The sequence below is a fragment of the Cataglyphis hispanica genome, chromosome 24, assembly GCF_021464435.1.
Source record: "Cataglyphis hispanica isolate Lineage 1 chromosome 24, ULB_Chis1_1.0, whole genome shotgun sequence".
Classification (NCBI taxonomy): domain Eukaryota; kingdom Metazoa; phylum Arthropoda; class Insecta; order Hymenoptera; family Formicidae; genus Cataglyphis; species Cataglyphis hispanica.
Window position 1 is genome coordinate 4,367,384 of NC_065977.1, and position 72,089 is coordinate 4,439,472.

The window sequence follows — 72,089 nt, forward strand, 5'->3', positions numbered from 1 at the left end:
ATCAGCTGCATTAGAGTTAAGTAGACGAGAGAGACCGGGTTGGCGATTCGTATTTACACAAGGCGTCGCACTCTCAACTATCATCTGCATAAATTAGCATGATATCCAATTGCAGGAAATGTGACGCACCGGCGTCGCCTCCTTGTGCTGGGCGATGGCCCAGCTTATGCCTGGGCTAGGCTAGAGCTGATGGTCTCTACTTTTGCGAGGCCCCATTAGATTAGAAATCTCCTGCTCAAGATTCTCCTCTGTTGGAAGTGAAAAGACCTGAACTGAGAGTCCGTTTATCGAAGAGGCACAATAGATCTTGTCTGCCTGTGTGCAACAGGTGGAGCTTCGCTCTGAGGACCGCTTTCCATTTTTCTTATTCAATACTATCTTTTGTTTTACCATTTTTTTGTAAAGATAAATTTCATTTATAATTTCTACAAAAAACAGTGAATTCTCAAAAAATTTTCAAAAAACAGTATAGGGTAGCCAATTTTGATGACCTTGACTTTGATATATGTTGTCAAGGATATAACTTGGAATAATTTGTCCTTAATCGGCAATAATTATTGATTAAAAAGTTATAAATAAAAGAAGTTTGAGAAATTTCATTTAGTGTCAGAGCTAAAGGAAGTAATTGGCTGATGTATGTACGTGTAGGATTTAGTGCACGTGTGGGCGGGGGAGAAATTCTGCCCTTTCTCTTGTTCACCCGAAAAAAACCTAATCCGAACCTATTTCTGATTTAAAGCTAAAATTTGATTTGGGTTAGGTTATATCTTCCGAAAGTGCCCCACCCTTCAAGAGGGGTGGGGTGCGAAACGCACTGCGTCTACGCAGGATACTTTGTAACATAAACCGTACAATTATTAAACCTCGTTTCGCTCTATAAGCAGAGGGTAGAATAAGGTAAGATGAACATCCCTTCGCATAGTTATAAACTCATGTGAAACTTATTTCTGATTTAAAATTGAAATTGGTTTGGGTTATATCTTCCTAAAGTATAACCTCCTTCGAAGGGGAAAGTGGAACCATTGTGACGCATTTATAACGCAAAGCAAGGTCCACCTCCATATGGAAGATACTCGCGATAGTGATCTTCAAACATACAGGGTGTGTCAAAAATCTGGATACACTCAATTATCTCGTAAACGTTACATTTTAGAGATAAATATTTCAAACAAACGTTGTAAGGCTTAAAAAGGCGCACTTAATGACAGTATTAATTTGACCATAGGTGGCATTACCAAAATTAGGTCAATCAGTCAATTTAAAATTTACGAATATACACCCCTCCGGGTGTCCGACTTGCCCTTGGAAGGGGGGAAGCGTCGGCCTTGCTAGCGGCATAATCTTCCACGCTCCTGCCGGGCTATAGTTACTCTGTGGCAACGACCCTTATAATTGGGCCGCCGCCGCTTGGCCGGGAATTGGTGTGTGTTCCCGACCAGGTCGTCTTGATTTTTAAGGCCGCGGGGGAGACACCACCTTTTCCACAGTCTGCCTTCCTTCCCTAAGCTGGAAAAATGTGAGGGGTGCAAGGTCCGGGGCGAGGACCCATTCTCGCCCCGGCTCTTCAGTCCCGGGTGCATAGATCACACGGACTGTCGCAGCGGCCCGCCGTTCACCCGGAACTCTTCCTCCTCCCCAAGCGTGAGGGAGTTTTAGTTGCGGCCAATGGCCATCCTTCCTTCTTCTCTTTTCCTTCCGAGGCTAGGAAGGGGGTGTAAGTTCCTTCCCCCCACCCCTACCGTCATCCTGCTGCCTCATCAAGGGGGCGACGAGAGAACGAGGACGATGTCGATGACGGCAAGGCCCGAGGCCGCCACCTCTGCGGTCCGCCGGGGGCGCGCTCCGCTGCCTCTCTCTCTCTCGGCGGCCTTCTTCCGAGACATGACAGTCTCACAGAAGGAGGCCACCGCCCTCCATTTGACCTCTCTCTCCAGCATGACAGCAACTACTGCCGGGAGGGAGAGGTCAAACCCCACAATACTGGTGAGGGCACGGCGCTCGTACTCCCATGCTGGACAACTGTCCAGCGCGTGCTGTGCCGTGTCCCTCTCTTCCTCGCAGTGATGGCAAGAAGTGGTGCCCTCTTTGCTAATCTTGTGCAGATATTCACCGAAACAGCCGTGTCCGGTGAGTACCTGTGCCATCCTGAAGGGGACACCCCTGCTCCCCCCTGTCATTCTGTTCCTCGGCCATTGCTCCCCTCTGTCCATTCTGACAAGAGGGGAGCAATGACCTTAACGGTCCTCTGGCCCACGTGGACCTGTTCGACGGCGAGGTAGCGTCGCCACCTCAGCAGGAGGAGTCGTTGTGCCTGGCACCTTAATTGCTATCTGGTCCCGGCCATGATGGTGGTACCCCCTCCCCGGAGCCGCCGCACACGCCAATACATTTCAGCGTGCGAACGCGCAACCAGCTCGCAGGGGGGGGGAGGCCGGCCAGGACCGTGACCGCTCGATGTGAGACGGTGCGTAGACATGCGATAGGCACACGCCACCCTCAGGGTTATAAGTCGCTGGATGCGCCTAAGCGCGTCCTTAATTCGGCGATCCCCCATGGCTCCGTCGAGCCAGACCGAAGGCCTGTAAAGAGCCATGGCCTGCACCAGAGACGCCTGATGGCGCCTCTCGGACCCCCGAGGTTGGGCAATAAACTATCCAACGCTTTTGTATCTCAATCTGTGTGTGTGTGTGTGCGTGCGTGTGCGTGTGTGTGTGTCGGTATATATAAAATCGGTATACAGGGTCCTGCAAAGATTGTGCCAACTCTCATGAGCGGATGGAGGACAGTGCAAACTAAACAGAAAAATCCTTTACCATTTTGAAATTTTTGCAATAATTATTGAAATATTAATTAAAAAGTATTGGCGAATGAGTACGCGTTTCGCGCTATCGCGCGACTAGACCATGGGACGTACGCTTTAAGGTGCGAATTCATGAGACGCTCGTTTCAGCGTTGTATGTGGTCACGTGACTCGATGCTAGCCGCGTATATATATATATATATATATATATATATATATACATACATATATATATACATATAGGCCGCTGTGTATGTATATATATATATATATATATATATATATATATATACATACATACATATATATATACATATAGGCCGCTGTGTATATATATATATATATATATACACATACACAGGGTGTCCTAGATCACCCGTACACACCTTTTCTTTCAAAAACTAAGCATTTTAGAGAAAAACGTTTTGAACAAAAATTGTATGGTTTTGAGGGAAACATAAGATGGTGTCATTGATTTGATTTTGTATGGCATCATTAAGGTTAGGTCAAATCAAGGACTCCTTTAATTTCTTAAATGGAATTCCCTATTTTTTAATGCATATTTTTATAGCTTATATCAAGAGCTTTCCAAAACTATAATAAACTATTTTTTTATTAAGAATTTTTTGAATTATTTTGTAAAGAAAATAATTGTTTTTAAAAAAAGTATGCAATTATTTGCAATATATTTTTTATAACAATTATTTATTTTTTTTTACACCATTTGATTCATCTTATTATTCTGTACATAAAAGTATTACGATACAATTACAATACAAATTGAACACTAAATAATTTTCGAGATATTTTAAATTTTATACTAAAATATGTCAGAATAAGATACAAAATAATTCAAAAAATTCTTAATGACAAAATACTTTATTATAGTGTTTTGAAAAGCTCTCGACATAAGTTACAAGAATATGCAATAAAAAATTGGGATTTTCATTTAAAAATTTTAAGTTGACCTTGACCTGACTTTGGCAATGTCACCTGTGATCAAATTAATACTGTCATTAAGTGCGTCTTTTTAAGCCTTACAATTTTTGTCTGAAATATTTTTCTCTGTAAAATGTAACATTTACGAGATATTTGAATGTTTCCAGACTTTTGATACACCCTGTATATCAAGATCAAGGTTATTAGGTCCGTAAACTTTTGTCATCATATCCAGTATTTTAAAGTGATATAATCTCTGAGACTATTAGTCGGAAAATTTTTTTACTATTTTTTCAAAATTTCATGTCAAAAATGCTTTCAGACACAATTTTTCAAATAAGGAGCCGTAGTTATCGTAATCGTTCCAAGAACTGACATATAATAAAGTGTATTTGCATTAGCAAATAAGTTGTTAAATAAGTTGTAGAAAATAACATTATAGAACTCTTAAAGACCATAAAAGATACCGTGATTTATCATTATGAAAAATAGTTAATCAAAATATATAATCAAAATAATCAGCTAATTTCATCGAGAAATTGTTCTCCGTATAAATATAATAATTTATATATGAGCAGAGTATTTCATTTAATTTTTACACCTCAAATAACTCCGTTATTTTTACATACACAAAAAATGGAAGAAGTATCAGCAAGGCTCGCAGTATCAGCGTTTTGCGCGGTCAACGCTTATAACATACGTGTTCGCGTTAAGGCTTCAGCAAACGAATATATTTAATTATATTAATAAATAAAAGGATATAGCCTTTTGGGCTATAACAATTATCCCATATCATTATAGAGTGAATTTAGAGTACAAAGTTATTTGAAGGTCATGTTATACATTGAATTCCTTTTGAAATCAGTTAAAACATAATCTATTTAAAATCATGATTTCATTTAAAAAAACATCAATGACCTTGAAATAACAAAATGACCTTAATATAACCTTTTAATTTCATCATCGTGTTTTCCCTTTTGATTCATACAACTTCTTCCTTTACCATTTTTTTGTATATGTAAAAGTAACGGAGTTATTTGAGGTATAAGAATTAAATATGTATATATACAGATTATCTAAAAATTAGATCGACCAACTTTGATTCTCTAGTGAAAAAATGGCTTATTTGCGGACACGGGTTTATTGACAAAATTAATTTGTCCTTTATAATCATCAGAAATTTATCGATCTAATTTTGGCACACCATAATAAAATGAGATTATATTAAATAATAATATACAAATATTAATACATTTATATTGCTTTATTGTTATGTTAATTATTGAAGCTTTGCATAGAGATATAATATGTAACATATATGTAATATATATGCAATTAAGAATTTTTATTAAAAGTAATTAACCAATACGAATATCGGAGCAAGATTTAAAGGTTTCTTGAGGTCCGCAACCTTGTTTGTGTGTACCATCTTCGCACTTGCCCCAATTATTTCCAGCAATATATTCCCATCTAAAAGTTAAATAAATACAGAAAAAGTATTCCGCATATGTATAAAGATTGTAAAAAAGTTATATTAAAATAATTTTAAATACATATACATGTATATTATAATATATATATATATATATATATATATATATATATATATATATATATATATTTATATATATATGTATTTATATATTATATATACATATATATATATATATATATATATATATATATATATATATATATATATATATATATATTATATACATACATACATACATACATACATATATACATACATACATACATACATATATATATATATATACAGAAAAAACTGTTGCAGCCTCAAAATTTATGTATTAGAATTTTTGACATTATTTTATCTCTAGAATATGCTAATAAAGTATTATACAGAAATTGTGAGATAGCCTATATATATATATATATATATATATATATATATATATATATATATATATATATATATATATATATATATATATATATATATATGAACACTTTGAAAAATATTAAAGAATCACTTCAAATCAGTTGTAAAAATGACGAAAGTTAAATTTATGTGACTTCAGAAATGGGATAGTTGTGAGTGTGTGTGTGTGTATGTGATCAAAAAAATATCTTAAAACCAAAAATTTCATTTTTTAAACCTTATTATAGTTCTTTTTTGATGATTATTTCTCGCTTCTGCATGACTTTACATCCAAATGAATCATGCACAATTGGCAAAAAACTTTAAATTTAAAATGATGACATTTGAAAAAACTTTTGTTTTAATTTTTAAGCATTCCATAAACTTACTACATAAAATTTACATTTTAACACAAAATGCTTTAATTTAGATATTGGATTAAAATTTCTAATCGTTATGCTATTGATTCCCGTGGGTTAGGCGCCTATCGGGCGCGTCTCCGGGCGACGGATAGGAGGACGCCCAGGAGACCTCCGGGTCTCTGACCCGAGTAGGCTCCTGGGTAATGGTGACTGTAACTGGCCCCACGGGCGTAAAACATTGTCGGGGACTGGGAAGGCTACTGCCGCGGATCGATTCTCCAAGCCAAGCTGGAAGATATGGTGGTGAGGGCTGCGTGGCACTGGGCAGTCGTGAACGATGCCACCGGGCGAAATCCCAGAGTATCTAGCCTTACGCGGGCATGTGGGGATGCCCGGCTGGACTTCCGTTCCCTACCATTTCGTGGGACCAAGTATGGATGATCAAATTTAAAAATCGATGACGGGATTGTCTTGGGGGGATTAAGGGTGAGGTCTCGCAAGGGCTCCCACCCTTAAAGGTAGCAGCCTCGGGTCCCAAATGGGCTCTTCAAGGCGGAGGAGGGAACGGGACCGCTGTCGGTGAAGCAGCGGCTTCTTGCAAGAAGAACCGCTGTGGAGCCGAGAAAAGGAGGGCTAAGTGGAACAGGGAGCTGGCCTTAAGAGGATTAGATCTCTCTTCTTCCAGGGCTCTCGGGACGACACCTAAAGGGGTGGAATAGGGACCGGACAGGCTTTGGGGATATCCCCCCTTCAGTACCCCTTACCCCGGCAAAGGGTAATTAAGAGGCCTAAGGCTCAGACAACTGGGCCCTATGCTTCTGCTGCCGATCCCATGGCAAGGGCGATTGTTCAGGAGGGCTACCCCGAAAGCGATGACTTCGGAGCAATTGACCTTGCTACGGGGAGCGGTGGTCGCGGAAATGGCGGGGATCCGGGAGAGCCCCCTTTCTTGCTTCACGGGAACTGCAGTGCTCCGTAATGGTGCCGTCGTTATGCCGCAGGGGAGAAGATGAGATGATTCTCTGAACGAATTGGACACATCTCTCCTTGGGAGGGCGCTAAGCTCAGGGTGGTGGGCCTGGACGCGCTTCAAAGGCGGCACAGGGTAGCTGCCTGGGTTCCGGGTATTCCGGTGCCTGCGGCGGCGGTCCTGTGGCTGCTGGAAAGGCAGATTCATCGCCATGGCCGGTAACTGGCAGATTTTTGCCGAAAATGTTGTGATTTCCCTGAGGGGAGGAACCTCATTCTCGACATCCCGGAGCCCAGCGCCCTCAAGTTAAAGACGCGGGACTTTAGGCTTAGCTATGGGCTCGAGCAGATCACTGTGAGTCTGCTCGGAGCTCGTAGCGAGGCAACGAGGCAGGGAAAATCCCAGCCAGCTTCAAGCCCTTAATAAAGTGGATATAGTAACGGTGGATTTCACTCAGATTAACTTGCATCACAGCAAGGACTCTTTGACTGTTCTAACCAGAAGCATGGCTATGGTGCACACATGTATCACTCTAATGCAGGAACCCTGGGTTCCTTTATAGAAGTTGCATTAAGGGCATTGCGGCTTGTAGTAAATTCTTCAAGTGACTCCAGAGCCGCAATTGCGGTCAAGGGATTGGAAGCGCAGCTCATGACGGAGTTCTGTTCTAGAGATGTTGCGGCAATCGTGGTGGATCTGTAACGATGCATCACCTCATCGTTCCCGACACATCGCCCGTCGGAAGTCTGCCGCCCGGCAAACACTAGCTGGGCAAAGGCAGAGGCGGTTAGCGCCCTATTTTTAATAGTAACAAACACAGCCGGTAAATAAACAACCGACCGCCGAGCAGCGCCGAGCGCTCCCGAGCAGCGCCGAGCGCTCTAAGCTAAAACTCCCGCGCCGTTTCCCCCACCCCGAGGGGGACGTTAAACGACGCGGGTGCCATAACCGGATGGTATAAAAAGTCCAACAGATTGCAGATCTGTACCAGATCGGTGTCTGACTCCGCTCGAGCAGTACGCACGAGACTATCCCAGAAACCGCTCCGAAACCGTCGAAAGACAGGAAACCGGAGGTTGACGTGTTCGCAGCCTCCGTCGAGAATTCTCGACTATCTGCTCCAGAGACGATTCCTGTCTCAAAGCCCCCGTAGAGACCCAGAGTAGACGAGTTCGCCGCTCTCCTCGAGTATTCTCAAGCATTACAGTCCTCATATCCGACCGTCCGAACTCGGCGCAACAACGCCTCCCACGAACCTTGCTCTGGGAACACGCGCCGCGTCACCGATATCAACGCTTATACTAACTGCAGGTCGCTGCGCTGCAGTCGCGCCAACCACCCGGCCAAGTATTGTACGCGCCTTCGCGCTCGTTTGCAAAGCTATCGCGCCGCGAGATATCGAACCAAATCTCACATAGATCACTCGCGACAATACGGGGTAACGGCATCGCCGCTCGCACCACCGCGCGCTCCGCACCCATAAGCGCACGCTAACAACACGCGCCCCTCGTGCCAACAAGCTCGCGTCGGCAAACACACGCCCGTCCTACCGCACGCGCCCCGCGCCACGAGCCGGACGCTTTAACGAGACGTACAAAAACTCATGTAGACCGGCGTCACAATACTTCGAATATTGTGAACACACAATACTGTAACCACTGACCATTGCCATCTAGAGGCAAATAAACGACGTATCTTTACCTAACGTCATAATTGTGTTTCGACCCTTCACGAATCCTAATCCCGAATGCGCTCTCCGCGCACGCGAAATCGTGAAGCGGCCCGTTACAGATTTTTGCAGATCCAACACACGTGAAACCAGGAAGTTAATGATGAGCTCAGCGTACTTTCCGCATGAGGAGAGGGCTCACTTGCGCCAGGAGCTGTGGTCAAGCTGGTGGAGTACTGTCAGGCCAAGGGGCTGCCGCTGATCGTGGAGTGCGACGCCAATGCACATGGTTTAGGATAGCACCAATTTCAATGATCGGGGCAGGGTTCTGGATCACCTGGCGGCCACTGACCTGGAGATCCTGAATAGGGGTAATGAGCCAACATTTCAGAATGTTGCTAGGTGTGAGGTATTTGACTTCATCTTATGTTCTAGGAATTTGGTTCCGGAGATTGTCGGGTGGCACGTCTCATCTAAGTCCTTCCTCTCCGACCACAGGCAGATTGTCTTCAGGCTTGCTAATGTGAGACCTGAGGCAATCTATAGAAGAAATCTGAGAAGAACGGGACTCATTTTGAGAAGATCTTTCCATCTCTGTGTGGTTTCCTTAAGAGGCATAGAATCGGCGCCGAGGTGGAGTTCTGCGTCCATCTGCAAAGGGCTTTAATGGGCAGCTTCGAGAAGAACTGTCCAGTGAAAGCGGTTCGCTCTAACAAGAGGGTCTCTTTGTGGGTATTGAGACTGCAGAGGCTCAGGAAAAGGGCTCGGCGTGAAATAGAGTCATGAACACGGGCCGCCCGCTCGATTGGGACCTCTATTGGAGAGCCCAGAAGACCTATAGAAACTCTGTAGTAGTCGCCAAAAGAAAGAGCTGGAAGAAGTTCTGTGAGTTTATGGAGGAAGTTCTGGAGGTCTCCAGGCTCTGCAGGATTCTGGAAAGAAACCCGGACTCAAACCTGCAGGCGATACGCCTGCCGGATGGGGACGTGGTTTTCGGCGAACGATGTCTGGTTCATCTTCTGGAAACCAATTTTCCAGGCTTCAGGAGGAAACCTGATTCCGACCCTGACGCTTGGACTGTGGAGCCCAGATTAAGGGCACGCGGGTGTGACTGGGGACTGGCGGCCAGTATTGTAAAACCCGAGAGGGTGAAGTGGGCCCTCAAAACATTCAAACCATTCAAGTCCGCTGGACCGGATGGAATTGCTCCTACAAGAGGGGCACGTGCAGATCAGCAGGCCGCTTACGCGGAGACTGAGAGCTTGTCTTACTTTGGGATACACCCCCAAGGCATGGAGGCTAGCGAGGGTAGTATTCATACCTAAAGTCGGCAGGACCTGCTGCACCTCTGGCAAGGACTTCAGACCGATCGTCAGTCTTATTTCATTTCTTTTGAAAACGTTGGGTAACTGATTGAGATTTATCTAAAGAATGTTATTTTCTGGCGGCATCCGATGCATGGAAACCAACATGCTTATAGAATGGGTTTCTCTACCGAAACGGCGCTCCACTCTCTGGTTTCCCAAATGGAGAAAGATCTCATGGAGGGAAATTACGCGGTAGGGTTCTTTCTGGATATAGAGCTTGGTTTTAACAACACCTCTCACGAGGTGATTTGCAGGGAAGCAGCGCTGCGAGGCGTTACAGACAGGCTGGTCTATTGGATCAAGGGTCTCCGTCGGAGAGTTGTAACGACGCTCGGCACTGTCAATGTCGGCGGCTGGGTAGATTGAGGGCAGAATGGTCTCTCTACTGCTATAGTGCTTAGTAATCGATGGATTACTCAGCAACCTTAATGACAAGGGTTTCTTTGTGCAGAAATAGGCGGATGATCGCGATTGTTGTGCGAGGACCTTTCCTGGACACGCTCCTAGAACTCACGTATAGCGCTCTCGGAATAGTAGAGGAGTGATGCGGTAGCTCTGGACTCTCGGCTAATCCCCGAAAAACGGAGCTTGTCATATTCATTCGCAAATACAAGCTGGGCATTGTGGTGGGACCCAGCTTGGGAGGTATCAAGCTGACACCGGCCATGAAATATCATCCTGGATAGGAAACTGACTTGGAAGAAGCACCTGGAGGATTGGTGTAGGAGAGTGATCTCCTACTTCTGGTTGTGCAGAAGATCCTTTGGTCAGACCTGGGGCCTCAGGCCGGGAATGGTCTACTAGATAGTCTACTTTGCAGTTTCGGCAAAAACATCGCTGGAACACCTGAGGGCTCTTATCCTGAGGGGCTCTTGGGGCTATGAAGGCCAATTGCGGCAATGGAGCTGTTGCTCGATATTGAGCTGCTATGCCATACGGTAGTCGCCGTGGCTGCATCGGCGGCCTACCGTCTGAGATGCGAGATAAAATACAGCCAGCACCAGGCACACCAAGCTTCCTGACGGAGTTCTCCAATCCCATCTTTAGCATGGGGCAGTACAAAATTTCAGCCATTCGTGCTCTCAAGCGCCGTTCAAGGTGTGTGCTTTCCGGAGCGGGAGGAATGGGCTCATTCTTTTCACGGATGGGTCCAGAATCGGTTTGGGCTCAGGGGGCTGGCGTTCATTGTCAAGGGAAAGAGATCAATGAGTTAATCCCATTTGGTAAATTCGCCACGGTCTTCCAAGCGGAGATAGTGGCGATCTTATGCTGTGCGCAATGATTTCTCGCCAATAAAGAAAGGGGCAGACGCATTAGCATTTACTCGGATAGCCAGCGGTTCTCACGGCCCTTGAGGCTCCAACTATTACCTCCAAGTTGGTCTGGGACTGCAGATGCACCCTGGGAGAACTTGCAAATGACAATGAAGTCGCTCTGGGTGCCTGGACATTCTGATATTACGAGATAACGAGGCGGTCGACCAGCTTGCCAGAGCTGGTTCGGAGGCTGCGTTGGTGGTCCCGGAACCGGCAGTTGGAATTCTCTGCAGCCTAAGCAAGGGGGAGATCGGTCGCTGGCTGCGGGATCAGCACCTGTCCTCCTGGAGAGGAGTGGTTGGATGCAGACAGACGAAGGCTCTCTTCGGGGATTCTCCGAGGGAGGGCCTTGCCAGCTGCATCAAAAAGGTAAGCAGACGAGAAGCCGGGCTGGTGATTCATATTCTCACGAGGCACGGCATTCTCAACTACCATTCGCATAAATTGGGCATCAGTATGAGACTCAACTGCAGGAAATGCGTCGCACTGCAGCAAATGCGACGCACTGCAGGAAACCAGCCTCCATGTACTATGTGACTGCCCGGCTTATGCCAGGATTAGAACTGGAACTGCTGGGGTACTGGTATTGGGTGCTAGTGGGGACTGGTACTGCTTTTCCAAGACTTCAGCTGATAGGAGAACTCTCGGTTAAAGCTCTCCTCCTCTGGAAAAAAATAGGTCAGAACTGAGGGGTTTGCATTTATGCATTTGCTTTGCATTTATAACACAATTATTTAACAATAAAATTAATTTTATTAATATTCAATCTATGATATTGATTTCTTCGTTTGAAATTGAATTTTTTGATAATGAAATAAAGTATTATAACGTTTTAAAATAATATTTTTTTATTTTTATTCATATCCTATTTAGTTATTAAAATTTTTTTTTATTTGCTTCAAAATGTTTAATTTGTATTATTTTTAAATTATTGAAAATATCATAATTTGAAATGCTACGAAAATGCGCCAATGTGGCGCTACAGCCGCGTGATGTCGTTATTAAAATTTGATTTAGTACAAGAAATAAGGAGATTATTTATGGTTTTATTTTTTTTAAAGAAAAATAGTAATTAATAAATGAAAGCAGAGTATATTAAAGCAAATTCGACAAACTTATCAAAAATTGATTTATTAATAGTGTATCAATTTATAAGAGAGAAAATGATTATTTTGATACTACAGAATGGGAGGAATAAAAATATTTGCGTAAGTATATTATATAACAAGAAATTCTAATTAATTTATTATTAAGATCAGATTATTCCATCAGTAGTTAAAATATATTCCAACTTTTTAAATACGGAAACTTATATATTTTAAGGTATTAATTGTATTAATTGTCTGTTGGAATCACGTATCTATTTGTGTTTGAACAACTAATTCTAAACATATAAAGTTTAAAATTATTATTGGAAATTATTATTGGAAATTATTTTGTACATTTAGGACTAGTTGTTTAAACACACATTAAGATATGTAGTTCTAATAGACAATATAATAACCTTAACACTTTACCGACCGCTAGCGTTTCAACAGCATACGCAAGTCCGACCGGCCGCTCAGCCACGGATTCTCTCTGGCGCCGGCTCTGTTTTGGTTTAGACTGTCGCGCGGGAGTGTCTGTGCGTTTTGTATGTTGAAATAAAATTGTCTGCTTTCTGTTATTATAGGATAATTAGATTTAATAAAATCTTTTATTTTAATGATATTAATGCTAAATTATATTTATTTTATGTATTACAGTGGTTACTACAAATAAAAAATAGTTAATATTTTTTTAAAGTATGATATTGTTCAAAACAGTCGCCTTTATATAGTAGAACTTCGCAAAATTTACAAACAAAACATGTTCTACTTCTTTTTTTATGAACTGTACAAACTCTACATTGTCTTTGGGGTTTTAAACTTCGACCACTGGTCACTATATTTATAAGTTTGTGTTTCCCGAAATTCGATAGTCTTCCGAGATGGTCTAATCTGGGTGCTCTCCTTGTAGATTCAGGTCTAGGTTGGTTGTCATCGTGTTCCGTACAATTAGTTTCACTATCTTCCGTCCACGAAATTGCCACTTTGTGCAGGAAATTCTTATACGTAATATTTTTTTCATTAAGAACTGTGTATGCTTTGAATGAATTAAACAGTGCACAGTTAATGAAAAACATTACAACCCGTTTTGTCCATTTTTTTGTTTTTCGGAAAATGGAATAATACGCAAGATATTGGTCCGCGCGATCTACGCTCTTCATATATTTGTTATAATTTATGATGGAATTAGGTTTTTGTATTGGGGCTGTTGATTTTTTGCTTCTGCTTGTGGATTCCATCAATTGTGCAGAATGTGTGGTAGAGTTCATATTCACATTTCTTCTGCCATTATTCCACACTTCTAACAAAATTTCGACGATTCCTGCAAAATTCGTACTGTCCTCTTGAAATTCGCAATGTTTGTAGTGATTGAGGAAGACCTCTACTTTTGCGAATGGTTCCACACACTCGCATTTCATTTTTTAGGAGAATTTGAGCCATTTTGACATTATTGTAATAATTGTCTTGATAAATCTCGTGCCATATGTTTTTATGATTCAATAACTGTTAGAACCGTGTCTTCTAATTTGTTTCCATCAGCAGCATAAACGTAAAAGTTACATATGTAACCTGTGACAGCTTCACACACCACTCTTACGAGTATTCCGTATTTCGTAATTTTTGCGGGATTATACGTTCTAATCGAGAGTCTGCCTCTCCACGGAATTATGCAGTCATCCAAAGATAGTTGTTGACAGGGTTTATACACGTCATTAAATTTTCGCCGTAAATAATCAATGACAGGCTGGATTTTAGCAAGTCTATGTGAATTCTGAGGTATGTTGTCATTGTTCGAAAAATGCCAGCTCTGCATTATTTGTACAAATCTGTTTCGGCTCATTACTTGTGAGAAGTATAGAGTTTCTATAGTTCGATCAGTGGACCAGTAATCGTAAAGAACGTCTTTTTTTATTTGTCCCATTATAATTATTAGCCCTAAAAACTTCTTCATCTCCGGTACCGTGATATCAGTCCATTTCTTTGCTTTTGATGGAATTTGATATCTTTCCATGACCTGGTAATGATATCTGTTGGATTCCATCACCAAGTGCTCGAAAAAGTCATTTCCAATAAATAAATTGACACTGTCCATTACATTTTCTGGAGAACTTGGCATAATTTTTATGCCAGGGCTGCTTTCAAACGGTTCCAAAATTATTGCTTCGTCGTTCGTCGACCATATCTCATCATCATCTTCATTGTTATTTACATCGCCTTCGATGATACCTATTTCGTCGTCCTATGAATCACTATATCTTAGTGATAATACAGAACGTCGTTTCCGAATATTATATCGCTACCATCACTTTCGTTACCATTATCACTTTCTGAATAACTGTCAGGACAGTCTGACAAATCATCTAAATAAAACTCTCCGGTGCCACTTTTTTCGTTCATTGCGAAGGGTAAATTTTTCCAAACGATATAAAAAAGCGGGAAGTTACAAAGCAAAGCAACGCAACTAACGCAACTAAGCAGCATACCTCAAAACCAACTAACTAACAAGACGGTAAACCTTTCAAAGTCGGTAAGCGTTGACGACGAAAAGCCGATTAATCGGCTACCGGTCGGTAAGCATTGGCGATAAAAAGCCGATTAATCGGCGGTCGGTCGGTAATGTGTTAAAATATAAAAAACATAGGTTTTCATATTGAAAAGGTAGATATATATTTTAACTATAAATAGAATAATTGGATCTTAATCTAAATTAATGAATTTCTTGTTATGTAATATATTTACGCAGATATTTTTATTCCTTGCATTTCTGCAGCATTAAAAAGCGATTGTTTTCTTTTATAAATTGACACACTATTAGCGCATCAATTTTTAGTAGGTTTGTCGAATTTGCTTTAAACGTTATTAAAGCATACTCTGCTTTTGCTCTGTTCATTAATTACTATTTTTCTTTAAAAAAACCGCCAATAATCTCCTTATTCCCTATACTAAATCGAAGTTTTCAAGTGACGTCACGCACGAACTAACCAATAACGAAGCGTTTTCAAGTCACGTGAAAATTTTAAATTTTAGTTATCTTTTCTCATTTATTTTACATTACTTATTGGTGAAAAATCTTAAAAATTTAAAATAATATTTTTATAATTTATACTTTTGATTAAAAATAAAATTTATATGATATTTTTTTTATAATACCTTATTAAATCTGACTCACAACCAATGTGCTTTATAATTCATATTTTTACGACATCTTGCAATATAATGCTAACTATTCCCTGTTTGTGGAAAAGTAATAATCTAAGTGATTTGAGGCTTCATCATTAAAAAGATGATTTTGGTATTTTTGAAAGAGCTGTAATTCGAATAATAGGAAACAGTTTTAAAATTGTATTGAATGAAATTGGAAAGTAAATATTATATATTATATATTATAAATATTATAAATTATAAATTATAAATTATATTAATATAAATTATATATTATAAATTATATATCATGTATATCAACACTAAAAAAATCAATATTTGTAAACAAGTGCGCAACCTTGTGAAATTCCACATAACACTAATCTTAAGAATACATTGGATCCGTCTGAAAAAACTTCACAAAGATAAAATACATGCCAAGTACATAAAAAAATCCAATCTATACGTAACAAAAAGTTTAATATTTATTCCTGAAGAATAACTTTTAAAAATATTTTTCCTTAAAAAATAATTTTCCTATAAAAAATAAAAAACTAAAAAAGAATTTTTTTATAAAAAATAATTCTATAAAATAAAAAACCCCAAAACAAAAAAATCAAAACTAAATATGAAATCAATAGTTAACTACTCAAATACATAGACAGTTCAGTTTGTAAGAATTTATAATTTAAATTAGTATTTGTCATAAAATTTCGCATTTATAAAAATATTATAGATTCTCTCAAGAAAATATTGAAATGCATTTTAAATCCCTAAGAAATAAAAAGTATAAATTAAATATGAAATTAATAGTTCAGCCAAATATTTAGAAGCAATTCAGTTTGTGAGGATTCATAATTTGAAATAGTATTTGTCATAAATCTTGTATTTATAGAAATGTTATAGACAGATTCTCTACATGAAATTAAAACGCATTTAATTTTTATTAACAGAAACCTGATTTTCAAAATAAGTTCAATTTAAATAACAGAATACAAAAAAAGTTTTAATTAAAAAAACTTGGTGCTGCTTTTTACGAATTGCACGGAATTATCGCGATCTACATTTAATAGAACTTCCAGCAAACACAACAAGATTCGAGCTTAATATCCTATTTTGTAGTTTTATCATTATTTTGAATTATAATCATTAATCACACAAAATTTTCAACAAATTATTTAAAAAAAAAAATGATAAATATGCATAAAAAATCACATCTCACCAATTTAATCGCCACTTACAAGTAAACCTACCTTTGTGTGACCTGATTTTATTGAAACTTGGTACACTTATAAAGCTATCAAAAATAATAGACACGTATTTTTTTATAACGTGCAATCGTGCAAGTTTAAGGGTGGAAACTATCCCTTGTATTTATGTATGCATGAGTATTGTTTATCTCTCAACTCACGATATTAAAGCTGTTTTTATGTTTTAGACATGAATAAGAGATTTCACATATCGCTGAAAGCAAATCCAATGTTAGAATTATAAAATACAAAATGGCGGAGCCAATATGATGACCTGATAAATCAAAATAATCTTATCTCGCTCCTTGTCAAATCCAGGAATAACCAACGAGAAGGTGACGAGAATCTATTCCTATTTCGATTTTTGTTTATTTATAATTATATTTATTATTTATTTATTATTTTTATTATTTTTATATTTTTTTATATTTTTGTATTTTATATTTTTTTTATTATTTTAATTTTTTTACAATCATTCTTTTACAATCTCTTCTTGCGCTTCTCTTGACTTTTTTTTATTTTTTATATTTTTTGCACAAATAACATGTAAAAACAATTTTTTATACATAAAGAATTTTGTACATCAAGCACATTTTATGACGGCTACATTATTACGCATAATGTGATGATGATTACACATACATTATACATAATGCACAATTAGCGTCACAATTTTTAAAACAATATATTCTATGGGATTATCAAATTTATAAAAAATACAAAAATAATAAAAATAATAAATAAATAATAAATATAATTATAAATAAATAAGAAACGAAATAGGAATAGATTCTCATCGGTTATTCTTGAGTTTGACAAAGAGCGAGATAAGATTATTTTGATTTATCAGGTCATTATATTGGATCCGCCATTTTATATTCCATAATTCTAATATTGGATTTGCTTTTAGCGATATGTGAAACCTCTTATGTTAAAAACTCAAAAACAGCTCTAATACCGTGAAATTAGGAGTAATAATAATTACTCATGCTTATAAATACAAAGGGTAGTTTCCACCCTTAAACTTATACCATTGCCGATATAAAAAAATACGTGTCTATTATTTTTGATAACTTTACAAGTGTACCAAATTTCAATAAAATCAGCGAGTCACAAAGATAGGTTTACTTATATATGTAGAGGGGGAGTATTCTGAATAATTTCTTGCAAGAATCAAGTGGCGGTCGGCATTGGTTTAGAAGATATAACAAATTAAAGTTATACAATTTTAATGCTTTTTTTAGATATTATAAACTGATATTAGGGACAGTCGTGTTTATGTATACTGCGCGTCAATTCGTTCGCTGAGGTAGAGGAGGTACATCAATAAGCCGGATAAAGAAGTGTATCTATGGCCCCATTGATTGTACTTCTGCGTACTCCCCTTACCTCAGCGAATGAATCATTGACGCTCAATGTACGTGTTGTAATAATTTGTTTATAACCTTCTAAGGTATTTTGTCAATAATTAGGTTCACCAATGCAAGGTTCACTCATAGATGCAAGTTTTGCGTCCGCTGCTAGCACTTATAGAGGGGATACAAGCGTAAACTGTGTATATGTAATGCGTATGTGTACATGTGTGCGTATTTCCTCTACAGGTGCTAGCAGCGAACACAAAACGGAAAATTTGCTATGGGTTCACCTCACAATTGTGTGAATGGAAAAGTATATACATGGATATAATGAGTTCCCTCTCGAGCTTCATTTTCGGAAAATAATCTAACCCAAACTTAATTTTAGTTTTAAATCAGGAAAAGGTTTGAATTAGATTATATTTTCCAGAAGTGGATCCCCCCATAGAGTGAGATTCATTGTGCTCACATCATGTACTTTACAATGTGGAAAGTCTATCTTGTTGTGGGAATAGAAAAGTATATGCTTGACCGTAGTTGGTCTCCTATAAACACCAAAGTAAGAATAGATAAGATGATTATCTGTTTTCATATTGTTTAAACATATCGTAAATTACAAATAATATTTGATCATGAAAGAAAGCTACAATGTTTTTGCGATAAATAAAAGAAAACAAATTACTTGTTTTACGAAAACCAGAAATTACTCTTATAATATTGATAGAGAATTGATTTCTGATATATAGTTTAAATTTCCCGTTAGTAAGAGTCAGATCCGCGCGCGGATGATAGTGCGTAAGTTTCAAGAAATATTAATTTTTTAATTGTGCACAGGACACAAATTTTTCTCAGTGATTTTAAGTGATTCTTGCAACACACACGCACACGCACACGACACGCACACGCACACGACACGCACACGTACACGCACACACACACGCACACGCACACATATATACATACATATACGTTTTGAATAAATCAAAGATTTCCTGTAAATTTATTATGGAGTTATTTTCAAGGACATAATTTTAATCAACCATATGATATTGTTATTTTAGTTAGTTATTTTAGTTATTTATTTTAGTTAGCTATTTTATCAGTACTATTTTACACATGCTATGATTAAAAATAGTTACTATTTCGTTGTAAGCGTTGGTATACGTTGATTTTAAAATAGATCTATATATGATTATTCTTTAATATATAGGGAAAGTCATAGTTTGCTGTTCGGTAATTCGAGTTTTTTGAAATAATTTGAATAATTGGAATAACTGGAGTAATTTTCGAATAACTCTCCTGGAATCTAAGATACTATACACTATCTTTATCATTATTTTTGATAATATATTCTATATTATAAATTTTGTACCTGAGGACACACTGCTCACAAGTAAGATCTTTGGGTAAATAGGCATTCATTTTATAGTCACCACTGTTGCGGCTTTTTAATATATATCTATCACTGCCATTTTCCATTTTCAATGGATATTTAGCGAAACATTCTTCAGTTTCCAATTCTTTTATGTGATTCAGTGGACAAATAGAATACTGGAAGTAACCCCCATGATTTGCAGTGAGTCTAGCCACAAGTTCAATCATTTGTCCTGGTTTGTAGCTGTAAACATAGTTGTATTTAATGTAATCTGCAAAAGATTATTTATATGTCAAAAGAAAGATGGAGAGAGCACTTAAATTGATATAATATCTGCAAGCTTATTTTTTTGTTTTTAACCCTCTCTTTAATAGTATTGACCATTTAAATGTACATACACATATATATATATATATATGTACATGTAATATTTTATTATAAAAAAAACGTTGCAACATTTTGTCTTTTTATAAGTTTTGAAACACAACAATCATGACAATTTTAAAATTATTGTATATTTTATGACTCATAAAAAAATATATTATTGTATTTCTTGTTAAAATTGAATGCTAAGCTGTTACGTAATATAAATATTATTTTTACAATAATCAGTCCAACTAGTAAAATAAGTAAAGTAACTGCGCCAGCAGAGATATTTTCAAATATTAACTTAATTACTATTTTTCTTTTTGCACTAAGCTTGTGTTTCCTGCTAAATTGAATAAGAGACACGGCAGTGTTTCGCGCCAAGTATAGCATGGCACAACGGGTATCTATACGCGAATCGGTCAGTTGCAATTACCTCATAATTACGGTTCTCAGTAATGGCTGGGCCGATCGAGTTTTTAATAGGCTTAATGAATAAGTTGGGTCTTAATTATATAAGGAAAATGTTTTTCGCTCTACATGATCTACGATCAGAGATATTATGATGCATAGTTCCAAATGCAAAAATTTGGTTTAGAAACGTTTACATCATCATCAACGATGTATACATATAATATAATATAAATTATAACGTCCGTTTGCTGCTTTTGAAAGATTGCGCTAACATTATTCTGAGTTTATCAGCAACGCTCTGCAATGAGTGATTGAAAAATTACCATGATAACTGCATCTGAACTAAAGACCTACATTTGCGCTTACAGTTTGAATTGAATCTGTCATAGTGTGTGTCTTTTTATTGATCGAAACGAAGTTGGAAAAACATGACAGAACAAATAGAAATTGTTAGAAAAAACATAATAATTTAAAAATAAATAAAATAAGAAAATCAACATATCAATAAGGCTCCGATAATATAATAGAAAAAGAGATATAAAGGCAATAAGAGCCGGCGCATATAATAGAGACGCATAAAAATTTTTTATTAAAGAATATTAAGTTGACATATGTGTGAAGCGGCGTACGTTTCGGCCTTTCTTTAGGCTTTTCTCAGCGCAATTATTGAAAGAAAAGAAATGCATGCAGTTAATTAACAGTTAGACTGTTAGATGTTAGACTTACAAAAGCACAGTGTGCGTAAATGTATTATAAATTACGATAAGTTTTTGAATGTTAGTACAAATTTAAAGCCAACTGATATGTGCGTTATTACCAACATTAATGACCTGCCAAATGCACATATTAGTTGGCTTTAAATTCGTTTCGACATTCAAAAACTTATCGTAATTTATAACGCGTTTACGCAAAAAATACTGTTATAAATCTGACATTTGACTGTTAATTAACTGCATGTATTTCTTTCCGTTCAATAATTGCGCTGAGAAAAGCCTAAAGAAAGGTCGAAACGTACGCCGCTTCACACATATGTCAAATTAATACTGTGTTTAATAAAAAAATTTTTATGCGCCTCTATTACTGCGCCGGCTCTTATTGCCTTTATATCTCTTATTCTATTCAAAATAAAAAAATTACAAACAATTTATATTTATTAAAATAAGAAAATTACGAACAGCTTGTACTATTTTATAAATTTATATATTTATTTAAATAAGAAAATTACGAACAACTTGCATTTTTTTATAAATTCTTAAATTAAAGAATAAAAAAATTAACTTAAATATACCCGTGGTTTGAGCGCCTATTGGGCGCGTCTCCAGACGGCGGATAGGAGAATGACCAGGAGACCTTCGGGTTTCTGACCACCCGAGTAGGTTCCTGAGTATTAGAGACTATAACTGGCCGAAAGAAGAACTTCATTCTGGGCATCCCGGAGTCCAGCGTCCTCAAGTTGAGCTTAGCTGTGGACTGGAGCAGATCACTGTGGATCTGCTCGGAGCTCGTAGCGAGCCGACGGGGCAGGTAGAATCTTAGCTAGCATCAGGCCCTCAATAAAGTGAGCATGGCGACGGTAAGATTCACCCAGATTAACTTACACCACAGCAAGGGCGCCTCAGCTATTCTGGCTAGGAGCATGACTATGGCGCATACATATATCACCCTAAAACAAGAACCCTAGGTTTACAGAGGCTGCATTACGGCCTGTGTGGTAGACTCTTCAAGTTTTTCACAGAGCCCAATCTTAGGGCCGCAATTGCAGTCAAGGGAAGCGCAGCTCATGCCGGCGTTTTATTCCAAGGATGTTGCGGCGATCGTGGTGGATCTTCGCAGATCCAACACAGGTGAGGTAGTGGTGAGCTCAGCGTACTTCCCGCATGAGGGTCTCACTTTCGTCAGAAGCTGTTGTCAAACTGGTGGAGTACTGCCAGGCCAAGGGACTGCGGCTGATCGTGGAGTGCGACGCTAATGCGCCCCACACGATTTAGGGTAGCAATATCAACGATTAGAGCAGGAGGCTTCTGGAATATCTGGTGACCACTGATCTGAAGATTTTAAACAGGGACAAAGTGCCAATATTTCAAAATGTACTTAGGCGTGAGATACTTGATCTCACCTTATGTTCTAGGAATCTGGTTCCGCAAATTGTCGAGAGGCAGTTTTCATCTGAGCCCTCCCTCTCCGATCACAGGCAGATTGTCGTCAGGCTTACCAATGTGAGGTCTGAGACAATCTATAGAAGAAATCCGAGAAGGACGGATTGGGACTCATTCCGAGAGGATCTTTCTATCTGTGTGGCTTCCCTAAGGCACGGGATCTGCGCTGAGATGGAGCTCTGCGTGGACCATCTACAAAAAGCTTTAATGGGCAACTTTGAGAAGAACTGTCCAGCGAGGGCGGTTCGCTCTAACAAGAGGATCTCTTTGTGGAGACTGCAGAGAGGAGGGGGCTCGGCGTGGAATAGAGCCAGGAACATGGGTCGCCCGCTCGACTGAGCCCTCTACCGGAGGGCCCAGAAGACCTATAGGAACTCTGTAGTAGTTAAGAGAGAGAGTTGGCGGAGATTCTGTGAATCTATGGAGGAGATTCCGGAGGCCTTCAGGCCCTGCAGAATTCTGGCAAGAAAGCCGGACTCAAAGCTGCAGGCGATACGCCTACAGATGGGGACGTGATTTTCGGCAAACGATGTCTGTTCATCTTCTGGAGACCAATTTTCCGGGCTTCAGAAGAGAACCTGATGTCGACTCTGACCGCGGGCCCAGACTAAGGGCACGCGAGTGTGACTGCGAACTAACATTGTAAAATCCGAGAGGGTGAAGTAAGACGTTAAAAACTTTCAAACCATTTAATTCTGCTGGACCGAATGGAATTTTTTCGGCGTTCCTACAAGAGGGGCTCATGCAGATCAGTGGGCCGCTCACACGGACTCTGAGAGCTTGTCTTGATTTGGGATATATTCTCAAAGCATGGAGGCTGGCAAGAGTGGTATTCATACTCAAAGTCGGCAGGACCTGCACCTCTGTCAAGGACTTCAAACCAATCTACCTAATTTCTTTTGAAAACGTTGGAGAAGCTGATTGAGATCTACCTGAAGGATGTTCTCTCGAGCGGCATCCATTGCATGGAAACCAATATGCTTATAGAATGGGTTTCTCTACCGAAATGGCTCTCCACTCTTTGGTCTCCCAAATTCAGAGAAATTTCATGGAGGGAGATTACGCGGTGGAGATCTTTCTGGACATAAAGGTTGCTTTTAACAACACCTCTCATGATATGGTTTGTAGGGAAGTCTCGCTGCGAGTCGTTCCAGACAGGCTGATCTAGTGGATGAGGGGTATGTTCCGTCGAAGAGTTGTAATGACGCTCGGCATGTTAATGGCGGCTATGTGGATCGTGGGTGCCCACAAGACGGAATGTTCTCTCCACTTCTATGGTGCTTAATAATCGATGGGTAAGCTTAATGACAAGGGTTTCTTTGCACAGGCAGATGGTCTGGCGAATACCCTTCCTGGATACGCTCCTAGAGCTCACGCAGAGCGCTTTCGAAATAGTAGAAGAGAGTTGCGGCAGCTCTGTATTCTCGGTTAATCCCCGAAAAACGGAGCTGGTCATATTCACTCGCAAATACAAGCTGGGCCCTATGAAGAGACACATCTAGGGAATTATCAGGCTGATACCGGCCAGGTCAATGAAATATCATTCTGGATAGGAAACTGACTTTAAAGAAGCACCTGGAGGATTGGTGTAGGAGTGTGACCTCCTACTTCTGGCTGTGCAGACGATTCTTTGGCCAGACCTGGAGTCTCAGGCCGGGAATGGTCCACTGGATCTACTCTGCTATCCTTAGACCTAGGCTGCTGTATGCTGCAGTGGTATGATGGCTTAAGTTACAGTTAGTCTCGGCGAAAGCATCGCTGTAACACCTGAGGGCTCTTATCCTAAGGGGGACTCTTGGGGCTATGAAGGCCACATCAATTGTGACAATGGAAATGTTGAGCTGCTATGCCAGGCAGTAGTTGCCGCGGCTGCATCGTCGGCCTACCTTCTCAGATGCGAGGGAAAATGGAGTGCTGGCACCAGGCTTCCCAACGGAGTTTTTTCCCATCCTGTTTTTAGCATGGGGCAGGACAAAATGTCAGTCATTCGTGCTCTCAATGCGCCATTCAAGGTGTGTCTTTCGGACCGGGAAGACAGGTATAGTCCGCAGGGTCCGGCTGAAGAATGGGCTCATTCTTTTCACGGATGGGTCCAGGATCGGCTCGGACTCAAGAGCTGGCTTTCACTATCGAGGGATTAATGAGTCGATCCCACTCGGTAAATTCGCCACGATCTTCCAAGCGGAGGTAGTGGCGATCTTATGCTGTGCGCAAGGACTTCTCACCAATAAAAAAAGAGACAGACGCATTAGCATTTGCTCGGACCAGGCGGCTTTGAGAGCTCTTGATGTTCCGATTGTTACCTCCAAGTTGGTCTGGGACTGCAGATGGGAGAACTTGCAAGAGACAATGAAATCGCTCTGGTTTGAGTGCCTGGGCATTCTGGTATCAGAGGCAACAAGGCGACCGACCAGCTTTCCAGAGCTGGCTCGGAGGCTGCGTTAGTGCGACCGGAACCGGCGGTCGGAATCTCCTCCAGCCTAGGCAAGTGGTCGGTCGCTGGCTGCAGGATCAGCACCTGGCCTTCTAAAGAGGAGCGGACAGGCGAAGGCTTTCCTCGGGGATTCTCCGAGAGAGGGCCTCGCCGGTTGTATCAAAAAGGTAAGCAGACGAGAAGCCGGACTGGTGACTCGTACTCTCACGGGGCACGGCACTCTCAACTACCATTCGCATAAATTGAGCATCAGTATGAGACTCAACTGCAAGAAATGTGACGCACTGAAGGAAACCAGTGTGTCACCTCCATGTGTGACTCGGCTTATGCCAGATTAGATTGGAACTGCTGGAGCTTTTCCAAGACCTCAGATGATAGGAGATTTCTCGGTTAAGGCTCTCCTTCTCCTCTGGAGAAGAATAGGCCTGAACTGAGGGGTCGCTTATCGAAGAGGCACAATGGACTTTGTCTGCGTGTCGTAGGCGGAGCTTCGCACCCCGAGGACCGTCCTCCGCACTTTATTTATATTTTATTCTATTCTAACTTAAATATAACAATAATATAATTATATTTAATATAATATTCTAAGAAGACTTAATAATAATATAACAAAATTATAAAAATATAAACTATCTAAAAAACATATAAGCTTTTTAATTTTTTAATATTATTTAATTATAGAATGCATGGCCGTTGTTTTGCTATTGTATATTGGTTTGATTAGACGACTTACAGGCAATTTTTATTCTATATGAAATAAATCGTCTCATAAATTCATATCATTTTCAAACCTGATTGATGACAACTGTTAATAAGATTTGCATAAGAAATATTTTTTAATACAACATAATTATAATTGCTTTGCACTACACTCGTTCATGTATACACTGCTGCCATGTTTTTCCAAATCTAATCAAATGGCCAGTGATTCTATCCTTAAGGACTCTAATAGACATGAACGAGTATAGTGCAATGAAGTTATTGCGTAGTAATTGCGTTGCATAAAAATGTTTCTTATGCAAGTCTTATTACCAATTGTCATCAGAGTTTAAAAATTATTAGATGATTTATTTTAAATAGGATAAAAATTGCATGTACTAAAAGCCGACTAATCAAATCAATAGCAAAATAATGGCCATGCATTCTAATTAAATAATGTTAAAAAGTTCAAAAGCATTTTTAATTTTTTTACTGTTTATATTTTTTTATAATATTTTTATGTTATTATTAAGTATTATAATAATATTATATTGAATATAGTTATATTATTGTTAAATTTAAACTAATTTTTTTATTATTTAATTTAAAAATTTATAAGAAGATACAAGCTGTTCATAATTTTCTTATTTAAATAAATGTAAATTATTTGTGATTTTCTTATTTTATTTATTTTTAAATTATTATGCTTTTCCTAACAATTTCTATGATTCCGCTATGTTTAAAAATATACCTTTACTATTCAAAATAGAATCATAAAACTCATCTTTCTCGTTTTATTTATATATTTAATGATACAGCTAGATAAGCAATAACGATTATTCATTAAAAAATTTAAAAATATAGATTGTGAATAATGTATATTTCTGACACACTGTTTTGTAATTATACATTATTCTTAGAATAGCTAAGAAGTTTGAAGAATTTGGATATCTATAGTAAGCAAAAAGACTTATTGCATTGATGAAAAAAAATGATATAATCCCTAAAAAAATTCTTTTTAAAAAAAAATAAAAAGAAAGCGCAAAGTACACGCTCTATGTAAAAAAATATTATATTTAAATAAAAACATTTTAAATAAAAATATTTTTATTTAAATATAAAATAATTATTTAAATTCCTTACAAAAATGATATCAAAAAATTGCGCCAAAAAAATAAAAATTTATTTCCTTTATTATTATTTATAAATTATTATTATTTATATAAAAACTTAATAAACAAAAATTTAATTAAATATTTTTGTATAAAATAATTATTTAAATATAAAAATTTTCTACAAAAATAATGGTACTAAAAAATTGTGCCAACTGAATAAAAATTTATGTTGTAAAATATTTTTATTTTATAGAGAGGCGAAGCCCTGTTTAGCCTTTCTATTTTCTTTTAGAATTTTTCTTTTTCTTTGTATAATATTTTTTAAAAGTATACTTACTATTTTACAATAGTACCAGTTCCATATTTTCCGCCATTTTCGTTTGGCCTGGGTTGTGGCATTTTGTAATCATCTCCACAAAGACCGCATTTTCCACCGTTATTTATTTGCACCTGTATAGATTAACACAATAATCTTTAATAATGTAAAACTTTATTTTTTAATGAGATAAATTTTATTGTAATAAAAATGAAGATACAAGATTAATGAAAAATATATTTATTTTACGATTTATGTTATAAAAAGAAAATAATGAAAATATCGAATAATTTGAGGTAAATATTTACATTAATGTACTCTATAGTGTATTTCGCCAATGACTTAACTTTGATACATCTTATCAACATCATAATCCTAAATAACGTACAAAGAATTTTAGCCATTTTTTGTTGTTTATTAAAATGTTATTAACAAATAAATATAATTTTCATACCTCGATATTAGCGCTGATCTCACCGATTTCAATAACCATGACATATGTTGTCAAGGACATGGCTCAGAGTAACTTATAAAAAGTTTTAGCCATCGCTTATTATTTATTACAAAGTTATTAAGAATTGAAAATAGTGACCGACAGTTGCTTGCAACATAAGACTGCGTATATTTCAGCATGAATTATTACGCATACACTTTCTCACCTATACAAGAATTGTGGGGTAGACTTTGCTTTGTGTTGTAAAATATATAGGGTGATAATAATCGTTTGATAATAATCGGCCCACTCGTAATGTGCAGATAGAGCGGATTAAGCAGACAAAATCCTTTATCATTTTTTTTTGTATGTATCATATTTTTTGTATAACACTTAATAAAGGAATTAATGTTGAATAAATTCTGGCCAATCATAGCCATCGGTGAATCGTGTGTCTAATAGTGTGCGAGAACGCTCCACCGCTACGGCGGAACATCACAGCGCAACTCACCGATGTGCGTCCGGCTAAAGATCGGCGATGATTGGTCAAACTTTATTCAACAATAATTTCTTTATTAGATAGATAGATAGATATATAATTTATTGAATCTCCTTAGGGTTACAAACTCTTACATAGTACTTACAACTATCTTAACACTAGCTTACAACTAACTTAATTCTAACTTACATTACTTAATCTCTAACTATCTCTAAACTACCTATACACACACGCTATTTGCCCTATTCTAGCTTGGGACCTCCGCTTCCGGCTCATATCATGTATCCAATCCTTTCGCACCTCTCATTCACACTCCCACATCAATCCTCTCTCTCTCGCGCACTCTCTCTCTCTCTCTCTCTTTCTCTCTGTCTTCTCCTCTTTATCCCTCCTCTTCCAAACTCTTACCTTCTATCTGATTCTCTCCATATTCTCCATTATTTTCTCTCCATCCTCTCCAGTTTCAATTCCCTCTCCATCTTCATCCTTCCATCTCCATGTTCCTCCATCCATTTCTTCCCTTCATCTCATTCCATTTCCATCCATTCCACTCATTTGCATCCTTCCATTCCTTTCCATTTCTGTCTCTATCCATTCTCTATGTCCATCTTCTTCAAGTCTTCATTTCTTCCATCTTTCCACCTTCCATACCCATACCTCTGTCTTCAAGAACTCCACTCTTTCTTCTCCTTCATTCGATCCTTCTTCCTCACCTCCTCCACTCTTCCCATACCTCCTCATGCCCATTCCCCCTACCTTCCTCCAACCTTTTCTCGAACCCCCCGCCCTTCTCACGGACCTCCCTCTTAATTTCTCTTTCTGCAATTCCTCTCTTATCATATAGCCCGGTATTCTCCATTCCTAACATCCACTGCTCTTAAATACCTTTCCTGTAGCTTCTTCAACTCCTTCCTTTCTCTCCATCCTCAAATTTCCACCCCATATCCCATCACCGTCCATACCAGTTTATCGAAGAGCCATAATCTTCTTCCCCAATCGTTCTTAAATTTCCTTTTTTCCAATTCCAAAACCTGACTTATTACAGCAGCATCCTTCCTTAACCTATCTCTTATCTGTGCTTCCTGTCCTCCATTCCTGTGCATTACAAAACCCAAATAAGAGAATTCTTTTACCTTCTCTATCACCTTCCTTTTCCTCCAGCTTACCTTCTTTTCTCTCCCTCCTCCTTTCCTAAACCTTAATATTTTCGACTTCCCTATATTTAACTCCAACCCCTTCTTTTCCAGGTAGCTCTCTAGCCTCTCAATCATACTCCTCATCCCATTTTTCTCCTCCGCGATCAAAACCACATCATCCGCGTATGCCAAAGTATAAATTTTCATCCCCCCTAACTTAACCCCTCCCCATCCTCCTCTATTCATTATCTCTTCCATGTCCGCCGTTACCAAATTGAACAAGTGCGGGCTCAATGGGCAACCCTGCCTTACTCCCCTTCCTGTCCAAAATCCTGTTCTCAAATCCTCTTTCCTCCTCACCCTATTTCTAGTCTCCCTCAAAATTTCCTCGCTCCTTCTGACTAGCTTTTCCCTAACCCCCCTCTCTCTCATCGCTTCCACCAATTTCCTCCTATCCGCAGAATCAAAAGCTACTTTAAAATCTATGAAAAACGCCAATTTTTCTTTCTTCTTGCTCAACTACCTATTCACTAAGTAATTCAGCACGAATATATTGTCCATCGTCCCTAACCCCTTCCTGAAACGTCTGATTCTGCGGTACCAATCCTTTTTTCTCCACCTCATCAATCTGCCTGCCAGCACCGAGGCGTACACCTTATAAAGCGTCGGAGTCAGCGACACCCCCCTATACATTTCTACCCTCTCCCCCTCCCCCTTCTTTAATATTGGCACAATCACCCCCTCACTCCACTCATCTATCCATCCCTCTCCCTTCCAGACCCTGTTACATATTCTCCACATCCGTTCCTCCACGTTCTCCCTTTCGTATTTCCATACCTCCGCCGGAATTTCATCCACCCCTACCGCTTTGTTATCTTTCTGTCTTCCAATCACTGACCTGATCCTCATCCATTCTTATCTCTCCTTATCCATCCTGGATTCTGATTCCTCGACTTCATTATTATCTCTGACATTCCTTCCGATTTTCCTATGACCTTCATTTTCGCGCTTCCGACGATCGATCTTCTGACTCTTCGATTCTGATCTTTCCTCTTTTGATTCTTTGATTTCTCTTTCATCTCTCCGACTTTCATCTTCTCGATGATCGCCGACGCGATCTCGACGACGCGCGATTTTGATGACCGACGATCTACCTTTGACGCCATTTTCGCTTCTATTCCTTTGATCGACCCTTCTTCACGCACTTCTCATTTCCTTCGACTATTCCTGATCTTTTCCTCCCTCCTTCGACTGATTGATGATGGTCGATGATCTTCACCTCCATCTACCTGATGCATTTCATCTCGTGATCTTTGTCCCTCACATAATCTATCCATTCCTCCTTATCTCTCTATTGTCCATTCCTTCATCTCCTCTTTCTATCCATTATCTGTCTTCTTGCCGATCCATTCTATAACTCTTTTCCTTCGCTTTCGCGATCCTTCCTCGACTCTTCAGCATTTCTTCTTCCTCTTACTGATGCCTTGCTTTACTTTCCTCGACCTCTTCTCGAACTTTCTTTCATGAGCAATTGCCATGTGTCCACGCGATCTCTTGCGTTCCTATTCTGTCACTTAACCGACCTCTACGCTTCTGATCGATGCTCGGTCTACTCCTACCTTTACACCTCTCTTTATGACCCTATATTTGCCCTTACACCTTTCTCCACTTTCCCCTTTCACCTCTCCACACTGTCTCACACCTACGCTTCCACACTATTACATTCACTCCTCTTCCACTCCTCACTTTATCATCCAATAGCTACCAAAACACACACGTCAATTCACCTCGAAGCACTCTACTCGACACCGGAAACGGAAATCCTAATTTCTTTATTAAGTGTTATACAAAAAAATAATAAAGTACTTTCCTGCTTAGTTTAATCCGTTCTATCTACACATCACGTGTGGGGCGATTATTATCAGACACCCTATATATATATGTGTGGACACAATGGGACAATGGGTTCCACCTCTATTTTTTTTCTTCTATGAAAGGGCATTTCTAGAAGATATAACCTAATACAAACCAAATTTTAGATTTAAATAAATTTGGATTAGCTTATATTTTTTGGAAATGGAACTCCCTTGCAGAGGGGACAAACGCATATATTCCCACTCACACAAGAATTGTGAGTGGATCTCGTCTTTCATTGTAAAATATATACATGGACGCAGTGTGTTCCGCTTCTCCCCCTCTTTATGATGAGGCTCCACTTTCAAAAAATATAATGTAATGTAAACCTGATTTAAAATTAAAATTTGGTTTGTATTAAAAAATCCTAAAGCCCTTTCCCGTTCATGCAATTACTTAAATATACACTTAAATATAAATTAATAACTTAAATATACAATTAAATACATAAATATATAACGTTCATGCATGGAGAAGTTCAGATTATTGCATTTATTGTAATACGTTTTTGTTACATCATTTAATTGTTAATAATTTTGTAATGAACAATGAGTGATAGCCAAATTTTTTTGCAAATTATTCAGAGCCTTGTCCTTGACAAGATATATCAAGGTCATTGAAATCAGTAAGATTGGCGTAATATCAATCGTTCGTACAAATAAATGAAGTTTGAAGGTAACAATGAAAAGTCATTATTGAATATATTGTTTACATGTGTATATTGCTACTTATATTAATACCTATATACAAACATATATTCATCAAAACAAACCTTTATATAGATGTTTATTTCATAAATTAGAAAGTGTGTAACTGTATGAGAGAGAAAAAAGTTTATTTCTTACGTAAAGTAAGTTCCATCTTTATATTAAAGATGAGAAATAAATGCGAGAGCGAGAGGGCCAATCCAAATCTATTTATAATTATCATCATTTAAAATTAGATTTTTGGTTAAGTTAGACATAACATATGTATCAAGCATATATCTGAATGATATTCGAATGATTTCAGTAATCGATTATTATTTATTAAAAAATTATCAGCAAAACTTTTATAAATAGAATATAATTGGGCTGTAATATAAAAATATAAGGGGCATAACCCTTTCCCATGCGCCCCCACTCTAAAAAAAATTAATCAAACCTAAACTTAATCGTACATATAACTAATTTTAAAACAAATAATAAAGTATAAAACAAATTTTAGAAGACAATTATTCTTTTTTCTGTTGTTGAAAAAACTTTCTTTTTATCGAATGATATTCTTTAAAGTGCTATAGAATTGCAATGATTAAATCTAATATTTTTCAAATTTTATGATATTTTGCTAAAATAATATTACTATATTAGTAATATAGTTATATTTTGCTAAAATAATATAAATATAAGAAGCTAAATATATTCTTGAAAAGATATTTATTTATTTTATTTTCAACGTTTTTTGCCTTTACATATTTGTATCATTAATTGTGCTTGAGTGCACTTCTCGATTAGCGCGTGCTTTATTATGTCCTTTTTTAGAATGTTTCTATTATTGATATATTGCCTTTTGGAAAACTTTAACTAATTTGATATAAAAATGTTAATTTGATATAAAAGCGAAGAAAGCGTGATATAAGAAATAATCTTGTATCGATTGTATCGACGATTGTGCGGCTGTTTAATTTTGATATAATTAAAAAGGGCACTAAACGCTCCAGTCTGGTTGGTGTTCATCAGGCGGCAGACTTTCAGCTGGGTAATAGGGATATATCGTTACAGTGTTCATGATTGCAGCGATTTGAGATTGAATTGTTGTGCAAAAAGATGGCTTTAAGTCGTTTCGAGAAAAGTCCTCCCGCTCTCTGCCTACTCACCAGATGTTGCGCCTTCAAATTATTACTTATTTTAATTGATGCAGGTTTAAAGGGACAATGTTTTTAAAATCGAGAAACTGATCGACAAATTCTTCGCCACCAAAAATCCGATCTTTTATCAGGGCGAAATATCTAACTCCTAAAAGATGGCAGAAAGTAGTAGATTCAAACGCCAACTTATTTTAACTAAAAAATATGTTCTATTTTTTCTTAATGCATATTTTTCACGAAAAAATTCGGATTATTTTCATTTTAGCCTTTGCATATAGAAGCAGTAGTATCAGGTTACTTGTATCTCGCCACTTGTATTTTGCCATTTTATCGTCTAATATTTTATGGTCTATGACATTTCATCATCGTGACATTTCATTATTCAGTATATATACTTGTTTTATAATGTTTATTTGATAATTCTCAGTCTGCGACGCATAGTAGTGCGAAAATGGAAAAAAACAGAAATCTTGAAAATAACGGATTTTTTTACTTCCGCTCTAATAATCTAGGAGTTTTTCATCCTATCAACAGCAGCGACGCTTGGGATATATTATGATGATGACATCTTTACCGTTGATGATTTTCGATATTTGCATCTAATCGATTAAAAATTTTGTGAGCGATCATAGCGCAGAGAGCTGTACGTTTGGTGTCTGTGCCAAAGATCTCGGGTTCAAATCCAGCCAAAGCCAGAAATATCGCATGATTCGCGATTGCCAATTTGGAAGGCAACGGCAAACCACTGAGAGTATCTTGCCATGAGTACCCTTCTAATTAGGAACCGGCGTTAAATTATAGGTCCCATATGTCTGCGGGACGTACACCGTAGATATATGTTGGGGGTCATCACGCTTCTATCAAGAGGCACAAAGACTGAGGAAGAAGAATTAAGAATTTATGATATGCTTTATATTTCCGTTTAATTTTATTATTGACCCGTTCGTTGAGAATGGTAAAAAAAAGGACCAATATGTTCGCTTTCGTATTTTAATATTATTTGACTTTAAACTTATAAATATCTACAATACATCTACTGCACGATGCATCCCCCAGTTCCCGGCACATCGCCTGCCGAAAGTCTGTCGCCCGGCCGGGCGCCGGGAAAGCACCAGTCGGGAAGAGGCAGAGGCGCTTAGCGCCTTATTTTAATTGAACGTTATACGGCCGTTATATGGCATTGCGAAAACTGAACGGTGCTGAGCGTTCTCGAATAGCGCCGAGCGCCGTACACTGAAAATCCTGCGCCGTTTCCCCCATCATTGAGGGGAGACGTTAAACGACGAATCCGGAAAATGAAAGAATCGGAAAAGATGTAAAAGAGGATGTAAAGGAAGTAAAAAAATGGTAAAAGAGCTAATACAAGAATTAGGGATTGAGATAGGGATAGAAAAAGTGAAATGCATAGGGAATAGGAGGAAAGGGGAGAAGAAGGTGGCGATAGTTAAATTAAATAAGGTAGAAGGAAAAAGGGAGATAATGAGAAAGAGAAGGGAAATAAAAAATAAGGAGATAAGAATTGACGACAACCTAATATGGAAAGAACGGAAGATGAGGTGGAAGTTAAAGGAAATAGCGAGGAGGGAAAGAGGAAAGGGGAAAGAGGAATGGGTGGAATGGAAAAGGAAATAGTGGAATAAGGATGGAGAGATGGAGATGGAATGAAGGAATAGCATGAAGGAAGTAGGAGAATAGGGAGAAGAGGAGAAAGGATGGAGAAGGAAGGGAAGGAAGGAAGGAACATGGAATGGAATGGAATGGAAATGGATGGATGGATGGAGGATATGGAATAGGATGGATGGAGAGATGGAATGGAGGAAAGAGATGGAAGGAAGGAAAGAAATAGAAGATAGGAAGAAGAGGGGAATGGAAATGGAAAGAGAAGGAAGGAAGAAAGAAAGGAAAGAGGAGAAGAAACCTGGAGAATAGTAGGTATACATGTAAAAGGGGACATGGATAGGAAACTAAAGAGCCTGAAAAATTGGATGGAAGAAGGGGAGGAAATAGAAAAGACAATAGTAGGGAGAGATTTTAACGCAAGGACAGGAGACAAAGGAAGGTGGATGAAAGAAAAGGAAATGGAGGAAGATGGAAAGGAAGATAGAAATGGAAGAAGGAAATGATAGAATGGGAAGGGGACAACACAAAGGAATGGAAGAGTCATGAGAGGAAAGAGGAAAGAGGAAAGAGTTTGGGAATTAGTAAGGCAAGAGAGGAAAGGAAGAAAGAAGGTGAACGAGGAGATAGAGATGGAGGAACACTTTATGAGATTATTTGGTGAAGTAGAAGGAAGAGTAAGAAGAGGAAAGGAAAAAAGGGAAGAAAGGGAGGAAACAGAACTAAAACAGGAGGAAGTGAAGAGAGTGGTAGCAGGTCTAAAAGGGGGGGAAGCAATTGGTCAGGATGGAATTTCAAATGAGGTATGGAAGTAATGGAGGATGGATGGAAAGGAGAGGAATCGACGAACAAGAAAGGGAGAGGAGAGGTTCCCTCAGACAAAGGATTATAGAGGAGTAACGCTGATGCCGTCATTATATAAAATATATGTGGCGGCATTAGGCGAAAGGCTGAGAGAGAAGGTGGAAACGAAAGGGGTTTTGTCAGAAAGCCAGGCAGGATTTAGGAAAGGTACGAGAATGATAGACCAGATTTATGCTTTGAACTACCTAATAAACAGGCAGCTAGAAAGGAGGGAAAATGACGACAGCGTTTATAGATCTGAGGGCGGCGTTTGACTCAGTGGACAGGGAGATACTAATAAGGACAATGAAGGCAAGGGGGATAAGAGAAGGTTTAATGGTAAGGATAGAAGAGGTGGCAAAGGAAACAAAAAATAGGATGAGAATAGGTGAGAGGACAGGAGAGGAATTCTAAACAGCGAAGGGGTTGAGGCAGGGCTGTCCACTGAGCCCAATGCTTTTTAACATAATACTGACAGATCTAGAGAACGAAATGAGAAAAAGAGGATGGGGAGAAATAAAAGTAGAAAAAGAGAAAATATATACACTAGCATACGCGGATGACGTAGTGATGTTGGCAGAAAAGGAAGAGATATGACGGCGATGCTAAATAGAACAGAAAGATACTTAAAGAAAAATGATCTAGAATTAAACGTAGAGAAAACAAAAAGTATTGAGGTTTAGGAAGGGAGGGGGATGGACAAGAAAGCTGGACATGGAAGAGGAAAAAATCAAAGAAAGTAAAGCAATTCGAATATTTGGATTACACGGTACAAAAGAACGAAGAACAGGAGGCACATGTAAGGGAGAGAGGAAGAAAAGCCGTAATAGAGATGAGAGAGATATGGGGAATAGGAAAAAGACTATAGGGAAAGGAATGAGAAAGAAGATTGTATATGATACGATGGTATAGACGATAATGGGGTACGGAGCGAAGATATGGGGGAGAGAGAAAGAAGGGGATATGGATGAAATGGACATAGACGGTGAGAATTCCAGGATATATGATAAGAGATGAAGTGAAGAGAGAACTAACGAGAGGAAGAGCAGGAAAAAGGGCGTGGAATTTCGAGAAAAGATTAGAAGAAGGGAAGAGAGGAGAAATAGCAAGAAGGATAGAGATGAAGGAAAGATGGAAGAGAGAGAGAGAATAATTGGGAACAAGAAAGAATGGAATTTCTTAGATTAAGAGAGGTTCAAGAAGGGGAAGAAGAAAAAATAGGTTATGAGATCCTGAAGGAAAGAGACAAAAAAATACAAAAGGAAGAAAAGATGAAGAAAATAGGAGACGAGATATAATAAGTGGTATAGAGGAGTGAGAGGGGAAGGGGTGCCAGAATATCTTAAAAGAAGTTTATATTATATTATATTATAATATATATATATATATATATATATATATATATATATATATATATCCTTATGTTTAATTTTAAAATGTCGCCAATAGATAAATTAATAGACGAGTGTTTATACGACCAAACTGGCAATTTACGATAGATTAATAAAGGTCGTTTAGTCGTTTTCAGTATCCCAAACATAATGGTTTACACAATGTCAGTTTGACATTTTGATTTTTCTCTTTTTACTTTATAACTATAACGCAGGTACATAATTCCTATTTCATTTCTTTAACGTGACTATCATTATTTATAATATTGCTATTTTAGTTCACTTGATAAGGACCAAAACCATATGGTCGAAACGTCGTGATAGAACAATCAAACAATAAATTGCCAGTTTGGTCGTATAAACACTCGTCTATTTATATATATATATATATATATATATATATATATATATATATATATATTCCACTAAAAAAAAGAAAACCTCACAAAGGTAAAAAAAAAATACGCCAATATAAAAAAATATCACTTGTACGCAGCTTTTTTTTAGTGGGATATATGTGTGTGTGTGTGTGTGTGCGTGCGTGCGTGTGTGTGTGTGTATATATATATATATATATATATATATATATATATACAGATGTCCCAAAAATGAAGATGACTTTCAAATCTCTAAGCACCTTCATCTAAATAAAAATATTTACCTCCACAAAATTTCTCCCTCGACCATACAATTTTTATTTCGAACATTTTCTCCTATCTCCAAAACAGTGAGAATTATTTGGGTGGCCTCTTTTAGATGCCTCACCCTGTATACACATTTACATACTTATACATACATACATATATATAGTGAAAATAAAAAATAAGTTATCAGTACTAAAACTATAAAATTATAAAATTTAATTAAATAGGAATTTTGTGTAAAAGAATGCTTTTACATGCAAGACATGATAATTTGAAAGAGTAAATAATTTATTTGTACTAAAAATTATTTGTAATAAAATTTTAAAATTACTATTTGTAATAAAATCCGCAATATAATAATGTTATTTTCTATATTCTATGTAATTCTATATATTTTCTAATATATTCTATATAAAATATTTATTTGAAACATAATAATGTAAGCTTTTAATAAAAATAAAATGCATCTTTTTTTTTCGAGAAAATCTATATTTCTATGAATGCAAGATTGATTTTATGACAAATGTTATTTCAAATTTCAAATCTTTACAAACTAAATTACTTCTAAGTATTTGACTACTTAATTACTAATTTAGTTTTTATTTTTTATTTTTTAGGGAATAATTTTTTTATAAGTTATTTTTTAGAGGTAAATATTTTTTCAACTTTTGTTGCGTATAAGGGATTTTTTATGTACTTGGCGCCTCTTTTGTATCTTTGTATTTATATTTGAAATATGAATTTAGAATCCTCCTAAACAAATTCCCCTGGAAGCAAACTTTGTTCAAAAGATATTGACTTCTGAAGAACTATTAAAAATGAATAATTTTCAAATAGATCTAGGTTTATCCTCTTTAATGCTTTATTATTAATGCTTTACAATGATTAAACTTTAATTAATAAATATTTTGTTTAAAATGTCAATCTGGAAACGCATTACACGTATCGATGAGAGAATAAATGGCTGACTGACATTGTGCGTCTGTTATTTCTTTGTACGCTTGCACTATCCTTCGTTTTAATGATTGAAAGTCATTAAATAAGCACTTCATATACTTTGCGCTTGAGAACACCTCATATAAAAAAAATTTAATAGTGTTGCATTCGCGATGAATAACATCATTTTTATAATTCTATATTCTTTTAAGTGGAAGTATGTTCGTAAACGCTTCGTTCAAGAGATATTAATATAATTCTTAAGTTATAGAACTATAGGATTGAGTAATGTTATTTATCGGATTTAACACCATTCGATTTTTTCTATGTCAAAAAGTATATGAAGTGTTTATTAATGTTCTTTAATTATAAAAACGAAGGATAATGCAAAAATGCAAAGAAATAACAGACGTGTCAATCAGCCATTCGTTTTTTCATTGATAAGTTAATATTTGTTTCCGGATGGTTTGGAACTCATTTTAAACAAATTGTTTAATAATTAAATTTTAATTATTGTATAGCAATAAAGAGGATAAACTTAAATTATTTCAAAATTATTTATTCTTAATAATTTTTTATAATAAATATTCTTGTATAAAGCATTTGTGAATATACTTCCGAAAAGTATTTTTTTTAAATTTTAGATCCTATATTTATATTTTAAATTTGACTATTTAATCGGGGAACATTATACATATTATATAGAATACACACACATACACACACACACACGCGCGCGCGCTTACACACACGCACACGTCCACAGTTATAATATCCATACATATATTTTATAAAATAACATCAAAAAAATTAAATAAGATTAAAAATATTAATAATGTATTTAATAATACTTATTGGTTATATTTTATAACATAATTAATAATTTAACAATATTATCTTTTATAATATAATTTAACAATATTATTACTAATATTAAATTTCATCTCTCTCTCTCTCTCTCTCTACTTCTCTTTTGCTTATTCTTTTTCTTCTTTAATATTAAATTTCTCTTCCTTCTTTTTTCTTTTTTTCTTTTTTTACTCCCGATTGCTGCCAACCGCAGGTTGGCAAAAAACGAAGGAAATATATGTTTCACTGAGCTCGAATCGGTTTTCCTTTTACTTCTCGATAACTATACCGTAGTTTGATATTATCTTTTGCTCATAAGTTTCTTATTAACCAAGGATGGTTTAAAGAGTATAATTATTATTATTTCTGCTATTAATTAAAAATTAAAAAACAATATGGTCTCGTCTACGCGTCCTTTCATTGGCTGCCGTATATCTAAGAAGCAAAATGATTCATCAATAAGAATCGTTCTGAGCATCTGTAACTTTAGTAACTTACTGAAGACATCTCGAAGTGATAATGGTGGGAATTACACATAACCTGTTATAATGTCATGTGTAAAGTATCAATAACAGTATTGTTAATTTTATTATTAGTGTTTAATTATTTATTATTATTATGGATATATCTCAAGAAATGAATGTAGTTATTACACAAGTAAATTTCATTTTTTTCATTATTCATTATTTAATAATGATATAATTATATAATATTATATAATAATTTATTTCATTATTTATTCTTTAATTAATTCATTATTAATAATAATTTAATAATATATTTATATAATAATTAAAATATATGTATAGAATGTCCGACATGTAACTGACCGCATGAAAAGTAGAGGTAGATTGGACCAAACTGAATCGAAAAGTCCTCTACCATTTTGCAAAATTCGCAATATTTATTGAGTTATTAATTAAAATACATGAGATAATGAGTGCGTTGGAAAGCGGTAAGTCGGTATCGGCAGGCATGTCCGACGATTACTTATATAATTGTTCCTTAGCAACGAAAGCATTATCTAAGCGAGAGGTGGAGTAATGCAATCACTTCTTGCATTTTAATTAATAACTCAATAACTATTGCGAATTTTGCAAAATGGTAGAGGATTTTTCGATTCAGTTTGGACCAATCTACTTTCATTTTTCGTACGGTCAGTTACATGTCGGACACCCTGTATACATTTAATTAATTATATATACTTATATACATAATATATAATATTTACTATTTATAATTATAGCTATATATATATATATATATATATATATATATATATATATTTATATATATCACCCGTTGTATGCAAGTAGAGCACGCAAAACTAAAGAAAAATATCCTGTACTATTTTTTTCTATAACGCTTAATAAAAGAGTTATTATTGAATGAAGTCTGGCCTATCATCGCCGATCTTCAGCCGGGCGTACGTCGGAGAGCCGTCATAAACATCTGTGCCCTCACACACACACTATCAGGCGCGCGGCTCACGACCGTGCGTCCAGCTAAAGATCGACGATGATATGCCAGACTTCATTCAATAATAACTCTTTTATTAAGCGTTATAAAAAAAATGGTATAGGACTTTTTTCCTCAGTTTTGCCTGCTCTATCTGCACTCGACGGGTGATGCGATTGACGCCGGACACCCTGTTCCACCTCATAACTTTTCAGGATCAACGTTTGAAGGAAAACGACTTCGATATAAGTTGTAGGGAACAAAAGGGGTTATCTTATAGTGGCTTTGGATTTGACATTAAAGGTCATTTTCAAGGTTATTTGAAAATCAACTTCTGTTTTTTAAATGGAAACCCCCATTTTTTATTGTATATTCTTGTAGCTTATCTCGAGAGCTTTTCAAAACACTATAATAAAATATTTTTCATTAACAATTTTTTGAGTTATTTTGTATCTTAATCTGACATATTTTAGTATAAAATATAAAATATCTCGAAAATTTAGTGTTCCATTAAAAACGGAAGTTGATCTTTAAATAACCTTAAAAATGACCTTTAATCCAAGGTTAAATCCAAGGTCACTATTAGATAGACCACTTCATTCCCTACAACTTTTATCCGAGTCGTTTTCCTTCAAATGTTGATCCAGAAAAGTTATGAAGATGGAACTTTTAAAATGGGAAACCTTGTATGTACATACATACATACATATACATACATATATATATATATATATAGGGTATCCCATAATTCACGGATCACCTCTCGTGTGCATATAAAGCATATTAAATTGGATAGGAAAGTCCTCTATCGTTTTGCTATTTTCACGACAATTAATAAGAAATTAATTAAAAAAGATAGGCCAATCCGCGCTTTGCACAAGCGTGCGGCGAGAAGAGACGTCCTACTGTAACGTGATATTAGGTACTCGATAAAGCTGTGGGAGGGATGCTCTAAGAAGGTTACGTACGAGCATGTAGAACATTCCTTTCACCGCTTCACCGCGCGCTTAGTATCGCATTATAGTAAAATGTCTCTTCTTGTCGCGCGCTTGTACAAGGTGAGGATTGATCTATCTTTTTTAATTTATTTCTTATTAATTATCGTGAAAGTTGCAAAACGGTAGAGGACTTTCCAGTTTAACATGTTTTATATGCACATGAGAGGTAATCCGCGAATTATGGGACACCCTGTATATATACATAAATACATAATTATATATTAGGCTGCATAGCTATAATTATGACTATGCAATTTATTTATATGTCTGTATATACAATTATTATATATTTATCTGCATAACTATAATTATGACTTTGCAGTTTATATATTTGTCTGCGTAGCTATAATTATGGCTTCGCAGTTTATATATATATTTGCATAACTTTTATTTTTACATATTTGTATGTGTAACTATAATTATAGCTACGCAATTTATATATATGTCTGTATAGCTATAATTATGATTATGTAAAAGTTTATATATTTGAGTTTAGGTATTATTATTTCTCTCTTTTTTTTCTCTGTCTGTTTCTCTCTCTCTCTCTCTCTCTCTCTCTCTCTTTCTGTGTGATTATATTGTTAATTAAAAAGATTGCAGCAGATATACTTGGAAAAATAGACGATTGGAGTGATTGGAGAATTGCATGATAAGTATATAATGATTTATTATTCTTTTTTATTATTATGTAATACATTTTATACGTTTTATATAATAATAATCATTAAAGTTTGTTCATATATATAGGATGCAGAAATATGAGGGCAAAAAAAGAAGAATGAGCAGCATGGTTATATTACTCGTATTGGCAGCATGATTACGCCGCACTTATGTGCTTATTATTGACAGCAATGTTGTGCCTTATCTGTGAAGATAGAGAACAGAAAGATGGACATCAATGGAGCTAATAATATATTAAAATTTTAGTATCAAACAGAAGAAAAAAGTAGACTAAAAGGATTTCAAGAAGAATGAAAATAAATCAAGAATTAAAGAATGATTGTAAGAAGAAAGAAGATAAATCAAGAATTTATTTATATTTTGAATATTATGTTTGTTTATATTTTATAACTTATGCATTTATATGCATAATATAATTATTATTTAATTATATATAAGATTAAAATTATCATATTAGTATATTTATAAGAAAGATATTAAGTTTTCTTTAGATAACACGAAGAAAAAAGAGGAATAATACAAATATTAGACGAATAAATTAAGTGAACAATTCGGTCAAGCAGATTTTCGAAGGCAAACCGCGCACATACACACACACACATACACACACACACGCACGCACGATTCACGCACGCACACACGCACACATACACACACATCATACACAGAGTTTTTAAAAGAATGAAATAATAAAAAATATTAACAAAAAAAGAACTCTCAACTGCTGCCAACAAAGTTGTAACATTTAAATAATTATAAATAAAAAAAAATAAAAAATTAAGTAAAACAAAAAATTAAATTAAAAACAGGTAGTTAACAAATATTTAATAATGAAAATAATTAAAAAAAATATTTTATAAAAATTAAGAGTAAATGTTTACTTTTACACATTCTATTCCAAATGACTTCCGGTTGACCTTGACTTCTAAGAAGTTCAATGTCGTTGATCTTTTCCGTCGCTCGATTAGTAGAAAAAAAAGTTCTGACTAAACAAGGTAAACATTAAACAAAGTTTATAATTATATATTTTCATATGAGTTTGCAACTTTCTGCGTGAAGCAAGGTTTAATCCATCTCGCCCTTCGGAGGTGAAACAAAGTTTATAATTATTTTTACATAGATTAGCAACTTTGGGTAAAGTTCCAAAAATGATAAATCTCCGATTGCGCTGAAATTTTAACTAAAGCTTGCCTTTGACTTGAATATAAAGCACCTTGAGGGTGTTTGGCCGACGAAGCCACGTTTGCCCCATCAAAGTTCCTAACATTTTTACTGTATATCTTCGAAAATATTGATTTAAAAAAAAAATTTACAAAAAATGAAGCTCTTAAAAAACTTTACAAAAGAGGTTATATACATGTTTATACATAAACCCAAAGGTTTACTTTTAACGCTATTATGTTAATACAATGTATCGGATCTGATTTATAGCGAAATATATTAATAAATTTTCTTCAGTTGTAAATTCCCAAATCAATTTCTTCTTGTTAACCCATGTGGTACCTTACTTCGCATTAAAACGTGTATGCGTGGAAACCGTGTGTGCCGCTCCTCTTTCCCTACGGGGGCTTCACTACCTATTAAAATTAGACATTGGTTTGGATTGAACTTCACTTCGCTCAAAAACTTGTAAACCCATGTGGAATCTCACTTCGCATTAGAAAGTATATGCGTGGAGGCAATGTGTAACATGATAGCGTTACAATTATTATTTTATCTTATAACACTCAAAATAATGGGTTTATGTAAAAAATGTACACAAATGTACCTTTTTTGTGCAGTTTTATAAGAGCTCTCTATCAGTTAATTAATCCTGTATTAACTGATGAATAAATTGTAAAATTTTTTTGTAACATTAATTTTGATTTTCTTCAATACGTTTATTCTTTCATAATTTTTTTTTTTTACTAATCGAGCCGACGGGAAAGGTCAATGACCTTGAATTCTCATGACATTTTATAAAAGCAGTCGGGAGACACCGTGCTAGGGGTGCGTTCCGTTTCATGTAAATTCGAGTGCATGTGCGCGTGAGTGAACTCGTGCGCGCGTAGGAGTGTGTGTCATAGCTTTTCGAGAGCTTAAACTCCCGGATACAAAGTGTACAGGGAAATTCTTGATATTAAAACTACTTGTCATTTACCAAAACCTCACTCAAACAATAGTTTTTAAATGAGAGCTAAAGTTGTTCAATTAGCGTACTAGTGTGCGCTGATCAGAAGAGGCGCGTGGCGTGCTCGTATAGAATTAATACGAAAATTAATACAAAGTATTAATGATCATGTAAGCTGTTTTTCTTCTATTTCATCAAAGATTTTACGCAACGTTTTATTAATGCATAATATCTGAATTTATTGCTATTTTATTTGATACGAAGGAATTTTTATTACTGAATCCTCTAAAAGAAACGACTAAAAATAACATTCAAATAACACGTAATTTTTTTGTATGTTTCTAAAAATATTGTGGCCTTGAAAACAACCAATGGAATATTATTTATAAATACTCGAAATACATGCCTTGCATGTTTATGCAAGTATTTGCTTTTTGAAGATTATCTTGCATAGAAAATTATATATGTGTTGTTTAAGCATGTTATATTATTTCTAATCGTTCTTTCAGAGGTATCAGTAAACAATTTTTTTATACCAAATAAATTATATTTAAAATAGCGATAAATTCAGATATTATGCATTAATAGAATATTGCATGATAAAATCCCTAGTGAAATAAGAGAAAAACGGCCAAATATATTGATATTTCATGATGGTTTATGTATACTTCACTGCCTGCCACTTGTTCGTAAGACACTTCACCATCGCCATTTTATCGTCCGACATTTCACCGCCCGCAACATTTCATCGTCCGCAACATTTCATCGTCCGACATTTCATCGTTCGCGACATTTCATCATCCGACGTTTCGACGTCCACGACATTCCATCGTCCAATCTATTCGCGTCCGAAGCACTAGACGATATAGGATGGATTTCGCTTCGCACAGAAAATTACAAGTAAAAACGCATAATTATAAACCTTGTTTCGTGTCCGAAGCACATGGCGATATGGACCTTGCTTTGCATAGAAAGATACAAATCCATGTGAAAACAAATAATAATAAATCTCGTATCGCGTCCAAAGCACAGGACGAAGAATGGATTTCGCTGAACGAAATGTCGAATGATGAAATGTCGGACGATGAAATGGATGGTGCAATACTGTAGACGATGAAATGTTGGAAGATAAAATGTCGCAGACGATGAAATGTCGGACGGTAATATAGCGACGCTAAAGTGTCATATGAACAAGTGACAGACGGTGATGTGACCTTCATGATTAGGCAGGTGCGCGCCACGTATCACTCATAGATTTCTATATTACTAGATTGTTAACTTCCTTACATTTTGTACCGAAAAATTGACCCCGAGAAGTATTAGAAGTATGTATTAGAAGTATATGAAAAGTAAGCATTTGCGCATGTGTGAAATAGGAATCAGTAGGAAAGAAGAGGATAGGAACTTGATATATGTATAATATGATCGATGTCTACAGCGAAAAATGTTTTTGTGGGTATGTGTTATGTGCGCATGTTCTGTATTTCGGGATAATATATTTCGTAGGAGTTAGTGCTCTAGTAATATATAGAAATCTGCAATGTCATTTTTGATCGATACACAATTTAGTAATTTTTACGCTAATTAGACAATTTTAAATGGTTCTCATTTAAAAACTATTGTTTGGATTGAGTTTTGGAGCAAATGACAAATTACTTTATTTGATATCAACAATTTCTGTATACTTTATATCGAGAATTTTAGGATATTGTATAATATTATCAAATATGTATTCAATATCTCAAGAATAAATAAATCTATTATAAATACGTATTAAAACGTAGTAAATCTCCTCTGCCCATATATAAAATTAAAAGCAAGTAAATATTTTATAGTTTCTTTTTATAATACATACCCATATCATATTTATTGTGTATGTATGTATATCTGTGTGTTCACACTTGTTATTGTTAGTATTAATGAAAATTACTTTTTTTATTCGTAAAACTTATTTTGTGTATAACTTTTTAATAAAGTTCTCTTTTGAAAATTACTCAGGACCGTATTCTTGATAATAGAATACATATACAGGATGTCCGGCGTCAATCGCATCACTCGTCATGTGCAGGTAGAGCAGGCAAAACTAAGGAGAAAAGTCCTGTATAATTTTTTTCTTAATAACGCTTAATAAAAGTTATTATTGAGTGAAGTCTGGCCTATCATCGCCGATTTTTAGCTGGACGCACAGTCGGTGAGCCGCGCACCTGGTAGTGTGCGTGAGCGCTCAGATATTACGACGACTGATGCGATTGACGCCGGACACTCTGTATATCAAGGTTATTGAAATCTGTGAGGTCAGCTTAAATGTAAATTATTATCAAAATTTCTTATATTCTTATATTATCTTTTTTAATATATAATTACATAAAAAAAAATTGTCGGTATATATAATTATTTGGGCAACTTTTTTTATTTTTTTAAATCTTATTTTTCTAAAAAAGTAGACTTTTAAAATTAAAAACAAAAAGTAGACAAAAAAATTAATGTATTTTTTAAATTAATTTTTCAATTACTTTTATTATTTTTCTTGTATATAATAGGCAGTGAACGAAAATAAGAAAACATATGTGGAAGTATTTTGTATATAATTCTTTTCTCCTCAGTTCTGATGTTAAAAAAATAAAATAATAATTCCATATAATAGTAAAATTATTCCGACATAATATACATATACGTGCTCTATATACTTATAATTAAAGATATAAAATTTTCAATTTTTCATCTAGAAATACATACAAATAAACCTCCGCAATAGTTTCCATCGTCATCATAGTTGATGGGTGTTTTGAATCCTTTTCTCCATGCACTTCCTCTATTTACTGGTTCCATTAGCATTCCATGTCCATGGATTTCATTGAGGCAAAAGATCGCAAGAATGAAGATGAGTATTAGTTTTGCCATATTAATAAAATATTTTTAGTTTAACCTTTTTAACTATATATTACTGTACTTATTTGTCACGATACAGTGTAATTTTCGAATAAAGTTACTCACTTTTTATAGGATCGCAAGAAAAATAAGAATTATAATTTAATGATTAATAATGAGATAAATATTTCAAAGAACTCATATGTGATAAGCCCATTCACTTGAAAGCATTATTTTTTTATGCTTCGTTTAGTAATGACTGTGTTTATGAATAAATGATAATTATTTATGATAAAGTATTTTATATGCAACAGAAAATTATATATCAATATATATCAGATACAGTTTGAGTTCGACATTATTTTATTACAAAACGTCTGAAATTATAGTCAATGACTTTGTATCTTGACATCTGTTTCTTTTCGCATCAATGCATAAACTTCAAACAAGTTTTATATATATGTAATTATTATTGACAGTTTGCCGATTTTACACGTATCACTTCTTGTCTTATCAAAGCGAAATTGCTTGGATGTAATTTAATCTACATTTGAAAAAGATGAAGAAAACAACCAGAATCTTTTATAGATGCAATTAATTAAAGCTTAAAAAATAATAGCAGAATAATTTTTTATCCGGCTTGATATATAATAAAATGTTACTTGTAAATAATATAAGAGAGATTATTGTATATAATAAAAGAGAAAATTAGCAACGAGAACTGATATAAAAGATTAGTGGGCTAATTAAGAGCTTGACGCTGTAAATAATTACGCACGAATTATATATATATTTTTTTTTGTTTATTTTGAACGTTTCGGTCCTAGTATTTGGATCATCCATAGTATTTGGATTTTCAGCTAAATATTAGTTGGTATATATACAGGGTGGACCGAACGTCCCAGCCAGATTTTGAGATCTTATAGGAAATTTAATTCTGAACAAAAAATTTCTTATAAATATGGGTTGAAAAATGCTTCCTTAAGACATTATCGCTTGAAAATCTTTGATGAAGGAAGAACAAAAGGTGAAAAGAAAATGAAATAAAAAGAAAATGAAACTTAAAAGAAAGAGCAAAAGGTAAAAAAAATGAAATAAAAAGAAAATTAAACTTAAAAGAAAGAGCAAAAGATGAAAAAAAATGAAATAAAAAGAAAATGAAACTTAAAAAAATTTATTTCATTTTCATAAAGGAAAAAGATTTTTATTTTTTATTTTTATCGTTTTTTCAAGAAATTTATTAAGTTTTATTTTCTTTTCACTTTTTGCTCTTTCTTTATCAGAGATTTATGAGCGATAACTTCTTAAGGAAGCATTTTTCGACCTATGTTTATAGGAAATTTTTTGTTCAGAATTAAATTTCCTATAAGATCTCAAAGTCTGGCTGGGGCCACCCTATATAATTAGATATGTGTCTGTTTGTGACCCTCAGTAACCCTGTGTAAAAGTAGCGAGCCTCCCTCCGGTTCCAGCCTTAAAGAAAGCCTTTATTTCGTCTTGTTTTTTTAGAAACATGGCGATTCGAGACCTACATTCAATGAAACAAGGCACCATGAGCCACGAGAAACAAGACTTAACTGTTTTCTCGTGGCTGACGGTGCCTTGTTAAAGGCTAATTAAGGTCGCTATTATTCTTCATTACTCTGTTGTTCGGATGTTCTCTCGGTTGTCCCTTTTTGGTAAAAGAACTTATGTATGTACTAATATATGTAAATGTATATGTGTTTATTTTTCCGCAAGTGTTACATCAGTATGAAGGACAGTAGTCAGAATAATAAGAAAAAAGTTCTATTTTTAAAATTAAATCTCTAACCAGTTATTACAATAAAAAATATTTTTAATTATAGGATAGAAAAATAAAATCAAAATTAAAATGTATAAATGAATAAGTGTATGTTAAGAATGGTCAAAATTATAAATTGATTGCTCGCATATGCGTTAAGATTAAATTTCAAAATTTTCTAAAACTTATTACTTTATTATTTATTATTTATTCTAGAAATGTGTTAATAATTTAAAGGCATAAAACATTTTGCGGAACTGTTTTAAAAGAAACACGACAAAAACAAAGGGAAAAAAAATTATTCAAATAGACGTACTTTATTAAAATAGTGATTCGGAGTGAAGGGATTGCGAATTAGTGTGACGTTTTGCTCTATATCTCATGTCGCTAGCTCGATGTTTGATTCGTGCTTATAGATAGATTATTCTGGAAACGATGTTAAGTGAGAACATTGATTGCACAAGTAACTCGAGAATCACGGTGCAAAAGCACAGAGTAAGACTACGAAAATAATTATGTGTGTGAGTGAATTTCTTTTTTTATAGTTCTCTTCGAGAGCATATTCTAATTTTTAGAAGTAGGGATTCTTTAAAATTTTAACAAATTAGAATTGTGCAGCAGTGGAAATCATTCAACTTTAACGAATTAAAAATTGTGCCAGTGTCCTTATTAGGTGAGATGTTTCTTCTATTTTTCACGTTTTTATTCGTGATGATCGTCTATTGATCCCTTGAACATTAGCCTTTCCGGCGGATCTTTGAATACATAATCTGATTAGAAAAAATCTTATGATACTCCCTGATGATTATTTTTGTGATGCAGCTTTATTTATTAAATATCCAATTGTACTTGTTAGGTTTTTTGCTAGAAAATTATCATCATTATTGAGGCAGCTGTGTTTATTGACTGTTTCGTTACTGTTTTCTCGGTATTTCTTCTTTATTCTGCCAGCAAAAATCTATTGTAAAGGATATCCACTATGTTTTATTTATCTCGAGAAGACCAGCGTAGTTTTATCACCGATCTTCTTACGTTCCCATGATTACTTATCGACAAATGACAAAAGAACTATATGGCAACAAAAAGTTCTATTTATCGAATGACATTTATTTTGAAAAGAATGAGGAGATTTTATTATCAACGGACGATCGTTGCCACAACTTCACGAAAAGAAGGAATCGTGGAATCGGCAGGCCATAACACAACAAATAATAAATTTAATTTAGATTTAAATTTAATTTAGAATTATATTTGATTTACTTATATCACAATAATTGTAATGTGAATATATTAAAGAATATTTTAATTTTCGCATATTGTTTAGCAATGCCGTTATTTAATTGAAATTTTTTATATCTTTTTATTTGTATTGAATTTATTTTGAAAACCAGATTTCTGTTAATAAAAATAAAATGCGTTTTAATTTGTAAAGAGAATCTGTCTATAACATTTCAGAGTGATCATTGGGATTGTGTCAAAAGTAGATGATTATTATTACTGCGCAACAAGTAGACCGAACAAAATGAATAAAACGCTATTTTAGAAGAAATTTGTCAAATTTTATTACTTTAGGTATAAAACAAATATATAATATTTTAAAAATTTAAAAATATATTATTAAAAAAGCGACAAAAATTAATTTGTACGAATAAGCTAATGATATGTTTTCAAACTGTTTTTTTATAGGAATCGGCACAAAATTGCAACTATTTTCGAAAACTTTCAAATATATATTGTCCAACATGACTATAGGAATCAGTTCAACAATTGTTTCATCTATTGTAATGGTACAAGGTGAGTTGGGTAAATCATACCTACGATCATTCAAAGTGCCATACATACTAAAATTATCAATAATCCTGCAAAAAAATATCAAACAATATAAAATCTCAGATTATTAATATAATGTGTAGATTAAATTAGATTACGCGATTTCAAGCAGGTAACATCTTTTGAGTACAATTTTGTTTGAAACTTTTTTAGATCCATATTTACTACAGAATCCACAATACGCCTCAGTATAGTTTTGCTTCTATTGTAGAAGTATTCGATAAAAAATATTTTCTCTTTGAGGCTTAGTACATTCACTTTGATACTCGCATATCGGCTTGAACAATGGATCAAATAAAATTGACAGGCCTCAAGACCGGAACCTGAGTTAAATGATCGCTAAAATCGAAGACGAGAAATATAATCGTTTACTTTTGACACAATTCTAATGATCAACCCTAAATGCAAAAATTGATTTTATGAAAAATACTATTTCAAATTACAAATTCTCACAAACTAAATTGCTTCTAACAATAAGTACATGGCTAGTTAACTATTGATTTTAGATCTATATTTTTATTTTATATTTTTTAAAAGTTTTTTATTTTTCTAAGAAAAAATTTCTTATAAACTATTTTTTGAATATGTAATTGGCGTATTTTTTTACCTTTGTGAGATCTTTAAAAATGGATTTTGATATCTTGAATACATTCAATACTTCATCACGTATAACTTTTTTTTTCACACAAAAAATTCCACAAAGAAACAAAATTGTGCGTCATATTGAAAAATTTATGTAAACGCATATTGAAAGTTCACAAAATTTTCTTCAAATTATTTAATCACAATAAAAAAACCTCACAAAGGTAAAAAAAAGTACGCCAAGTACATAAAAAATATTCCTTATACACAACAGAAAGTTGAAAAAATACTTATCTCTGAAAAATAATTAATAAAAGAATTTTTCCCTAAAAAATCAAAAAACTAAATGAAATCAATAATTAACTGGCCAAGTATTTACAAGTAATTCAGTTTGTAAAGATTTGTAATTTGAAATAGTAGATATCATAAAATCAATTTTTATAGAAGTGTTTTATAGAAAATTCTAATATAATATATGCTATATAATTATATATATTTATAAGATATATTTTGCAAATTAAAAAATTTTAATATAATTATTATATATATTTTATAAAATATATAATTAGCAAATCAAAGAAATCTTAAAATATAATTATATATATTTTATAAGATATATTTTGCAAATTAAGGAAATCCTAATATAATTATATATATTTTATTAGATATATTTTGCAAATAAAACGAATCCTAATTGCACTAATAATGATAAATAATATAAGTAATTATTACATAATATGAAATATTGTACAACACGAATTAATTTTATATGTTTATGTTTAGTTTTATATTTTGCTTTGTAAGTATGTTTTATACGCGCGCCTCGACTTAGAGTTTACAAAAAATTTTCTTTCAAATTATACATCCTGTAAGATATACTTTGTAAATAAAAAGAATTTTAATTGCACTTAACATTAACAATATGATTTGATATTATAATATATAACACCTTTAATAAACTCTAAAGTAATGTAATTTGTGATATACTATTCAAAATTGAACTTATTTCGGAAATCATTCTGTTAACAAAAATTAAATGTGTTTTAATTTTAAGGAGAAAATCTGTTTAAAACACTTCTATAAAAATTGATTTTATGATATCTACTATTTCAAATTACAAATCTTTATAAACTGAATTACTTGTAAATACTTAGCCAGTTAATTATTGATTTCATTTAGTTCTTTTATTTTTTAGAAAAAAATTTTTTTATTAGTTATTTTTCAGAGATAAGTATCTTTTCAACTTTCTGTTGTGTACAATTACAAGGAATATTTTTTATGTACTCGGCGTACTTTTTTTTACCTTTGTGAGGTTTTTTTATTGTGATCTCATTGCTTTTTAAAAATTTATATTTTTTTCTGCAAAGAATATATGCGTTTTTAGCATTTCGAGGCCAACTGCATTTTTGTACTTTTAAATCATATATTAATTGCCACTCCATACCTTTAGCACGTACTATGCTTGCATAATGTCTATCAGTTATACTTTTACCTTGATGAAAAATTCCACTAATGACTTTATATATATTCGCACCAATACTTATCTTTTCCGTAGGTACAGCTTTAATTTTTAAATCTGTTACTTTATGTAATAATTTTTGTATCACTAATTTTAAATAACAATAACTGTAAGATGATAATACTTCTTGTTATTATTATATCAGTCTTTTCAAGTACTGAGACAGCATCACAATTGATACATGTTTTTTGAACATTATTCCAATGTGAAAAATTATATTGTATTAATTCTTGTAAAGTATATGATTTTTTTAAATTTATAAGTGAACATATACTAATAAATTGAAATTTTAGTAGACTAATTAATTATTATTACATCTTTTTTGACGTTCTTATATAAAACTTTATAAAATTTTGTATAAAATACAAACCTCTCTCTCTCTCTCTCTCCCGCTCTCTCTCTCTCTCTCTCTCTCTCTCTCTCTCTCTCTCTGATTTATTATATATAAAAGAGTGTACACAAAAGAATAATCAAACTTAAATAGTGTGAATGCCCCTTGATGGACAAAATCGCTTTGGGTGGGTGCGTGCTAGCATACGTACGTGAGTCTAAAACTTATCCGGAAAAAAAAGTCTCACGTTTGCTATATACGAATATCATTTCTTAGATTTGACAGCACCAGTCTTATTCAAACTAGTCGCAATTGAAAGCTTGCATTCACATTAGATAAAATTGCAGTTAGATTTTTGATTACGGCTCTAGTTCCTGATATATTTTATTCGAAAGTATTATAGACATAAAACTCCAGATAATCTATTTGAGCGCCGCGGTCCTTGTACATAGGCAAGACTCTTGACAAGCCAGACAAATTTTTTTTATAATTGGCGTTTTTTTTTATGAACTTGGCGCCGCGACGCTACCGCGTCGCTTGATAACACACATCATATATTTACTTTTTAAATATACAAGATGTCGGAAAAACGATGATCTATTCTATTATGCGATCGATTCTATTTATGCAACTATTTTTGTTAACAATTTTCTTAAACGACTTAATACTTAAATTACTTTTCGTAAACGACTTAATACTTAAATGTACAATAAATGTAAAATTTATGTTTGGGAAAGTTCAGATTATCACATTTAATAATTGTTTTTATAGTACAATTTAATTATTAATAACTTTTTAATAAACAATGAGCGACGATTAAAACCTTTTGGATATTACTTAGTCTTTAATAACAAAAACAAAGTCATTGGAGAGGCTTCCTCTAAACAGGAGTTTCATTTCAAAAAATTCCTCTATTCAATACAAAAATGATATAATCGAAACATTGATTATTTTATGCTGTTCATCCGTTACAATTATGTAGCTGATTTATAAATAAGATTCATGTCAGTTAATTTTATCTAACAATAAGTGTATCGCTTTATAAACCTGTCAAGACACATTGAAGATCTCTGCTTCATTGAAAGGAGAATATGCATTTTAGGCATTTTAGGGAACACGTAGAGATCGTTGAGTTCACCTTTTTTTCACTCAGTTTCAGCTGCTAAATCAGAAAATCATAGTCAAAATAGTCTTAGTCTCCACGAAAAATTTTGAGACACATTTTAAATAGAAGAAAACAGCGGTTGATTTTATCACTTTTTCGAGCCATCTCAGCAAATTTCTTTCATTATATTTTTATCAAAATCGTGGCTTTTACTTGTACTAAAAAATAAATTAGACTTCCTTCTTTTTTATTTTGGGTAGAAGCTTGTTCTTTTAGAATGACGAAAAAGGAGAAAAATAGAGCTATATCTCATAGAATATGAAGATTTTTTTTTCAAATTAATGTGAAAATGATTGTTTCCTCTTTACCTAAGGCATTAAAGAGTGAATTTCACTTCGTCTTGCAAAGTACATGCGTGGACACAGTGGGTTCTGCCCTCCCTAAGAGGAAGGAGGGGGTCCATTTGCAAAAGATATAACATAACCCAAACCTATTTCTGATTTAAAACTAAAATTGATTTGAGTTAGGTTATATCTTCATGAAGTGGAACCCCCTCCATAGAGAGGACCGAATCCACTGCGTCCACGCATACATTTTCCCATTTACACAACAGTTGTAGAATAGAATTCGCTTCTCTTGTTGTAAAATATATGCGTGGGCACAGTGGGTTCCACTTTCCCTACGGGGAGTTCCATTTCCGGAAGATATAACCTAACCCAAACCAAATTTTAGTTTTAAATTAGAAATAGATTTGATTTATTAGGTTTGGGTTAGATTATATCTTTTGGAAGCCTCCTCTGTAGGGAAGATGGAATCCATTGTATTCACGCATACACTTTACAGAAGCTAGTTCTATTCTACAACTTTGCGTAAATGGGAAAGTGTTAAGCAGGCGGCGATGTTCCACATATGAAACTTTAGTTTGTTATATTTTCTAAACTAATGCCGTCCGTCACTTAATTCATGCGGAGAATTACTCAGAAGAACTTGTTGACAACATATATCAAGGACAAGATCATCGGGATATAGGCCCAACTTCGAGAATTTTATCTTTTCTTTTTATATTCAAATAGGATATTTAAATTAATATTATTATTAATATGTTTTTCTACCAAAAGTATTTTTCCAAGAATTCTTCTATCTCACTTACACTTCTGATTTTTTTTGATATAGTTAAAAGTATCTAAATTCATAGATATTTATACTGATAACTAACAAGGAACATTCGGCAACGGGAAAATTTAAAAAAATCTGAAAGTTTGCATAATTATAGAATAATAGATCCTAATAACGAAACGATTTTTTATTGGTGCTAAAAAACAGTTTTAGGGATGAACTATCCCTTTAAAAAAATCGATTTTTACGTTTTGAAACAAATATCATCGAAATAAAAGAAAAAAATATGAAAGAATTGTTTAAAAATTAATAAAAATTAATAAAAATTTTGATTTCAAATGCACTTTACAATGGCGTATCTGGATTTTTTAAAAACTATAAAATTTTTTTAAATAGCTCTATCACTTATTATTTTTTTTTAATATTTTAAAATAATTTTTAAATTATATAAAAGCTTATGTTGTACTAAATTCAACTATATGATAAAGTTATGTTACTTAAATTAATTTTTAGAAATAAAATAAAGATGCACGCTACTTACTAATATTATTCGTTTGCTGTTTCATGACGACTTATCTATTTTTTCTTTCTTTCGTAAGATCTTGTAAACAATAATGATGCTGAATATTAATAATAATATTTCTAACAGACCTTGTTATATAAATCACTTTCATCTGTATTATCAATTGAACCTGTACCGATTACATCAATATGTGATTTAATCTGCTTACAAATTCTTCTGCACTTTGACATATTGTTATATCAGTTGCATAAGAATATCAGATTTAAAACTTATTTTACGTGATACAATGCAATGCGCTTTTTTTAAAATTCCATATCCAATTTCCATAACCAATTTCCTGCTTTAAAGGAAAGTTTATTTGTTCCTTTGCTTGTAATGCCCATTTTCAATTTATGTCGTGAATGATAGATCTTTTATCAATAGCTTCTTGGAATTGTGTTAGTATATATTCGGCATTAAATATAAGGTCGTTTTTGTTTGATTTTCCGCGTTTGCAAGCATATTTTCTTCCCATCTATGCAATTACGAAACAGATTTTCCGTAGACGAAAAAAAAGTTTGATGTTTAGAAAATCTAATTAAAATATAAGAAGACTAATGAACTAATATAGATAAACGTAGATAAACGCAGATATGCGATGTAAGTAATGAATGTTCGAAACATTTTTCTATTTCCGCCTGTTTCTTATTATACCTAATTATACAAAGCACATCTACCTGCTCGTTCAGCTTGTATTATTTTTTTTATGGTTGAATTAAATTTTATTTTTCTAAAACGATTCTGTACAGTAATAGATAAATGTTTTTTTTTCCATTGTTCCAAAATTCAACTGCTTTTCTTTTGGAATTAAATTTTATCTTTCTAAAATAATTCTGTACAGTAATAGATAAATGTTCTTTTTTTCCACTGTTCCAAAAACTGCTTTTCCTTTGTAATTTAAGTTTATATTTCCACCTTCGTTATCCAGAATATAAACTTTATCTTCATAATTATCTTCTTCTAGTCAATATCATACATGTCCACTGTATATTCCGATGGATCATCAAAATCAAGTCTCCCATTTATATTCAATCACAATATCATCATTTATAGCATTTTTTATTAGATAGGTGAGAAATGGCATAAAGTTCAACTTGATTATTAATAGATTAATAGATGAAACTAATAGATGTAATTAATAGATGAAACAACAAAATTTGCAATGTTAATTAATAAATTTATCATGTTTGCTATATTTATTCTTGCCATTTTAACAAATTGTTGTGTTATCTCCAGCACTAGGAGTTCGTTTTTCGTAAGAAATTAATTTAAGAAATCACTTCTTGGATTTATTTTCTATATAAAACTATTTAATTTGGAACTTACAATCAGAATAAATTTCTGTTAACTTGAATCATACAGTAATTGTGTAAATAACATCAAATTACTGAGTGAAATGCGGAAACGTTCGGCTTTTATATACATATTTGCGTAAACCATTTTTCATTTTAATTTGAGTCTGCAATTGAAATTTGATCTTAAACATCACGCCATAATATTTATCTAAATATTATCTTCACAAATTTAACACATAATCAATTTTCTTCTCCAAAATTTCAAAATGTATTTAAATATAATTGATACAAAAGTAAATCTTTATCAACGCAACCTGAAAAGTTTGATAATTCAATAAATTTTTGTTATTTTAAAGAAGAAAAACATAACAAGATGCAATATTTGTGGTAAAATGGCTTTTATACGTTGTGCGTAGTGCAAAGAATATTTTTGATTTGAATATTTTTTTGTTTGGAACAATATCATTTTTGTAGCAATTATATAAAATAAACAATATTTTTATAAATAATTTAATTTAATTTTAAAATTAATTTAATTTTTGTTGATGAAAAAGTTTTATAAAACATTTAAACATTTTTTAAATATTACTATGCATCTATATCTTGAATTGAAATTTTAAATATTTTAAAATTATAATTTTTAATATTATTCAAATATTACAGACTCATTCCATTTTTTTATTTTATTATGGTATAATGTATGTAGTATAGAAAGATTATTTATGTAACTGTGCTACAAAATAATAAATAATAAATATTATTACTAAAATTCAGCATCGTTATCATGTATTGCAAGATCTTATAAAGAAAAAAAAAAAAGAAATAAGTCATCATGAAACAGCGAGTAAATAATATTCGCGACAAGGTGGAGTCACGCAATTACCTTTTGCTTAGATGATGCCTTCGTTGCTAAGAAACATACATAAGACAAGTAATCGTCGTATATGCCTGCCGATACCGACCTACCGCTTTCCAATGCGCTCATTAGCTTACATATTTTAAGTAATAACGCTATAATTATTGCGAATTTTACATACGCGAATTTCGATTCAGTTTGGCCCACTCTACCTTACACTTCGGGTGTGTCAAAAATTCCCGGACACGCTGTATATATATATATACATAGGTGTCCAAAAATTCGCACAACCTTTAAGAGAAGGTAGAGGGTATTATTCTGAACAGAAAAGTCCTGTACCATTTTGCGATTTTCTCAATATCTAAGAAAATATTAATTTTAAATGATCAGCCAATGAAGTGCCGCGAGAAGCTCGCGGCGCGAAGATGCCTCCCACTGTCACTTGATACTAGGTCCCCGGAGAAGCAATGGAAGAAGCGCTTTGCGAGTGCGCTCCGTTTTATGTGTGTGATCTTTTCAGTTGTCAGTACGAGTCGCGTAGAGAAATTTTAAAAATAAATAATAAATATTAAATAAAATAATAAAATAATGAATATGACATAGAAGAATTTTTTCTTAGAATTTACCGTGAAAATTATGATAATCATGAAACAATATAATAAACGATATAAAAGAATTTTTCTGATTGGTATTTATCTCAATAAAAATAACATTATCTATTACAATAAAATTAATTAACACTGTGCAGTTTAATAAAAGTAATCAAACATATTTTATATTTTATTTTAAAAGATATTATTACTTTTATTGAGATAAATGCCAAACAGAAAAATTCTCATAAAATTTTTTTCATATCATATTATTTCATGATTATCATGATTTTTCTGAGTAAATTCTAAGAGAAAATTCTCTCAACGTAGAAGCAGAAATAATCTTAAAATAATAAAACCGAAAGAATCGTGATATACAAATTTCAATTCGATTATAAGGGGCTCTTAATAAGAGTATAAGAGTTTAAATGCTCTTTATATTTGAATTTGTAAATCAGGATCCTTTCGATTTTATTATTATGAAATAATTAATTTTTATTCCTAGCACTCAATATTTATTTCCAGTTTCTTCTATCGTTCTCTAAATCTAAGAGTAAGTTGCTGAATCTTGTGCATCAAATATTCCTCACTCTCTCTCTCTCTCTCTCTCTCTCTCTCTCTCTCTCACACACACACACACACACACACACGCACGCACGCACACGCGCGCGCGCATACACACACACACACACAGAAAATGTGTTATCATTTCCGCACTACCTTGGTAGATAGCATGGCACATTTTTTTAAAAGTGATATCCCAAGATCTAATCCACTCTCATATTTTAATGCAAAAATTGTTCGAAGTGCTTTCCTCATTCTTGTAGACAAAATTCAGTCCTTCGAATAATATTGCGCGTCGCGCGATACGCCATTTCCGGCGTGATGATGTTAAAACTGCAAGAATTGCATCTGTATCATCACGCCTCTGTTCTACTAAATTTTTGATGTGCCCCCACACAAAATAATCCAAAATATTAAGGTCTAGCGATCGCACCGACCAGATGATTGGGCCACCTCGACTTATTCGCCTGTACGGATAATGCGCGTTTAAAAAATCGCGTTCTTGTCGCGAAAAATGTGCAGGCGCCCCGTCGTGTTGGAAAATTAATTGTTGTCTTACGAGGAGGAGAATATCTTCCAACAATTAGTAACTGGTGTTCCAAAAAATTAGTATAAACTTCACCAGTTAAGCGGGGCGATAAGAAATAAGGACCGATCTGAAAATTGTCGAAATAAAAGATTATTGAAACTGCAAAAGAAAATTATTTAAATTACTTACAATTAGTAAATTTATTAACTTACAATTCTGTTTGCAGTTATTCCTGCTCATACATTTATCGTCCAACAGTATTGAAAAGCGTGTTGCTGAATAGCGCGCGGATTTTCTTTGCCCATAATAAATAATTACGGTTATTAAAATCACTGTTGGGCGTAAACGTTGTTACGTCGGTCCATAATATGTGATCGGTAAAAGAATCATCCCGCCGACATTGTGCAAGAAATCCTGTGCATGTTTCTCCAATTATTATATATTTGTTAAAAATAACACAAAAATAGATTAAATAAATAAATAAAAATACTTTCGCAAAAAATTAATGTGTGATTCTTGGTTTCTCGGCAAAAGTTTGTAACGGGCCGCTTCACGAGCGGTTTCGAATACGCGCGCGGACAGCGCAATCGGGATCAAGGTTCGTGAAGGGGTTGAAACGCAACAGACGTGAGTTGTTGTGTACGTCGTTTATTCGCCACTCGAGGCAATGATCAACTTTTACAATGAGCTGAGCGATTACAATAAATCGCGTTAATATAATAATACGAGCGTAATGTTGTGACGCGGGCCTAGACGGTGTTTTTGCGCGTCTAGTTAAAGTGCCCGGCTCGTGGCGCAGGGCGCGCGCGGTAAGGCGGGCGCGTGTTGTCGTTCTCGCGTTTGTAGGTGCGAGGTGCGCGCGGTGAGACGGGCGCGTGTTGTCACCGCGTGTTGGTGTTTCGATATCTCGCAATTTACTGTCGCGCGAGATATGTAACTTAAGACGCGTATGGTGTCCGGCGCGGACTGCAGGGTGCCAGGCCTGCAGTCGGGTGTAGGCGTCGGTGACGCGGTGTTCGGCGCGGACTGCAGGGTGTCAGGCCTGCAGTCGGGTGGATGCGTCGGTGACGCGGTGCGCTTTCCCAGGGATAATCGTGGGAAGCGGAGTCCGAACAGTCGGATGGTCGGATCGTACGGTCTCGAGAATACTCGAGGAAAGCGGCGAACTCGTCCACTCTCTGTCCTTTACGGATGTGTGTCGCGACGGGATTCGTCTCGAGAACAGATAGCCGAGAATACTCGGCAGAGGTTGCGAACGCGTCAACCTCCGGTTTACTGTCTGTTTGACGTAAGGATCGGTATTCCTGGAATTTGTCTCGGAGTGTACCGCTCGAGCGGATTCAGGAGCTGATCTGGTCTTGTCTGGTGTTCGGTAGGGCTTTTTATACCCTACCGAAGTGAGCGTGACACCCGCGCCGTTCGCATCCCCCTCGGGGTGGGGGAGACGACGCGGGCCTCCGGCAGCGCGCGTTCGGCGATCGGCATTCGCCGGAAACGTTCGGTACCGTTAGGCGCTCGCTTTGTTTATGACAAACACTAACGGCGGTGTTTGTCATAAACATTGTTTTCGCATGTTTAAAAATGGGCGCTAAGCGCCTCTGCCCTTGCCCGGCTGGTGTTCGCCGGGCGGCAGACTTCCGACGGGTGACGTGTCGGGAACGATGGGGGGATGCATCGTTACAAGTTGCTGGACACAGCTGAAAATGATATGGATGTAATCCATTTTGGAGCAAAGTACGATGCACCAAGAGTCGCGAGAGACCAGTGTCTCAGTTGAACGGCGCACACTATTTTGCGAATTTTTTTCTATCACTGCAAGAATTCTTTTCGCATGCCCGATCTAAAATAAAAATTTGCAAAAGATTATAAAAAATCATTATCATATATAAAAATGATTGACGATGTAACGATGCATCACCCCATCGTTCCCGACATGTCGCCCGTCGGAAGTCTGCCGCCCGGCGAACACTAGCCGGGCAAGGGCAGAGACGTTTAGCGCCCTATTTTTAATAAAACCAAAATACGGTCGGTACACTCCTATCCGACTGCCGAGCAGCGCCGAGCGTTCCCGAAAAGCGCCAAGCGTCCCGAGCTAAAAATCCCGCGTCGTTTCCCCCACCCCGAAGGGGACGTTAAACGACGCGGGTGCCGTCATCCGATGGGTATAAAAAGCCCGGCAGATCTCAGATCTGTACCAGACCAGTGCCTGATTCCGCTCAAGCAGTACGCACGAAACAACTCCAGAAACCGCTCCAAAACCATCAAAAGATAGTAAACCGGAGGTTGACGCGTTTGCAGCTTCCGTCGAGCATTCTCGACTATCTGCTCCAGAGACGAAGCCTTTCACGAAACCTCCGTAGATACCTAGAGTGGACGAGTTCGCCACTCTTCTCGAGTATCCTCGAGCTTTATATTCCTAAATTTGACCGTCCGAATTCTGCGCAACAACACATCCCACGAACCTTTTCTGGGACTACGCGCAGCGTCACCAATATCGACGCTTGCACCAGCTACAGATCGCTGTTCTGCAGTCCGCGCCGATCACCCGGCAAGATACTGTATGCGCCCTCGCGCCTACCTGTAAACATATCGCACCACGAGATATCGAATGCGATCTCGCGCCTTGTAATGTGCCGCTCGCGAAAATACATTATAGCGGCTTCACCGCCCGCACCACTGCGCGCCTTGCGTTCACAAGCACGCGCCGGCAAACACGCGCCCGCCGCACTGCGTGCGCCCCACTCCACAAGCCGGGCCCTTTAACAAGACGCGCAAAAATTCTGTCTAGACCGGCGTCACAACATATCGAATACTATCGAGAGAATTGTAACAGCTGACCATTGCCACATAGAGGCAAATAAACGACGTATCTTTCACCTATCTATCACCTCGTCTTATAATTGTGTTTCAACCTTTCACGAATCCTGATTCCGATTGCGCTATCCGCACCCGCGAAAACCGCTCGTGAAGTGGCCCGTTAACTTATAATGCGATCTAGGCATGCCAAGTTTTTGTACGTGCCTTTAATTTTAATCCTATTTGTTCCGACCCTAATGCTTATGATTAATTTTAAAACAAGTCGATCAGTTAGGCACTTTTAAATTTGAAATTAGTGATCGATGTTATTGCAGTAAGAAAAAAGTAATTTTATAATCTATTTTGTAGTAAAATCCGCAATATAACAGTGCTACTTTATACATTATACAAAATATATATTTGAAATATAATAGTGTAATTGTTAAATAATAATTAAATGCATTTTAATTTTTTCAAGAGTATTTATAATATTTCTATAAATGCAAGATTGTTTTAATGACAAATACTATTGCAAATCAAGCGAAGCGATAGCATCGCGAAGCCAAGTTCATAAAAAAAAGATCGCCAAGTACATGACAAAAATTTTCTGGCATGTAAAGAATTTGCCTATGTACAGGGGCCACGGCGACAAGTAGCTTATCTGAAGTTTTATGTCTATAAAATTTTGATAAATTTTCTATTTAAATATTTCAAGAACTAAAGCCGTAATGAAAAATCTAATGGCACTTTTATCATATAATGTGGATGCAAGCTTTCGATTGCAACCAGTTTCAATAAGATTGGTGCTGTCAATCCTGAGGTATGATAATCGTTAGGTTCAGAATTGTGAGAAAAATTTCTTCTTCAACTTTCAGACTCACATATGTATGCCCGCACGCACACATACAAAGCGATTTTGTCCCTTAAGGCGCGTTTACAGCACTCATGTACGGATTATTCGCTTGAATGTGCAAATACGCCTTGAGAGACAATATGTATGTGCATGCATATGTATATGATATGTATGAAGCGAGTTGATGACGCAGTTGACAGAAGTATCGCTACGTTAAGATAAAGAGGAGGAGCGAAACAGAGCGGAAGAAAGAAAGAGAAAGCGGGAGATTGGGGAAGAGAGAGAGAGAGAGAGAGAGAGAGAGAGAGAGAGTGAGAGAGTCACGAGTAGCTCTGGAAAATGCGAATGACCTTTGGTGACTGATAGAGAGGGTGAGAGAGTGAGAGAGTCACGGGTAGCTCTGGAAAATCCAAACGACCCTTGGTGACTGATAGAGAGTTTCGGAAGTGGGGAAGTAGAAGAGAAATATAGAAATAATTTAATTTTAATAATAATTCTAAATTGTTAATAATCGTAGTATTTCAAAAGCATTCAGTAAAAATTTAGTTACATGGTTAAACCCAAGAATTACTTTGGACTAATTAGTCGAAGAATTTAAGCACTTACTACTTATCGAGTGCGATGATATTTGGTTTGTAAAATGTGGTTTGGTAGACCTTGGCTCGTGAGCTCGTCGGATGGAGGTTGATTCTCTCAGCACTGTAAAGTTCTTAGTTGGTTCGGATAGTTCTTGCAGCGCAAAGTCTTTACAATAAAAAAAACATAAGATGCACTATAATAAAATTTTAACTCGGAATACACTGTGAGATGCAGTCAAGAGACGGGCCACTATAAAGTTCTTAGTTCCTTCGGATAGTTCTGCGGCGCAAAGTTTTTACAAAAACACAAGATGCACTTTGACAAAATCTTGATCAAGTATATCTCGGAATATACTGTAAGATACAGTCAAGAGACGGGTAAACTTTAATGAAGAAAAGAACGTCAGAGAGTGTGTCGCGTTGTCTTGTCCGGCGTTTATTAAGCCCTTTTGCTCCTCCTCTCCATTGGTTTGTTAATCTATTTTAACGAATAGTTTTTTCTAATCACGCCCTCCGATTTTTCCTAGAGCGTTTCTTCAAGTTTTTAAATCGTAGGTATTGGTGAAGACCTTTGCTGAGTTTCGACCAATAGAAAGTAGTTGCAATCGAGTAAGGGCGAGGCTTTTGTCTTACGGATTGAGTCATGCCTAGTTCGTTTTAATCACCTAAGTTCGTTTTAATCACCTAAGTTGACATTTTACTTGAAATTTATGATAAACAGATAACGTAAAAGGGTGGTCTGGCAGGCAAGCATGTGGTGTCAAATGTCGCGAGTTTTCAACTCCGGATCATTTGTGAATTGTTCGGTACCTCGCTCTCCCTTTTTTGCTTAGAGTTCTTGGGTCTGATACCCGAACTTGAGCTCGAATATCTCGCTGTCTGTTTGTCATTCGCTTCCACATGGTTTTAGATTTCTAACGTTTGACTGTCTGTTATCTTTTGTTTAAAATTCTCGAACCTTCAGAGTTGTAACGGTTAAATTTATAGATCTGTTTTTATACTTGACTTTCGACAGCGAGATAACACAGTCTTGCTTCTCAGACTTCGCCTGTTTATTTTTTCTGTCAGACGTAGACTATTTCTTAGAACGTAAATTTATTTCACTAACGAATTTTCGATGAAAGAAAACAACCATGCAGTCAGCTGGATGCAAAAAAAAGAAAAAAAAAATATTTGTGAAGTCTACCGGACGTAACAATATGTATATATATATATATATATATATATATATATATACATATATATATATATATATATATATATATATATATATATATATATATATATATATATATATATATATTATCAATGCATAATTCACGTTTAGTGCAATTTGGATTCTTTTGATTTGCGAAGTATATTTGACAGAATGAATAATTTGAAAGAATATTTTTATTTAATTTATTTACATTTTATATAAAATTTTATTAGGTTTTATACAAAAAGCATGTGTCAAAAAATATATGATTTACGAGTCTACTAAAATTTTTATTTAAAATACATATAAATATATTTACATTTATATATTATCAACATGTATTATCTATAATTCACATATATTGTATCAAAATAATCAAAATAATGTAAATATTTATAAAATGTACACGTTTTCAAGCAACTCGGGCACGCTAAGTTTTTATACCTTGCTTTGGTGTAAATTTGTTTTACGCGATTTAGAATTTGCAAGAAATTTTCCTTTAATAAATTATATCCCAAAGTATTAGATGTTTGTATGTTGTGCATCTAGTTATTTATAAAAAAACTTTATTTTAACTGTACCACTACTTTAATTATAATGCGATTTATTAAATATAATTTTCCTGAATATTGGAAATAATAAAATAAAAATGTTTTACAATATAAATTTTTATTCTGTTGGCATAATTTTTCATTATTATTATTATTGTTGCATTTATTGATGTTATAAGGGTTTTGTCAGGATAATGAGGGGGGAGAAAAGTGAATCAAACAAAGGCAAGTGTAGAAACACTGTGATTAAGTAAACAGCATAAAGATATTTATTACAACAATGGTGTGTTATAACAACACGGATACGTTACAACTTATAACGATGAATGGGGATAAACATTCTCGGTAAAGACAAACTATTACGCGAATTCGGTAATAACATTCGAAGAGTGGTATGAGGCCACGCAGTGGCTGCATGTCGCACGAGTATAACGAGATCACGTAGTTTCCGTAGCGGAAAAATAGTCGCTCGGACGAGTAAAAGCTATACGTGCTATCTGCAACGATTACGACGAGGAAATTTAAATTTAAATAACTATTTTATACAATTTGATTAAAATGTTTTTATTTAAATAATAATAAAAAAAAATAAATTTTTATTCTTTTGGCACAATTTTCTGATGTTATTATTTTTGTAGGAAATTTAAATAATTATTTTATACAAAAATATTTTTATTTAAAATGTTTTTATTTAAATATAATATTTTTTCATATAGCACGTGTATTTAGCACCTTCTTTATCTTTTTTTTAAAAAGATAATTTTTTTAGGGATTTTAATAATACTTGATAAAAAAACATCTGAAATATAAAACTTTAAAAATTTTAAATGAATCTATTAAATACTTATTTATACTGTTAATAATGAATGATTTATTGCATATTAAACACAGTTGAAAGTAATTGCACTGCGTATGTTTATAACATTTGTTATTGAAATTTAAACTTGGGTTGAATACCCGCATTCAATTAATTAGGACATTGTATGATGTAATTCAAAATTATCAAAAAGCAAATATATATTGTTAGTCTTTGTAAATTTGTCTTTAATTTGCCTAATTATGAAAAATCATTATTTTTTTATTCATACTTTAACACTCAATACTTTAGCAATTCGAATTTCAAAATTTAAATTCCGTTAAGATATACTGTAAAATAAATAATAAATAATGTTACGTAATTTATTTTTATTTCTAAAACTTAATTTGTGAAAAAATTTTTTTTATAACTATAAAAGTATTGTTAATTATAACATTTTAATCCAAACAATGTTTCTAAAAGAAAAGAAAGAAGAGAAAATATTTTTTCAGAACTTCATAGAAAATTTAAATATTTAAAACATTATTTTTAAAAACTTTAAAAATCATTTTTAAGTACTTAAGTTATTTTTGAAGAACTTATTTTTAATTTAGTTTATTTATAAAGTATCATACATAATATTAGAATTATCTTTTGTTTCCTTTTCTTCTAAAAAAATAATTTTTATTATCTTCTTAAAAAATTATTTAATTATATCAGTAATTATAATTATAAAATCTTGTTCTAAAAGAAAGTTTTATAAACTGTACAAAATAATTTATACATATATATGCATAAAGTGCTATAGTAAAATTATCAAAAACTAAACATTTTATAAAATATTTTATATCTTATATCAAAATATGTTATCAGATGAAGGTATAAAACTCAAAAATAACTCAAAAAGTACTTAATAAAAAAATACTTTGTTATAGTGTGCTTGAAAAACTATCACGATAAATACGAATATTTAATTCAACGAATATGTAATAAAAAATTGAGATTTCCATTAAAAAATTTTAAGGTGATCTTTACATGACCTTGACAATTTCCTTGATTCTTCAAAGTTATACTAATATTATTTTGTAATGCTTTACTTAAAACTCTATAACTTTTGTATGAAACATTTTCTTGAAAATGTGTAATTTTCCTAAAAAGTGTCTGATACATTTTGTATATATGCAGGATGTTCTAAAGCACCCTAGACAACGCTCGTGAGCGGATAGAGCACAGTCAACTGAATCAACAAGTTTTTTATCATTTTGCAATTTTTGCAATAATTAGACGTACTCTCTAGACGTGCCAGCGGCGAACTTTGCATCGCACGGCAACAAAAAGTTTGAACGGAAATCGGGTTACACGCCTGTATATATAAATATATACAACATAAGTAAATTTGGAAATAACTTTGTTATAATATAAATAATGCATTTATATTATAACAAATAATTTTTAAATATATTATAAACAGGTTGTTTTGGTCAAGATGAGCAATCTCTTTCATAGATAATACAGCAGGTAAAAATAACTCTCATAGATTTCTACAAAATTTTTTTCTTAACAATGCTTTTTTACCAATATATTTGTTTTTAAAATTTAAAAAAAATGAGAAGCATTTTTCTTAAATAACTTTTATGTCATTTTTATATCACTTTGCAAACAATATATAATTTATAAATTATTTTCATATCAAGTAAAGGTTTCTAAAGTAGCGTGATCAATTTCTTGACACTATGTAGGAGAACTAGAGGCCGATTACTTTTCTCTCTCTCTCTCTCTCTCTCTCTCTTCCTCTCTCTCTCTCTCTCTCTCTCTCTCTGATACATATTTGAAAATGAATAACTTAATAAAGATCAAAACTTCAAAAATTTAAACATTTAAAATTCTATTTTAAAACACCATTAAAATTATTTTTAAATAAAATTTAATTTTAATTTAGTTTAGTTATAAATATCATATATAGTGTTAGAATTGTCTTTTGCTTTATTTAAAAAAAATTATGTTTATATTTGTAATTATAATCATAAAATCTTATCAAAAATATATATATATATATATATATATATATATATATATATATATATATATACAGAGTGTCTCATAATTCGCGGATCACCCGTGTGTGCATATAAAGGATGTCAAAGTGAGTAGGAAAGTCCTTTACCATTTTACGATTTTCCTAATAATTATTGAGATATTCATTTAAAAAGATCGGCCAATCCGTGCCTTATACAAGCGCGCGACGAGAAGAGACATCCTGCTGTAATGTGATACTAGGCGCGCGGTGAAACGGTGAGAAGAGTGTTCTACATGCTCGTACGTAGTCTTCTCATAGAGCGTCCTCCCAACGCTTCGCCGCGTACCTAGTAGGATGTTTTTTCTGTATATATATATATATATATATATATATATATACACAGGGTGTCCCATAATTTGCGGATCACCCGTAAAACTTCAATATATATATACTTATACACACACACATATATATATACATATATAAGTATATATTTATTAAGATTATATAATTATAATTACAAATATAAAAATAATTCTTCCAAAAAGAAAAAGCAAAAGAGAATTCTAATACTATATATGATATTTAGTTAAACTAAATTAAAAATAAGTTTTACTTAAAAATAATTTTAATGGTGTTTCGAAATAGCTTCTTAAATGTTTAAATTTTTATGAAAATTTTGATTTTTATAATTTATTTATTTAGTTTAATGTTAAGGATAATTTATTTTAATACACTTCATTTTTTTTTTAATTTTAATTAATTTTAATTAATTTATCGTAAAAACATGATTACAATCGCCCAAATTAAAAATTTATATATATGTGTATATACAGATATATGTATATGTGTGTGTGTGTGTATGTGTGCGTGCGCGTGTGCGTGTGCGTGTGCGTGCGTGCGTGTGTGTGTGTGTGTGTGTGTGTGTGTTGTGTGTTGTGTGTGTGTGTATGTGTATATAAATTTTGCATTTATAAGAATAAAATACAAAGTAATATAATCTCCTTTTAATTTGAATGATTATAATCGTGTTTCTACGATAAATTAAAAAAAAAATGAAAGTATATTAAAATAAATTACCTTAACATTAAAATTTAATGATAATGATAATGTAATAAAAAATCTTTAATAATATCTTTTATTTTTTCACTTCCTGACGTGATACGTCATATCTGATAAGATAAGTCATAAGTAATCATTAACTCATTAAGTACAGATGATTTATCGCAATTGGCATAACTATATAAAGTAGATCAAGGTGAAAAGCATTCACTTTCCATTAAAACTTTATTTTGTATACATCATTAAAAGCAAAAAACATTTAAAATGTTTACAGAATTATTCGCGGTGTCACTGATGACTATTATTAATCTGCAAGAAATTTATGGACATGGAATGATGATGGATCCTGTAAACAGGAGCAGTGCCTGGAGAAAGGGCTTCCCCGTAAAGCCTAACTATACTGATAACGAAAATTTCTGCGGTGGTCGTACTGTATGTATTATATATAAGACTAAGAATTTGATTGCGTGTTTTTTTAAATAAATGAATTGAAAATATAGCAATAATATAAATATGCATAAGAAAAGTTGTTTATTATTTATAAAGACTTATAATTATCATTTATTTTCTACTTTATAAAGAAATATGGTAAAATTGATTTAAACGAACATTTTTTGTGCTCAAGATCATTATATTATATCCCTATCTCATTATGTTTGTGAATTTTAAAATTTGTATTAGGATCAAAAAAATTTTATGCTAAATTCATCTATATATAACAATATTATATTTTGATATTTTATTTTTTATAAATCAGACTGCATGCGTTGTGTTTGTGCCGCGCGGTGCATAGCAAACAGAGAGAGAGAAAGAGAAAGAGAGAGAGAGAAAAGTCTGTTATTATATTTTGCAGCATAAACGTATATAAAATATTAGTTTATTTTTGTAAAATAAAATATCAAACAAAAGTATTTTAAAATTAGGGAAAATAATGGAAGATAAAAATATATTGAAAAATATATAATATAAATTATTATTACAATAATAACAGCGTAATAGATTCACTAACTAGAGTACTAACAATTAGAGTACTAACAAATAGAGTACTAACAATTAAGTGGAAAAACTGGCAAATAAGAGCTAAAGTTTGATGTGCGAATTTATTATTGTTCAATTTTAGTAATAAATATGTATTGAATATATACGTTTTGAATCGTTTTTTGCATCTTCAGTCTTTAGCATAGATCTTTAGCATAGATATAAATATATAAAGATTATATTGGTTTACATTTTAAAATTTGACGTACACATTATTTGCAGTGACGTACACACAATGTTGCAATCAAATTTTAAATTAAAATCAATAATCAAAAAGGAAAACTTATCTAAATCCGTGAATTAGTGGATAATCTTTAAATGCCATCGCTACATGTATTGTATAATTGTGATTCATATCGATAATTTACAATATAGAGAATAGTTGTAGAAGATAGGAGAAATCGGTAATTTATACATTATATTTTTAATACACATTTATTACTAACCATAATAAATTTGTGCATTTACGCCTCAGCTATTATTTGCCAGTTCTTCATCTAATATCATTAATGTGTGGCACACACAACACACACACACGCACGCGCGCACGCACACACGCGCGCGCGCGAGCTCTATTGTGATTATAGTAGTTGCTTCCAAAAGCTATCTGCGTTAACGGAAAAATGTACATGAATATTTCAATGTAATAAAAGTTGTACCGTTGTTTGAAACAAATACAACAATGTATGATATAATGTAAATATTTTACATATTATACAAGTTTTATCGATTTGAAATATCGTGGGAAATATCTATCTTTCTATCCTACGATATGGCCAACTTCTAACTTGTGCATATAATATACAATGTAAAATATATATGGAATAATATATATATTAATATAATTACGTTCTATATAATAGTATATATTATAGTATATATTATAGTTCTATATTATATAAAAGTCTGTGCATATTGTCATTTGATTATACTCAATCAAAAGTTGGCAATGCCAAAAATAGAAAGATAGACGTCACTCGTAATATTTTAAATCGATAAAATTCGTATAATATGTAAAATATTTATATTATATCACACATTGTTTATTAAAACATAGCTACAACTTTTTTCATATCGAAATATTCATATTATTATAAGAAAATTATGCAAACTTCTCTGTTCGTTAATACAACTTTTGGAAGCAATCACTATGCTCAAGAATTCAGAGCACTATTACGATAACTACAGCCCCCTATGTAAAGAATATATCCCCTATGTAGAAATGTAAAGAGGAGTTTTTAAAATAGTAAAAAAAAAAATTTTGACTAATAGTTCCAAGATATGCGATTTTAAAGTTT

The 72,089-nt window shown here is 34.2% G+C and overlaps 2 protein-coding genes across 2 annotated transcripts in view; one reads left to right on the top strand and one right to left on the bottom strand.

Annotated features, from left to right (window-relative positions):
• Positions 1-5,003: 5,003 nt before the first annotated feature.
• LOC126858220 (uncharacterized) lies at positions 5,004-47,360 on the bottom strand. The gene is made up of 4 exons (XM_050608369.1): positions 47,109-47,360; positions 27,039-27,151; positions 19,515-19,760; positions 5,004-5,209 (listed from the first exon to the last, which is right to left on the bottom strand). Exons 1-4 carry the CDS (start codon positions 47,271-47,273, stop codon positions 5,098-5,100), a joined length of 636 nt encoding a protein of 211 aa, XP_050464326.1. The 5' UTR covers positions 47,274-47,360; the 3' UTR covers positions 5,004-5,097.
• Positions 47,361-69,982: 22,622 nt separating this feature from the next.
• The window catches only part of LOC126858219 (uncharacterized), a 14,833-nt gene continuing 12,726 nt past the window's right edge, over positions 69,983-72,089 (top strand). Inside the window, exon 1 of the mRNA XM_050608367.1 lies at positions 69,983-70,185. Coding sequence (XP_050464324.1) covers positions 70,018-70,185 — 168 coding nt within the window. The 5' untranslated portion in view covers positions 69,983-70,017. The remainder of the gene's footprint in view (positions 70,186-72,089) is intronic.

Excerpts from the sequence above, each read along its gene's own strand:
- LOC126858220 (XM_050608369.1), bottom strand. The coding sequence starts at position 47,273 with ATGGCAAAACTAATACTCATCTTCATTCTTGCGATCTTTTGCCTCAAT. Across the intron at positions 19,761-27,038 it reads ACTGGTACTATTGTAAAATA|CTACAAACCAGGACAAATGA; the intron begins GTAAGTATACTT and ends CTATGTTTACAG. Across the intron at positions 5,210-19,514 it reads TGTGAGCAGTGTGTCCTCAG|ATGGGAATATATTGCTGGAA; the intron begins GTACAAAATTTA and ends TTTAACTTTTAG.